Consider the following 72,089-nt stretch of genomic DNA (forward strand, 5'->3'; position numbering starts at 1 on the left):
AATTGACTATCCGGTATGAGTCATTCTCATTGTTGAAGGCCTTACGGGGACCTATTGTTGTAATCTGGTGGAGAGTTGTCTCATTGGCAACCATACCACATGTTCATATTTTATATCTTTATTTTCAAAGGGTATTAAAAATTCTTCTATGTGAACATACTTTGCGGAAACTAAGTATTGAATAACTTATTTTCCGTCTTGAAATTTTTGCCAACGGGTGATAACAACAATCAATATTCTCCGAACAAAACACTTATCGGTATTTATTTTATCAGTTGACCATTTAAATAAATACTTGTTTAGAATTAAGGTCGCCAAGTTTAATCACGTGATCGATTTATATATTTTGTTATCAGATCATGGTTACATGAGTTTGGTTGAAGTAGCTATAGATTCACACAAATAAGGAAGTATTTGAATTGCAATCGCTTATACTGATAAATGGATAACATGGGCATATTCATAGTGTTGTGTATTACATTTGTCTACCCATATAGAACTGTTCTTGCAAAATGCAATATCACATTAAATTTATTAGGCTACAAGGAGGCTATGTGCAAATACCAAGGATTTACATCGGTACCGATGAATTTACCACCTGATATAACGAAATTGGATTTAAGTTTCAATAGACTGACCAGACTGGATTCCAACGGATTTTATAGATATAAGTATCTAGAAGATCTAATAATTGATAATAATGCCATCAGAATGTTGCATGCTAAGGCTTTTTATGGCTTATCGTTTTTGAGACATTTGTCTTTGTCTAAAAATAATCTGGATGTATCTAATTCGTATCCTCATGAAGTGTTTGGGTCCCTACAGAATTTATCAGTTTTAGACATTAGTAAAAATATGAAACGATCAAATTACAGCCCGTATAAAGTTCCCGTCAGTGATCTCAGTACATTGCGTGAGCTGAGCATCGATCTTGTATTAAATGCAACGTTTGGACAGCAGTTCAAGAAATTGTACAATTTACAAAAATTGAGATTTGATTATTGCCACGTAAAGTATTTATACAATGAAACATTTTTAGGAATGCCGGTAAATATAAAGGAATTCCACATGACCACTTGTAAAAACTTTGTCGTCATTGAAGGTGGCGTTTTAGTTCCATTTCAACATCTAAAAGTCCTGAATCTTACTAGCAGCAATATTCACTTAACACAGGCTCTAAACATTTTACATCCATTTCAGAATAAATCAATGGATGCACTTCTCTTTCGTGGAATTACGTTTGCTGATTATAAACATGGCTTAGACGCAGTAATTCTTACACTAGAGATGATGAAATATGTAAAAAATATCTGTATAAAAACCATTGACCTTTCTGACAATGACATTATATTAGTTAAAAATAGGTCGTTAACTACGTTTCAACGTCCAGAGTGCTTTGAAAATGTTATGTTATCTGCGAATAGTTTTAGTTTGGATAACTGGGCAGTTGATTTCTTCATATTTTTATTCACGCTGACCAAAATTAAAATAATTGATTATTCATATTTTCCATTACGGTTCAAAAATCCAGTTTTCCTTGACGTAGTAACAAAAAATAATCATACAACAGTTGAACAGGTTCAGGGCAAATGGGGAAGAAAGGTCATTCCAGTAACAGTAATTGTTCCGAGTCAAATCCAGTTTGTGAGAATAACGCATGTTATGGCTATAAATGCCTTTAGGGAAATAAAAACAACAAACAGCTCACTTCGTCACCTCGAAATATCTTACTTTGAAACACAGATCTTTCCACATTTAACCGTTGATGGATTAAATTGTTTGGAGCATTTGGATTTGTCAGGAATCAGTTCAGTATTAACTATTGGAGAGAGAAAAATTCCAGTTTTAATACATCTTAAAACACTTATCTTGAAAGAAACACACTTGTTCAATATTTTACAAACTAGTACAACAATATTAATGTTTTGTCCAAATATAATGAATTTGGATATATCATATAATTATATCTGGATGATCAAAGCAAATTCACTTGGACAACTACTTAATTTAAAACAGCTCAATTTATCTCATAATTTGTTTGAGACTGTTCCAGATGAAGTTACAACGTTTTATAACATTGTCGAACTCGATTTGTCATACAATCAATTAACAACAATTGAAAAGAATATGCTAGAGTGGATTGATACCCAGCATAAAGAACATGGAACTTTTGAATTATACCTAAGTAATAACCCATTAATTTGTTCGTGTGACACCAGGAAATTTCTACGTTGGATGTTGACAACTAAAGTAAAGTTGGATAATAATGGTAATTACAGTTGTTTGGTTTCTTCAAGAAAAGGTATCAACAACTATACAAGAAATGTCGCTGAAGACTTTCATCATTATTTCGTTGACTGTGATACTACCATATGGATCAAATTAGGCGTGTCATTATTGGTTTCTGTTTTATCGAGTGTGCTTTGTATTGCTCTATTATACAATTTCAGATGGAGGATAATTTTCTTTTTCTTTCGAAATTTCCGGAGATTTGCTGAGAAAGGTCTCGAGCTAACTTTTTATTATGACGTTTACGTTTCGTATTCCGATGACTGTGAGTCGTTTGTAAAAGAATTACAAGAGAAAGTAGAAGAGGAATGGGGATTCAAAGTTTGCTTTGAAGATAGAGATTTCATTGTAGGCGAATCGATTGCTTATGAAAGAGCTACGTCCATTAACAGATGCAGACACATAATATTTTTAGTAACCCCGTCAATTGTTAAAAATGAATGGACTCGTTTTGAAATCGAGCGAGCAAAGTATGAAAAGTTTACCAAAAATCTTCAAAAGATTGTTGTTATTACAAAAGATATCCCTTTGGATACTATTCCTGTAGAATTTTCCACTATTTGGAAAGATGTACTTTTAATCCAATGGCCGATTGAGAAGGAAGATGTTCAAATGGCTTGGCAAAAGCTTAGACTTTGGTTCTTTTGATAGTGTATAAAGAAACAAGATTTAACAGAATGTTTAGTATACCACGCATAATACACTTATGTAAGTGGGTTTCCTTCGTAAATATTATTTATTTCAAAGTGTTCTTCCGTATGTTTTTTTCTATCTAGTCAAGATAAATAAGAATGCATATCGCTGAGTGTATTGTAGATTCTTACTCCAGCACTTGTTTTTGTACATACATGCTACTGATGAGATATATGTTCAATAATTGATAATTTATCATTGTAAATAAACTCATCATAGATACTAGGATTGAAATTTTGTATTTGCGCCAGACGCGCGTTTCGTCTACAAAAGACTTATCAGTGACGCTCAAATCAAAAAAAGGTTAAAAGGGCCAAATAAAGTACGAAGTTAAAGAGCATAGAGATGCTTTGTGTTTAATGTTTTGCAGTTAGTCAATAAAGTGAAAACTTTTATAAAATATTCCAGCTAGATTAAAAGTGACAATATAATAAAAAGAATCAGAAAACCATGAGTGGAAACACATAACACAATAACAAAAAAGACGTGGAGACAAACAACAGTCCACAAAAAAAACACAATAAATTATGTGCGAGTGGTCATAGCCCCATCAAAAACCAGAGTGACGTCAATGTCATCCGCGAAATGTACCTGAAACACTTAATAATAAATCAAATAACTCTTTATAGTTTGATACTGTTTTCAAATTTTAATAAAAACTGTCGATTGTGTTGCCGGTAATAACATTAACGGTACCAATTTCTCTTCACCAAATGCGCATTTCGACAATTAAAGTATCTCCAGTGATGCTCGATGCCAACATATTTGAAAATCCAAACCTTATAAGAAAATGAAGAGCTTATAAACCGAAAAGGACAAAACGTATAGACCAAGCCGGGAAATGAATCAGAGCTTTGTATGAAGGAGATATATTCCTTAATTAAAATTTCTAATATTTGTAACAGCAAATTTTAATAACACAATATCCGTATTTTCATGCCAGTACTAACGCACAGGCTACTGGGCTGGTGATACTCTCGAGGACTAACAGTCCACCAGCAGAGGCATCAACCCAGTGATAGTAATAACATTAACGGTACCAATTTTTCTGCACCAGATGCGCATTTCGACATTTAACGTCTCTTCAGTGATGCTCGAGGCCAAAATATTTGAAAATCCATAGCTTATAAAAAAAAAATGCAGAGCTTATAAACCGAAAAGGACAAAAAATATAGCCAAAGACGGGCAAGGAATCATAGCTTTGCATGAGGGAGATATATTTCTTAATTTAGTTCAAATAATTTGTAAAACTGTGTAACATGCGTTGGTTTTTCCGTTTGAATGGTTTTACACTAGTGATTTTTTGGGGCCCTTTATAGCTTGCTGTTCGGTGTGAGTCAATGCTCCGTGTTGAAGGCCATACCTTGACCTATAATGGTTTACTTTTATAAATTGTAACTTGGATGGAGAGTTGTCTCATTGGCACTCATACCACATCTTCCTATATCGAAGTACCGAAGTCTCATTCGGGTAGATCACATTTGGGAAAAAAAGGATTGTGGTTACGACAATTGGAACACACCCGTCGTCATCTGTGAAACAAATATTCTATAACGGTCAACCAACTTGTGATGGCATCCGTAAAATTTTCAAAGGGATGATTTAAACTTCAACTTCAATAAGATGCATATTCAGAATAAAAAAATAGTATTCGATTTCTTTGCGAACAAATGTTTCTGGAGTAACCTTCAAATACAAAGTAGGCTCAAAGATAAGGTAGATGTTAATGTGTCATGGATATTTCCTAAAGTATGTCCAATTATTCACATGTTCAAGGTAACAGTCGACAGGAAAACATGTAATCTAACCTTGACAATATCCAGACAATATCTTTGAGCTTTAAACAAGGGAAGAAATACTTGTTAAACCCTTTTCGCAAAACAAATATATAGAAAAAATGCTGTATTTTAAAATTGACTACATGTCTAATAAACAATAATTCCCTTGTGTAATACCTTAAGTAATGTACAGTCCAAAGTGGGTTTCTTTGTGCCTCACTTTATTCTTCAAAGTTACCTTCCATAGAGACCTTTATCTGTAGCTGTGCATTTAAGATATGAAATGATGAAGTGATTAATGTATTTTAGGAAGGAATCATTTGATTGTCAAGGAGTATTACACATATGAAATGTTCTTATTATTTGTATTAGTAAACGGATTAATATAAGTTAACAGCTTGTTTCCGGATCCTATTGATTATTATAGTGTTATTAAATGGGTTTTTTCATATCAAGCGTAGTCGATGGCCAATCCAGTTGATCCAGACCCAATACGACTATACAAGGACATAATACAGGATTAATATAACACCCATTTTATGACACCTTTATTAACCAATGACTTAAAATAACCACCAAAAGCTGACTGAGGATATACACGACTGTAGGAAGACTCATATGGGATCAATACCAATTATTTGGGTTAACTATCATTTTAATGCAAGGAATGTCGAATAACCATATAAATTGATAACGTGCAATGAATTACACTTTTACTACCGTCATTTACCATTTGAGCCTCTCGATTTTTACACGAGTTTTCTCCCATAAAAATGACGTAACTGACGTATGTAAACAAAATGGCAACGGCGTTGCATATCCAAGATTGTCAACCCAACAAATTTCTCTCACTTCGGACTGTGCCCTCAGAAAAATATTCTTTTACGGTTTACAATTCTTGATTTTCATCTATTCTACGGTCCATAATCGTATATACCCAAAGAAAATGAAGTATTACATATGAAAAATAACAACAACTCTTACATCAAACTTGTTGAAATCTAATATTTTGCGTAATACACACATCAATTTTTCTGACACCTTTTTGAACAAAACACCGGAAGCAAAAATCCTGTATTTAGACCAGAAAAATTTCTTTATCAGCCGGTTTTTCAGTATTAGACCTGCATTAACGACCAGTTCTCAGACACGTGGAATTGTATTTACTGGACAATTAAAAATATATCTTAAGTCATTGGTTAATAATCAGTTGTATTAATATGTTAATGCCAAATTGTGTATATTATATAACTTGAATTTAATTAATAAAGTATGATTACACTAAGGAAACGAGAACGATATTTTCCAGTAATTCAATTCGTTTACTTTTATTTCTGAAGATAATTATCTTCATACATAGCTTCTGTTTGATAGATAACAGAAAAGTCATAGCTAAATGTATCTACCAAATATCCTCAAACTATAACGTTTGTTAATATAAAACAAAGAGTTGTGGTTTGATTGCACATGATACAACTATCCACCAAAGTTTTAAGTAACTTTACACGACCGTACGATAATCTCCATTGGAAATTTTAAAACTTAACATTTGTTTACCGTTGTTGAATATCTAATTTTAATAACTTTATTTGTAAGCAATACAGCTCGTAGAGTGTATTCATTTTTCAACTATTTACAACAGAATATCGTTGTTCAGTGTCCAGATAATAGTTAATGAAGAAACAACATGAAATCAAAACGACAGAGAACATATGAAACAATCAACAGCTAGGGACTATTTCGGAAAGAAATAAATATTTTTCTAAGTATATTAGTATTCATTTCTTATAAATTATGTAGGCATTACAACTAAATAAAAAGTTCAAAGATTACAATAGGAATAGCAACATAATATTGATATATAGGATTCTGCATCAAATACACAATGACTATTTAGATTTAATCATTCTGCTCCTTTACACAGATATTGGAAGACCATAAAGGTATCAAATTTTATTGTGTTTCATTTTTTTCAACCATTGGGTACCTATAACAAAGAGAACAACAACCTTGTTAGAAAAACACGAATAGTTTTAAACAAAATAAATCCGAGTTATTCCACATTGTCCGACGAATGTCACTTTAAACAACTAAAATTGACGAATAATGGGAAATCACATAATTTGTTTTTAATTTTTCAATTTCGATGTCATGTGCTTTGTAGGCTCCCCAAACTTTATAGCAGTAGTTAAGGATACTAGATATATATGTGGTCAAATAATTAAAGCAAAGTTCCGTGATTCAAAACGATCATCATATGTTTTTCAAAATCAACTATAAACTGCCTTTTCTGCTCGATTCACTTACATTTTTTGAGTGAACATAGTTACCTTTATATAACCGAACAATACACCAAGATATACAAATTGTTCACATGATTCTATTGGTTCATCATTTACAAACCATCTCTCAATCGCCTTAATAGGCCTTTTTTCTAATTTTTATTTTCGAAACATTAACATGCATGACATATTCACTCATTGGGTCAGCGCTAACACCATCAGTTAATTATTCGTAAAACCGTATCATCAGCATACATAATCAAATAAAAATTAAGCATTTTTTACTTATAAGGTCAATTCCCATGGCATGGACGTAAGATCTATACAAAAAAAGACTGATAGGCATTAGACCAACATTACTTGAGAAAAAAGTTTTAAAAAATGCCATTAAACTGCTACTTTTTTAATACATTATCTTTATCAAACTTTATAATTTACCAGTAATAACATTTTTAACTAGTCTTAGCCATAACTTCAGGTGAGACTCACTACATGTATCCATAGCTTTTTCGGAATCTAGAAAACAACAGCATATTCTTTTACCAAAACATAGTGACTTTATAATCAACTAATGGAGGGCGAAAATGGCGTCGTTCATCCCGTATCCTTGTCAAAAACAACAACCGTGCCTCTGTTTGTATGCTAGTCTATTAGTATGCTGTGCTTGTCGCTCCACTCCGCGAGCCTTTCATGATCATAGACGAGAACAATTTACCATCATTTGAGACGAGCACAATACCACGATAGTCACCCGGTTCATTTTAATTGTCCCTTCTTAAAAATGTGTTAGGCTTTTGTTTATATTTTTTGGAAAATTACCGGAGTTAAGTTAACAGTTGAATAAATTACACAAAATTGGTTTTATAAAATTTCCACTGAATAAGATAAACTCATTCATTTTTTTATCAAATCATGCTGTTTTTCCCGGCCGTCAACATCGTGATAGAGGTGTATAGTTCGACTTCCGTAAATGTTGCATCAAGTTCATATCTGAAAAAAACGTTAATGAAAAATTATAAATCTGCATTAAAGAATATGTAGATGAAACTACTTTATATCTGTTAAAATCGAGGTGTGCTTATGAAGTTCCCTTTAGCCTTTTGTAGTAAACTCCTTAAGAGTAGCGGAAAATGAAGGAAACAAGAAAAGATTTATTTTTATACCTTAGTTTTGTAAACAAACATGTTAAAAATGAAAAAAATTAATTTGAAGACTGGAGATTAGCCTTACAGTTATTCAAACGGGATAATTTTCTATCTAAATTTAATTCAAAATCCGAGTATCCTCATTTTAATGTTTTCCGCGGCAGCAAACCTTATCATGGTTTTCATGGAAGAACAAGTATAACTGTTTTTTTTAATTTTTCCGTTCGGGATAGCCTCTTGTCCTTTCCTTTTTTTTAAATGCTTGAAAGAAAGAGTCAACTTTTGGAGAAAACATTATGTGAACATAGTTCTTTACCAAGACGATGGTTTTGGAATAGCAGAATCCTATTCTGAATGTGAACATAACTCAAAATGTGTAAAATATTCCTCAAATAGTGCTGGGCTTTTAGATAATAAAGAAAAACCAGTATTCACGCCTGTTAAAAACTTGAATACATGAGCTACTCAGGAAGAATTTAAAAAAGCTATCATTATCTGTTAACTGGTCCGAGTACACAGTTATCGTCCTTTGATTTTCGTTGTCCACGAATAAAGTCCCTAGTGTGGACAGTGTGTTGCTTGCCAATTTTTTTAGTACCCCTTCCAAATGTATTCCTTCATGTTTTATGCCTCAAATAGCAAGTAGGGGGATGAAATTACACTGTAAAAAAATTTGGGTCATGAATTGTAAAGTTAAGTAGTGATTTGGTCCAGCTGAAAAAGGTTAAAAATTAGCACTTCGGAAGCTGTCAAAAGATTTTAAGACCCCCTTAACATAGAATTGTCCATATTTTGAGTTAGAGCCGATGAAGTTTTCTATAATTTTGATATGATTTGTCCCAAAAGTAGTACAACACACTGTAAAAATATTATTGAGAAAGCGCAGGTGGGATTTTTTTTATTTTCATTTATTGTCTAAAAGAAATGCACTACGAAATAACTGTGTACTCGGACCTAAGAGGCGAAATCAGTAAATATAGAATCTGTACTTTGGCAACTTCCCTGAATGATTTAATGGTGTCAATTTGTCAGATAGCATGAAACTAAAGGATTTAAACATTTATTTGATAGAAATTCTGCCAAAATTATCCATTTTGGCATTATATGGTCAAAATAAGCATTTCAAAGCTTTTTCAATTTTGATGCATAAGTGGCATTCTGACTTTCTATGTGACAGGTTTTCCTGTGTCAATATTTGTGTTTCTATGCTTTAACCCAGTTGTATTACTCATTTGTGAACTCTGAATCTACAGAAAATAAGATTATCTCAGACAATATGTGCAAAATGTGTTGTATAAATGACCCTCGTGTAACGGCCTGTTTGGATCAAGTTAAATGTGAGGACCTAGGTACATAAAAGTTGAAGTCCATAATAAAGATTTCACTAAATTTGTATTAAAAGCACTTCACAATGTCTTTTGTACCTGTTTCATTTCACATAGTATCTTTCTTTTCTTATGTTAAATAGCAAGTGGTTCAAATATAAGCCTGCTGAGGCTAAAATTGCATGCAAGTTTTTCACTAAAAAGTGAAAAATCTTTGTATCAGACCATACTGTCTGCAAAAAAAGTTGAATGCAAAAGTCCTTTTATGCTCAGATTTATTGTATCATATAACCTGAGTATAGAAATTATAAAAAAGACACAAATTTTTATTTCCTATAGCTTCAGTATGCATTTTTAAATGTAAATATGTGCTACGGCCTAAATTGACCCTAAATTATTTTCAGTCTTACTTGGCTTAAGACCCTTTTATACTAATATGGTATGCTATTTGTAATTTTTCTTTCCATTTAAAGTACATTTAATACATATGTAAGGATTATTTATAACCAAAAAACTCCACAAATTTAAAATTGCTGGAAAATAATACATCTTCATGTAAGGCCCCCCTTCATTGGAAAACCTCCATTTTTTGGCACAGGCTCATATAAATTTGACTTTTAAATAATTGTGATAAGTCTGATAAATCAAATGAGTATTCTATTGCTTTAAATAGATAATATGTCATATATTAAGGCCTTTAAAATGTAATTTTTTGCAATTTTTTGATTTTTAAAGCCCCAAATGTTGATAGTTGAAATTTTTCAATTTAAACGTCAAAATTTAACACGCGAAGTTGAATATAGAATTTATCATATTGTCTATAATATATATCCTATTGCCATGAAACTTTGTCAGCAGTCTCATAATTTATTAAGCTTTAGTCATACCAAGTTTTATTAAGATTGGTCAAATTTTTCTATCCTATTAGGTCCGAGTACACAGTTATCGTCCTTTGATTTTCGTTGTCCACGAATAAAGTCCCTAGTGTGGACAGTGTGTTGCTTGCCAATTTTTTTAGTACCCCTTCCAAATGTATTCCTTCATGTTTTATGCCTCAAATAGCAAGTAGGGGGATGAAATTACACTGTAAAAAAATTTGGGTCATGAATTGTAAAGTTAAGTAGTGATTTGGTCCAGCTGAAAAAGGTTAAAAATTAGCACTTCGGAAGCTGTCAAAAGATTTTAAGACCCCCTTAACATAGAATTGTCCATATTTTGAGTTAGAGCCGATGAAGTTTTCTATAATTTTGATATGATTTGTCCCAAAAGTAGTACAACACACTGTAAAAATATTATTGAGAAAGCGCAGGTGGGATTTTTTTTATTTTCATTTATTGTCTAAAAGAAATGCACTACGAAATAACTGTGTACTCGGACCAACTTCACTTTTCGCTATATAGATGATGTCCTCTGACTAAATAATACAAAGTTTTGATGGCTATGTTGCACGCATCCATCTAATCGAACTTGAAATAAAAGATACAACATATACAGTTGTCTGAATTTAAAAAAGCTATCATTATCTGTTAACTTCACTTTTCGCTATAAAGATGATGTCCTCTGACTAAATAATTCAAAGTTTGGTGACTATGTTGCACGCATCCATCTAATCGAACTTGAAATAAAAGGTACAACATATACAGTTGTCTGCTTCAATACTTTACTTAGATCTAAAAAAGGGACAATGAGGGTCAGTTGAGAACAAAACTTTATGACATAAGAGATGATTTTAGGTTCTCAACTGTGAACTTTCCATTTCTGTGTAGCAACTTTCCAGCAGCACCTGCATATGGAGTATATATCTCCCAGTTGAAACGATATTCCAGAAATTGCATTTCCTATCATGATTTCCTTGATAGAGGGTTTCTGCTCACAATGAAGATGATAAACTTCGACAATTTTACAGACTCCATCACGAGTTGCTTGACCTTTATGGAATATCTACTCAACAGATAACGACGGGTATGTTCCAATTGTATCCACAATCCCGTCCTGTTTTGCTCGAATGTTACCTACCGAATTAGACTTATCACCGGTTTTTACTTACATTAGCAACACCACGGGTGCCACAAGTGGAGCAAGACCTGCTTTCCTTTCCGGAGAACCTAAGATCACCTTGTTTCTGGTGGGGTTCGTGTTGTCAGTACTTAGTTTTCAATGTTGTGTTTTGTATACTGTCATTTGTCTTTTGATCGTTTTCCATTTTTGCCATGGCGTTGTCAGTTTATTTTCGACTTGTGAGTTTGAATGTGTCTTTGGTATGTTTCGTCGAATTTTTTGTTTATACACAGGTATGATTTAGAAGAAAAACCGACATGGTTAGAAAATACAAATAATAACACCATAACAAACACAATTTCATTTTAATATTCTTGTCATGGTTAGAAAATAAATAAAATAACACCATTACAAGCTCAATCCCAATTGTATATTCTTGTACGTGTCTATATATAAAACAAATCTATTATATTTTTAGAAATTTACCTGTGATAATATAAACGTCGGAACAAATACGTCCCTTTTTGTGACGTTGGTCCATTCATGTGACGTGCAGTTTATATTTCTTTTGTGGTGTCCTGGTGTGCTGTCGTAAATTCATAGGAGGTGTCCGTTGTTATTCTGCGGTTTACATGTTGTAATGTACTATTATATTATTTATTTATGTATTTCTCTGTGTTGAGTGTTCTTGCATTTGTTTGTACTGTATTCCTGTCGCGTAGTGTTGTCATTTTAGCGGTATTTTTTAACATTGCCATATAATCGGGAGGTTTGGATAGACATAAAACCAGGTTCAACCCACCATATTTTCTTAAAATGTCCTGTACCAAGTCAGGAATATGGCAGTTGTTATCTACAGTCCGTTTCTATGTATGTTGGCGTTTGCTTTTGTTGTAGCTCAGTGTTTCTGTTGTTCCGCTGTTTTCCTCTTATAGTTGATGTGTTTCCCTCGGTTTTAGTTTGTTACCCGGATTTGTTTTTGCTTAATCGAATTATGACTATTGAACAGTGGTATACTACTGTTGCCTTTATTCGTCTCTTTTTTTAATAGTTGTATCTTATACGGAAGTCCTCCGAATTATCATTATAAATCCCTGATAGGAGAATATCTGATTTGTTGAATGGCATCGATACGATGTTTGAACTAATTCCTAATAGCTAGCACAAAAGAGGGACGAAAGATACCAGAGGGACAGTCAAACTCATAGATCGAAAACAAACTGACAACGCCATGGCCAAAAATAAAAGACAAACAGACAAATAATAGTACAGATGACACAACATAGAAAACTAAAGACCCCACCAAAAACTTGGGGTGATCTCAGGTGCTCCGGAAGGGTAAGCAGATCCTGCTCCACATTTGGCACCCGTCGTATTGCTTATGTTATTACAAATCCGGTAAATAGTCTAATTCGGTAAGTCACATTCGTGAAAAGGGAAGGGTATTGTAGTTCCGACATAAGGAACATATCCGATATCATCTGTGAAACGGTTATTCCATAACGGTCAACCAACTCGTGATGGCGTCCGTAAAATGTACGAAGGGATGATTTCAACTTCACCATTTGGAACTCTTGGTTTAATAGCTTCCTTGTGAGCAGCAATCCTCTATCAAGGAAATCATGATAGGAAACACAAGCCCGGGAATATCGTATCAATTGGGAGATATATACTCCGTATGCAGGCGCTGCTGGAATGTTGCTACATAGAAATGGAAAGTTCACAATTGGGAAGCTGAAATCATCTCTTTTGTCGTAAAGTTTTGTTTTCAACCGACCCTCATATTCAATTTCTAGGTGTAAGTCAAGATATGAGGCAGACTTAACTGTATCTGTAGTATCCTTTATCTCTAGTTCGATGGGATAGATTCGTTCAACATAGTCACCAAATTTTGTATTATTTAGTGAGAGAACATCATCTATATAGCGGAACGTAGAGTTAAAGGATATTGCTAACTTCTTATCTTTCTTCCTTAGAAGTTCCTGTATGAAGTCAGCCTCATAATAATAAAGAAACAAGTCGGCAAGAAGAGGGACAAGTTACGGAAGGATTTATATCATTGTAACCTGTTTTGAATATTCTAACAAGCATTATGACGCGGTGCTGTTACAGGATGATTGAATCCCGCACAGCAGGGGTTGAAATATCGTTAGAAAATTATCAGTCAGTTATTAAAGTAGTAGAATTCCAGAAACAAAATGTTGAGAAATTAGGATACCCCACTTAGCAGGGATTTTATTACCGGATTTGAAGAATTCCAGGTAAGACTATATATCAATGCCTCAGTCAACCCTTGGGGTCCATGGTAAAGAGAAAAAACAAAGAACTGTACAAATCGTATTTTCTTTCTTTACGGAGTTTGACATTAAGACATCCACTTTTTTGGTTAAGTTTTTTTTACTGGTTAGCTTGACACCAATAGTAGTAAAAACCTTCCTATGTAGGTTTTAAGTTATGTCGCTTTGTCCGACAAGCATTATATCTAGGCATACTTTAGCGCGGTAAAACTAAAACTGATAAAAAATTAAAAATGGTCGTAAATGTTTCCAAAACTTAAAACACTGTTAGTACATGACACATGATACAGCATAAATGCAATAAAAGAGTTATTTTTGCTTATCGTATATTCAAATGCGTGAAGTGATTTTCTGTAATGATTGAAAACACCATATTCTACCGCAAAATACAGAAATATTACAGAAACAATTAAATAACCACGAGGCGGTTTTAAATAAGATTTTTATTACTGAATTGGCGGGGGGGATACAAACAACAGTCATTTCACAGATTATTTACCAGATCGCGTGCATTTAATTTATGCATCCCGTACGTTTCAATTGGATACATATTACGAATAAAGTTATAAGATTGGCGGTTGTCCTTCAGTGCATTGCCCAAGACAGTGTATTCCTGTACTATCTATGAAGCTTATATATGGAATTTACACTCTGATATACAACCAACGATATTGTAGAGCAGAAGAACAATTCAAAAGAGAAAACCCACGTGTCCAAAATCCTTTATGTTACTTTTGCAAATAAGATATGTTGAAACTTAAATTATACTGAAACATTGAACGAAAAAACAACTAACAACAACCACTTCATTACAGGTTATGGTTTTAGACAGACACACGAAGAATATGGCAAGGATTAACCTGCTCGTGAGCACTCAACCTACCTGGGACAGTGGTGTAAATATATTACAAAAGAACAACATGTAAAAGTCAGTCGGAAAGGGTATGACCCGATTCATAACTTATCAGATCCTTACTAAGCACAAAAACAAATAACGAAAAGAAAAGACACAAAGGATCGATCTAAAAATACTATAGTACTTGCAATTACGAAAAGTTAGTTCAAACCCCATTTTAACTAATAGATAATTATCTTCTGGACTAAAATGTCAATAGGTACACCTTAAACGGAATTAGTGTAAAGACGTCACAAGCACTCTGATGTTAATGACTTTGCAATACTAAGAATGAGTTTATTCAAACGTACAATATGATTATATGGATCGTATCTTATTTAACGAGCTTTATAAACGACATCACTTTGAAATTTAGGATGTGATATCCCATATGTTATAAGATTTGAATAGGTACAGCTCAACTTCCAAAACCAAAATAGGTAACAAAAACCGTCACTAGTCGTACTTTTTAATGTAGTTTCCCGTGTGAAGCTGACTATCCAAATAAAGAAAAAGACAATAATTGCGTTTATGTTAGACTTAATAAAAGTAAGTTTCTTGGAGGAAGTATCCGCAGTAGAATAAGAACATTCTTGTTGAAATTTGTAAGTACCTTTTGCTATTCGAATAAAATTAAGGTTCAGTGTTAATATCTAAAATAAAAAACAGTGTGATACTACCACATGTCCCTGTGAATATCTTAATTCACGAACCTCGTCCGATGGTTTTCTTGTAATATATCTACATTGTTATATTTGTTTTTTATCATTTTTGTGAATGTAGTGTTGATTGCAGAATTTTTTCTGGCTCAGACGGTTGTCATTTTATAGACATAATTTATAGATGAAAATTATGTCAATCTCTCAATGTCTTTTAATTTTTTTTTGGTATTTGTATTGACGTATATCCCACAACCCTTTTATTTCGAATAAAGGTTGAAAATGTCAAATCCGTGTTAACGTTGAATCAAAATTATGTGTTTAAAATGAGAGCTTTATATGGTCTATATTTCTAATTTACCTTACAAAGTAATTCAACTCAACCCTTTACCTCAAATTGAAAAAGACCAAAAAACAATCCATGCCCATTGTAAGGTAAAATAAATATTCATCCCAAATCTTACTGAGAATCTAAAACCCTAAATTCATCTATGCAACTGGAATAAGTAAAATGTGTGAATGCGCCAATCGCAGATGCATAGTTAGTATTTATATGTGGAGATACCATTTTGTAAATCTAAAGGAATGAATTTCTGCTGGTTTATTCTTTGTTTGAACTAAAAAGAAATAAAAGTGTTTTTTTTTTCAAAATAAGACTCGAATAACATATTAGTATATAACTTATGATTTATGATGGTGATCTGTAGTAGTTCACATCATTAACAAATGAACTTTTGGTGAAAATTGTGTCAATGTTAATAATACCACATTTTTATGCCCCCGCAACTAAAATTTGGGGGGAATATTGTTTCACCCCTGTCCGTCTGACCGTCCGTCCGCCCTTCCGTCCGTCTTACCGTCCGTCCGTCCGTCCCATTACGGTATATAGCTATTCCACATAACTCCTCCTACAGTTTGAATGCTAGGAAGTTTTCACTTTGCTGGCTTTTTGTACATATATTGAAGGTGTGCATGTGGTCAGGGTTTTGATTATTATTAATATTTGCTCTTTTGGGAGATAGTTGAACTTTGTCATTTTTGGAGTATATATTTGCATAACAGGTGCATAGCGTTTCCGAATAACTCCTCCTACAGTGAACCATAGACCTATGTGCTCCCATGCTCAACTTTGTGTATTTTAAAATAGCACTATGCATCTGCGGGGGTATCATTTGTGTCTCCCAGACACAATAATATCTCAAAGAAAGTCCTACATTAACTTTGTTATAATACAGTTACTTCAGAGTGGAGTGCGGTGGCATCACTGTGTCTAGTCTTATTATTTGTCTCGCATGCGACAAAATCGCAAAAGCGAGATTTAGGCGTGATGTTCCCAGTATTGGAGATGTAAATTATTCTTATAGAGTGTGTGAATATGTTAATCAAAGGGAAACCACCAATGGTAGGTTAATGATATCCAGTATGCAGTTATATTAGCATCGGAATATCTCATTTTCATGGAGATTAATTGACACCAGCCTCTTCGTCAATGTCAGTTGAAACTTTTACATAGTTCTTATGTTATGTCAATTTAATGGGAACCACTTATGCAGTAATGGTTGGTATGTAGTTGTATTTGTCTAAGCACATCTCAATTCCATGGAGAATATTTGACCAGTGGTGTAGCTAGACAAATAAGGAAGTGGAAGCTAATAGACAGGGGGTCTGGAAGCTGTAGCCAAAATATCTTGCATTCTAATCATTCTAGACCACTTTTCAGAGTGTTCTCAAACACAACTTTTGCAAGGAAAACGATATAGAAAATTAATAATTTTGTGTCTTTTGTGTTTTTGTTAGGTTTTTTTTTGTGCTTTGAATCAATCTGATGAGTTAAACCTTTTTTTTCAACTGATTTTATAGTTTGTTTTGATTTGTACTGTTACACCACTGTTCAAGGTTAAGGGGTGTGGGTATGGCGCCAGAAAACATGTTTAAGCCCGCCACATTCTGTATGTGTTTGTACCAAGTTAGGAGCCTGCAAATCGTTGGTTGTTGTTTGTTGCTGTATATCATATTAGTTTTTCGTTTTTTTGTTTAGTACATAAATCAAGCCTAGTTTTCTCGTTCGAATGTTTTACATTTGTCATATTTCGATACTTTTTAAAGCTTTCTATGCAGTGTGGGATTAGGTCATTGTTGAAGGCTGTATAATTACCTATAGTTGTTTACTTCTATGTCATTTCCTATGTAGGTTTTAAGTTATGTCGCTTTGTCCGACAAGCATTATATCTAGGCATACTTTAGCGCGGTAAAACTAAAACTGATAAAAAATTAAAGATGGTCGTAAATGTTTCCAAAACTTAAAACACTGTTAGTACATGACACATGATACAGCATAAATGCAATAAAAGAGTTATTTTTGCTTATCGTATATTCAAATGCGTGAAGTGATTTTCTGTAATGATTGAAAACACCATATTCTACCGCAAATACAGAAATATTACAGAAACAATTAAATAACCACGAGGCGGTTTTAAATAAGATTTTTATTACTGAATTGGCGGGGGGGGGGGATACAAACAACAGTCATTTCACAGATTATTTACCAGATCGCGTGCATTTAATTTATGCATCCCGTACGTTTCAATTGGATACATATTACGAATAAAGTTATAAGATTGGCGGTTGTCCTTCAGTGCATTGCCCAAGACAGTGTATTCCTGTACTATCTATGAAGCTTATATATGGAATTTACACTCTGATATACAACCAACGATATTGTAGAGCAGAAGAACAATTCAAAAGAGAAAACCCACGTGTCCAAAATCCTTTATGTTACTTTTGCAAATAAGATATGTTGAAACTTAAATTATACTGAAACATTGAACGAAAAAACAACTAACAACAACCACTTCATTACAGGTTATGGTTTTAGACAGACACACGAAGAATATGGCAAGGATTAACCTGCTCGTGAGCACTCAACCTACCTGGGACAGTGGTGTAAATATATTACAAAAGAACAACATGTAAAAGTCAGTCGGAAAGGGTATGACCCGATTCATAACTTATCAGATCCTTACTAAGCACAAAAACAAATAACGAAAAGAAAAGACACAAAGGATCGATCTAAAAATACTATAGTACTTGCAATTACGAAAAGTTAGTTCAAACCCCATTTTAACTAATAGATAATTATCTTCTGGACTAAAATGTCAATAGGTACACCTTAAACGGAATTAGTGTAAAGACGTCACAAGCACTCTGATGTTAATGACTTTGCAATACTAAGAATGAGTTTATTCAAACGTACAATATGATTATATGGATCGTATCTTATTTAACGAGCTTTATAAACGACATCACTTTGAAATTTAGGATGTGATATCCCATATGTTATAAGATTTGAACAGGTACAGCTCAACTTCCAAAACCAAAATAGGTAACAAAAACCGTCACTAGTCGTACTTTTTAATGTAGTTTCCCGTGTGAAGCTGACTATCCAAATAAAGAAAAAGACAATAATTGCGTTTATGTTAGACTTAATAAAAGTAAGTTTCTTGGAGGAAGTATCCGCAGTAGAATAAGAACATTCTTGTTGAAATTTGTAAGTACCTTTTGCTATTCGAATAAAATTAAGGTTCAGTGTTAATATCTAAAATAAAAAACAGTGTGATACTACCACATGTCCCTGTGAATATCTTAATTCACGAACCTCGTCCGATGGTTTTCTTGTAATATATCTACATTGTTATATTTGTTTTTTATCATTTTTGTGAATGTAGTGTTGATTGCAGAATTTTTTCTGGCTCAGACGGTTGTCATTTTATAGACATAATTTATAGATGAAAATTATGTCAATCTCTCAATGTCTTTTAATTTTTTTTTGGTATTTGTATTGACGTATATCCCACAACCCTTTTATTTCGAATAAAGGTTGAAAATGTCAAATCCGTGTTAACGTTGAATCAAAATTATGTGTTTAAAATGAGAGCTTTGTATGGTCTATATTTCTAATTTACCTTACAAAGTAATTCAACTCAACCCTTTACCTCAAATTGAAAAAGACCAAAAAACAATACATGCCCATTGTAAGGTAAAATAAATATTCATCCCAAATCTTACTGAGAATCTAAAACCCTAAATTCATCTATGCAACTGGAATAAGTAAAATGTGTGAATGCGCCAATCGCAGATGCATAGTTAGTATTTATATGTGGAGATACCATTTTGTAAATCTAAAGGAATGAATTTCTGCTGGTTTATTCTTTGTTTGAACTAAAAAGAAATAAAAGTGTTTTTTTTTTTCAAAATAAGACTCGAATAACATATTAGTATATAACTTATGATTTATGATGGTGATCTGTAGTAGTTCACATCATTAACAAATGAACTTTTGGTGAAAATTGTGTCAATGTTAATAATACCACATTTTTATGCCCCCGCAACTAAAATTTGGGGGGAATATTGTTTCACCCCTGTCCGTCTGACCGTCCGTCCGCCCTTCCGTCCGTCTTACCGTCCGTCCGTCCGTCCCATTACGGTATATAGCTATTCCACATAACTCCTCCTACAGTTTGAATGCTAGGAAGTTTTCACTTTGCTGGCTTTTTGTACATATATTGAAGGTGTGCATGTGGTCAGGGTTTTGATTATTATTAATATTTGCTCTTTTGGGAGATAGTTGAACTTTGTCATTTTTGGAGTATATATTTGCATAACAGGTGCATAGCGTTTCCGAATAACTCCTCCTACAGTGAACCATAGACCTATGTGCTCCCATGCTCAACTTTGTGTATTTTAAAATAGCACTATGCATCTGCGGGGGTATCATTTGTGTCTCCCAGACACAATAATATCTCAAAGAAAGTCCTACATTAACTTTGTTATAATACAGTTACTTCAGAGTGGAGTGCGGTGGCATCACTTTGTCTAGTCTTATTATTTGTCTCGCATGCGACAAAATCGCAAAAGCGAGATTTAGGCGTGATGTTCCCAGTATTGGAGATGTAAATTATTCTTATAGAGTGTGTGAATAAGTTAATCAAAGGGAAACCACCAATGGTAGGTTAATGATATCCAGTATGCAGTTATATTAGCATCGGAATATCTCATTTTCATGGAGATTAATTGACACCAGCCTCTTCGTCAATGTCAGTTGAAACTTTTACATAGTTCTTATGTTATGTCAATTTAATGGGAACCACTTATGCAGTAATGGTTGGTATGTAGTTGTATTTGTCTAAGCACATCTCAATTCCATGGAGAATATTTGACCAGTGGTGTAGCTAGACAAATAAGGAAGTGGAAGCTAATAGACAGGGGGTCTGGAAGCTGTAGCCAAAATATCTTGCATTCTAATCATTCTAGACCACTTTTCAGAGTGTTCTCAAACACAACTTTTGCAAGGAAAACGATATAGAAAATTAATAATTTTGTGTCTTTTGTGTTTTTGTTAGGTTTTTTTTTGTGCTTTGAATCAATCTGATGAGTTAAACCTTTTTTTCAACTGATTTTATAGTTTGTTTTGATTTGTACTGTTACACCACTGTTCAAGGTTAAGGGGTGTGGGTATGGCGCCAGAAAACATGTTTAAGCCCGCCACATTCTGTATGTGTTTGTACCAAGTTAGGAGCCTGCAAATCGTTGGTTGTTGTTTGTTGCTGTATATCATATTAGTTTTTCGTTTTTTTGTTTAGTACATAAATCAAGCCTAGTTTTCTCGTTTGAATTTTTTACATTTGTCATATTTCGATACTTTTTAAAGCTTTCTATGCAGTGTGGGATTAGGTCATTGTTGAAGGCTGTATAATTACCTATAGTTGTTTACTTCTATGTCATTTTGTCTCTGGTAGAGAGCTGTCTCATTTGCAATCATACCACATCTTCTTATTTTTATATGAACCAGATATATACATGTATTTATAGCTTGCTGTTCGGTGTGAGCCAAGGCTTCGTGTTGAAGACCGTACTTTGACCTATAATGGTTTACTTTTACAAATTGTGACTTGGATGGAGAGTTGTCTCATTGGCACTTATACCACATCTTCTTATATCTATGTAAATAAAACAACGATCCACCAAATCATTAGATATTACACATTCTTACACAGAGGGGTTTATACATAAAACTGGCATTAAACATCGTCAATCAAACAAGCAACTCAGTTATGGGTGTTATATTTCTTGGAAACATAATTGATTCATGAGGGTGTACCCTCTTCCCCCTTGTTGTACTTCGGACTTGGGCCTTATTTAGGGAGAATGACCATGTCCTCTCAGTCAAGGTCCATTGACTGAACGTTTTGTGTATTTCTACATTTGCCTTACCAGTATACTATCGAAATAACATGCAGGAAAGACGTATCTCGATGTCAACTGTTAATCGTATTTGTAAGGAACCGGGGGTGAGTTTGTACTGTGATTTAGTAAGATAAGACGAATCGCTATTGTCATCCCCTCTACTATGTATATAGCAGGACAGTTCACTAAGCTCTAGATCACTAACCTGCTGTTAAGACATCTGCTGATATAGCACCATCAGCTGGCGATAAGACACCGTAGATAGTATACTTAATATAGCTCCCTTTGCACAGAAGCTTAAATTTTCAGAGAAATTTTAGATATGGGATTGCTAAAACATGGAAGTAATATTACTTCCATGCTAAAAATAAACATTCCCGTTTAATTATAGCATGGAAGTAATATATACTTCCATGATTTTAGACAAATTGTGCACTTCCACAAATAATGTAAAATTACACATACATCCACAAGTGTATGTTTCAAAATAAGATCTAAAATTCAATTTTGTTCTTCCCGTTTTAACCTTATTTAAATTGTTTTGACAGGAATATATTAATACAGCATAAGTTTTACGGTCACCATCACGAATTCATATATATTGTGTGTTTGTTCTTTGCTACATCTGATAATATTAGTAAGAATGTTAAGAAATGTTAATAAATATATAAAACCATATGTAATATACAAATATTCTATCTGTCTAAGAGCAATTACTCTAATAGAGTTTGTTTGTTTGTTTGTTCTTTGCTAAATCTGATAATATTAGTAAGAATGTTAAGAAATGTTAAGAAATATATATATATATATAGTAACGTATTAATTGACTGAGTGAAAGTCCTTATTCTATATATTACATAAATAAATAGGGTACTTAAGCTTGAAAATTATAATGACTCGATGTGACTATTTTAGAGGCATGGAGTCAATACCATTCTAAAAAATAGTAACGTCGAGTCAATATGTCAAAATAGTGAAAAAGTACAAAAGTATATATTGGGGAACACGTGACCAAATAAACCAATGAGAAACAAGAAAAATAAAACCATATGTAATATACAAATATTCTATCTGCCTAAGAGCAATAACTCTAATATTTTTTTTTGTTTGTTGTTCTTTGCTAAATCTGATAATATTAATAAGAATCTGGGAACAGTATATCGTAGTCAATATATATGTTCCTGTAAGAATATAAAGAAATGTTTGGGTGTTAAAAATTTATGCTGAACTGCATGGAGTGATAATGTTATGAATTCTGTAAAATTTCTCAATTATAGAATATACAAATCTGATTTTTGTTTTGAGTTTCATTACTTATTCAAATGAACCTTTTTCAACAATGCAAGAGCTAAATTGTTACCTTTAAATATATGTAATAACCCAAATATTTAAAATTTAAGAAACTGATGAATACATAAGATTTATTTACACTTAAAGGAAGAGCAAAATTTTGCAAAAGTGTTATTAAAACCTTTAAATACATGTGCTTAATCATGTTACTATAATCTGCACTTCCTGTATCAGTATTCATTATATATATACTATTATTGCACAGCTTTGTTTACCATGTTGTTCTCATGTAAATATGTTCACATTTTTATTGTTTGTTAAAATGTTGTACATTTTTTGTACTAACATACCTCATGTGGGGGATTTAGTGAAATTAAATGTCTAATGTCCTATTATGTCTTATTTTAAACTTTTTCATAAATATCCTACAAGTAATGTAGGCGTGATATATCTTACACTGCAATTTTCTATATCATAATTTCTATTTTCAGTGGCGTTACTCTCGCAAAAATTGTTGATCGGCACTGATTTTCGAACTCGCTCAAGAAATTGCTGATGCAAACCTTTAGTAGAGATTTCAAAATAAAAACAAGACAATAAAAGGGAGATTTGAGAACGCTTATAATGCAATTTCCAATAGAATTTACATTCCAAGGGACATTAACCTGTAAAAATAATTGATCAGAGCTTATTTTCGAACTTGTCCGAGACATTGCTGATATAGACCTTTGAATAAATTTCATAAAAATCAGACATGAAAAGGAGATTTGAGAACGCTTACATTGCAATTTTCAATATAATTAACATTCCCAATGGCACAACTCATTTAAAAGTAGATATGAAGTAATCGGCACTGAGATTCAAAATTGTTCGAAACATTGCTAATATACTCTTTTGGTATTGATTTCTTAAAAATCAGGCAAGATTGTACGCGTTAGAAGCAAGACCGGACGGACTGACGCACGCACGGACACCCGGAATTTCTATGTCCCTCGCACCTTGTTGCGGCCGGGGACAATTCACCTAATGAAAGCAGCCTAAAATCTATAAAAAAAAAGTAATAAATGTCTTATTCATTGCTTTGAACAGACAGGGGTAGACGTGTTTGCGGCTTCTGCCATTTTCTTTTATTTATGTAGCAATTTAGCTTAAGTTAAATCACTAACTCCCTTAGTTTATATTGAAATAATCAGTAATTAAATTCTTATAAAAAAAAGAAACTATGTGATTTTACACACTTAATGCTTCTCTGGTAACATTGAAACTATGTGATTTTACACACTTAATGCTTCTCTGGTAACAGTGAAATCTGGCATGTACAAGGAAACGTTAATTTGAATTTTTTTTTGACCAGTTCATACAAAAATGGTTTTCGTATATCGATAACTCATCAAGGGGGAAGTTCTATTCAAAATTTAAGACTGACTTCTGTATGGAACCCTATCTAATTAGACTTAGAAAATTTAGTAGACTTTATATTTGCAAACTTCGCACTTGCAATATCAAATTTCCTATCGAAACGGGGAGATGGAATAGAATTCCAGAAATTGAAAGAAAATGTAAGCTTTGTAAGACTGGTCTTGGAGATGAGTATCATTACATAGCGCTTTGTAACAATACTGATATTATTGAAGTAAGAAATGCATATATTCCTAACTACTACAGAATCAACCCAAATATCAACAAACTTTATGGAATGTTGAAATATTGCAACTTAAATGTATTAACTAACCTTTCTATTTTCATTCAAAAGGTTGAAAAACTACTGCTTTCTCTGTAAATCATCACATATGAATATTTATATAAGTTACACTTTTTGTTACTATCCAAATATCATTTTATTGTGTTCATGTGATAACGTGGTTATTTAAACTTTACAGATTGCACCGACTTTTTGCGATCTGATCAATAGATGTAGTATACTTTTAGTTTTGTAAAAAAAAATATTTATATTGTTTTATTTTATGTATTTTACTCATTTCGCTTCTATGTTATTTGTAAATTTATGTGTATTTGTCGCTCCTGTTACGCAGGAAATCTGCGTCTGAGTGTATTTTGAATAAACAGTGAAACTAAAGTGCTTATAATGTATGGCCAAGCCAGGTTATCTGTGCCATGCATGTGTTATGTGTGTTGTTTGTTTTTGTTTGAGCATTGGGGAGTCGGGTTTTGGTGTGATCTGTTTTACTGTCAAATATCTTTGGTGACTCCTGTTATCCGATGCGTTAATCAATTATATCTACAGAAAGTTGTTTTCTTCATTTAACGGCTCAAACTAAACGAAATGCATGAATGCATGTCGACAGATGTGCATTGTGGAATCAGATATCGATGATAGTGAAATAGTCTTGTCTTGTTTACACTCAATGAAGTGGAAGAATTTGTATAAATATAGTGGTAGTTAAATTATCTCTTAAATAGTTTAATTTGCACAAGGATGATACCGATTAAAAATCACAAAAACCTGATATTTTTATCTGGATAATTGGGCACAATTGAAGGAAAGTTGGCAGTTATGTGAAATTTACATAAAACCAAATTGTTAACATAGTTTTAACTTCAGAGTAATACCACTATATATATATCTATACATATTTTGAGTTTGGTCTTATTAAATATCGTTGATTAATTAGCGTTTCATGTTACACTATTTACATACTGTCCTTTATTTATCCTTCCAAGTTATTTTACAAGGACACTACCATATAAATAAATAGCACGCAATCATTACTGTGCATTTCTTATTGGGGGGGGGGGGGGGGGGGGGGGTGCGGCGTTGGGTAGCTGTCTCAATTATGTATAATAAACGTATATGAGACATATATAGTACTATAAATGTCTGTTCGTGTGTACAAAATTTGCAAATGTGTTTGTTGGGAATACAAGGTGTTTTATCAATTTAATTTTGTATTTACACATCACTAAAAATCAATTAATTAAAATTGGCTGAAATTGCAGACATCTGAGTAGTATATTTAATTGCTATAATCACAAGGTAATGAGTTAACACGTAGAACAAAGAGACAGTCTTATTATATTCAAAATAATTGTTCAAAAGTTGTTATCAAAATAAAAAAAAAAAAGAACTAAGACCAAACAGAAAAAGAATTATAGCAAATCACGATTAGAGATAAAAGAAATAAATAAACCCTATACATCATGTCTAGGTAAAGGGATACGGCATATGTGAACATTTAAGAAAGACATAATGACAAGTTTACGTTTCTTGAATGAGTTTTTTGTTTTGGTTTAACATTTCAATTTTTATATCCCGTCTTAAAAATTATCTTTAATATTTTGCTCAATCAGTTGATATGCTATAAAGTCGGAGAACTATGACTTTTGCTAAAAGTTATTTCTCGTTTCTTCCCATGATTTTGGTCTTTTAACTTTTGTACATATTTAAAACGTACTAAACAGAAACAAACTCAATAATTCATAAAAATGCATCCGTAATGTAATCCGATACAAAAGCTCAGCTGATTTATACTTAAAAGTTTCACTGAATTTTCTCAAAATTGTGAGGACATGAAATGTTTGTTATTTATCAGTTGTGGTTAATTGTCGAAATAAAGATAATTAACTTATCTGATACCACTAAACTACATGATTGGGTTTACAAATTACTAAGGGTACCGACGCTACAATCACTCATCAACCAGGTTGAAATAGTTTATCTTGTCAAAGCGTAATTACTTATCTTAGCGGGGTATAAAGGGTAGAAAATTTAAAATAAACATACACGACTCTAACGCCGAGTTTTAATCTTGTTAAATCAGATTGTCTTTTTAATACGGTTAAGGCTTTCGCTAGAGTGCGTTATCAGACTTTCCCTAATTCTAATAAAAACATTGGCGTTCCAGCTATTTCATTTGAAACGGACATGCGCCAGTCGTATGGCTTAAATATTACTTTAATTTTAGAGTAGTTTACTACTCACTCTTTGACAGCCAGTGAGTAATATATGTACTGGTAGTACCAATATCAATTAGTGATCCTTCAAAACTTCCGATAATTTAAACCTTTATTTAACATCAAAGTTAAAGTTTGTTATATCACAGGCGAAAGTTTTATGTACATTTTACACGTTGGATTTATGGGATTGTTATAACCAATCAAAAGTGTCCGTTTCAAGACGATCAAAGTGGATTAGTTAGAACCTTTGTCGTTGTTCAGCATTATTTGTCTTAAGGACTTGAATAACTGAAAAAATATAGTATTTGACTATTTATTCAAAGAAATATATAGATAGGACATTAGTGATATATACATAAGTAATATACTGCATAGACACATTTTTGAAATATACCGTTTTCCAAATTGAGGATTGCAGCCTATTAGTGAAAAGGATTTTTAGATTTTATTTAAATAAGCGTATGTGATATACTGGAAACATGTCTTGATTAAATGACTTAAAGAACAAAAATGTGAATATTTATGAAAACAATAACTTAATGTGCTCGTGTGAATGGAAAAATGAGGCCAAAACTACAAGACTTCCAGAGAATTCTTTTTTTCTTTATTTTTCTAATAAAAACAGTCCAACCGTCTTGGTGGTAAGTTGACTTTTTTGCATTACTATATATTTAAATGCTATATATGTATCAATCTATTTTTAATCACAAAAGACCGGTATGTATTTTAACAAAACGATCGTCTTCATAAAAAATATTAAAAAGTAAAGAATTTTCTCTCTTGAAAATATACTTCTGAACGCGTATCGAAGATTTTATTTGTTGGAGAGAATGTTTATCTTGTAGTACATTGAGAGAAACATTTTGAATTTTTATGCAGTTTGGATTATTGACGTTTTATCATGGATTTTGATACATTTCTAAACTACACGTAGACTATTTGTAGAAAATATAAAAAAAATCTTATACAGTGTCTCCTCTATTCTTTCACATAAATTTTTCCAAAAGGTTTTTTTTTTTGCTGCTATAACAAGATTTTTCGGTACAGACTTATGTCATCCAAAATTCTATTATACTTTTGTCCTTGTTTTTAATTATTTTTGTCATACCCAATAAATATTCTGTATGTTGAAGGCTTCTAATTTTTAATTTTAATTGAATCGGTGATATGGGTTCCTAATTGAGGTGCTATTGGTACTCTACACTGATATAAACCATCTTGAAATTTATAAAGCAATATTTCAAGTACCCCTTTTTCAAACTTCAATGTTAATGAAATACGTCTAAGTAAATTTTAATCATTGAAATTGTATTAAAAGAAAGGTGTGAATTCATTTTATTAAAATATTTTGAAACTTACATTATTAAGTTATTGAAAACATCAAGACCTAGGATAGTAAATATGATATGATAACTGTATTATCATAACGCCTAAACGAATTTTCAATTATCATGAATAAACTGGACTATGTAACATTCATAATAACGCCATTAGAGCAATTTAACAAACACAAAAAAGATAATTTTCGAATGTGAGAAAAATTTTATACTGAAATATTAAAGTTTTAAATGCAATTTTTATAGCATCAATCGAAAACACTTGCAAAATACAGGGGAAAATGAAATAAGTAACGACTCAAAATAAGATGAAACATTGTACGAGAATTGTGTTCCAAAATATAATCAGTTATTTACGAAATAAAGGGCACTTGTTGGTAAATGTCGAATTTTCGTCGTGACTTATTAATTTTGAAATTTTATCGTTATTTAATAAATGCTTGCGAACTCATTGGCTTTTTAGATTACATTTCTGGCAAATGCACTATAAATTCTGGCTGTCTGCACGTTATTTAAAATAAAGATTAACATTTGAAATCTTTGAACAGATGAAGAAACATGCATATTTTCTCTTTCATCTAGACGTTTCGCTTGTTTCTGCATGAAAACAACGAAACCAAATACGCTTTAATTACCAATTACCAAAATAATATTTTCATAATCTATTGAAAGATTCCAGATGCAAATAATATAATGTTTTATCAAATTATTACCAACGGAAAATAAAAAAAAAAAGCATGTAAAGTGATAAATGTATCGTATGATAACTATTCATAATTATTTAAGACTCCATAATTACAATGGTATGTCCTTCGTGTAATTCATAAACCTAAGTTTAACTCTTCCTTCACGGGTTTCATAATTCGTTAGCGTATTAAAAGCGACCAAAGATTTTTCAAAATATGAATTGGAAACTGTTCAATACAAAAGGTAAAACCTATTCCTTGTTCCTGGTCATTTATTTCTGGGTTCACTGGGGTATAGTAATAGTGACGTTCCTGGACTTTTGCATCGACAGTAAAACCCAAGCTGTGGTGAAGTCACGGCCAGGCGGAATTTGGACGTATTATGTAAAATATCAGAAAAGGTCTGAGAAATACAACATTGGATCATGCTATTGTCATTTCCGTATAAATTGTTTTAACGGTACATATACATTTGAGACCACATATACATTTGAGACCACACATTCCCCCCACGATAACAGTAGCTATCAACTTTAGGGGCCGTGTATCAAACGATAAAAGTATGAAATGAGACTTATTTAAAAATTAGAAGTAGTGGTATGATTGCCAATGAGACAACTCTCCACCAGTAACCTATTGACTATAAGTTGGCAACTATTTATTTAAAGGTCACCGTATGACCTCCAAGAATGAACAAAACCCATACAACTTAGCAAGCTATAAGACGCCCCGACATATGGTGTAAAGCAATTCAAACGATATGCCTGTTTTTAGGAACTGTTCAAATAATATTAAGAAAATGTCAGGAATATGACAATTGTTTTCCAAGCGTTTGATTTTGACTGGTTTTATGAGCTTCCCCCTTTTTTTTTAATTATTGGAATTCGGTTTTTTTGTTAATACTTTTTTTCTAGTTAATATGATTGTCCGAAGTTTTCAATTCAAAAATGACTGCATGTTATATACAATTAAGATATGTGAACAGGTGTGAATTTTTAATGATTAATTTGAAAATGACATTTCCTGGACACTTTATCGTAAACGGCGAGCGAAGTGCAATTTTGATTGAACAAGGTTCCCTACACATTACCCAACCATGAATAGAACGGACTTTGAATTGTCGCGTGCTTTGCAGGGAAGTTATAACCGATTTTAAGACTGCCTTCCACTTTTCAGCTTAAAAAAATGCTAACGAACGTGGTTAACGCTACAAATCTGCCTCAGGTTTCTGTCGACAAACACGTCAACTTTCCTGTGATAAATTTTAGAGTATACTGTTGATTTCCCTACATATATCACTAAAATATAGATAAATTGAACAAATAGATTTATCACACAGAAGCCGATATCATTTTACACCAAACCGGGTATATTACAATAGTTTATTTGGAATGTGCGATATAACAGAATTATTGGATTATGAGTTATGTAATATAAAAGGGATGATAAGTTCTTCAGGGTAGTTTGGCAGATGTATAGACCAAAGGCGACAGTTTTGTATAAATTTATTTGAATGAGTCGAGATATACCCGTTGTGAAATCAAATTAAAACGATGCTAGCGTTATTTCAGTGCTGTTTTTGCAAGACTGTTCTTGACTATGTGGTTATGTCAAGAGAACTTATCATATTTACAGTTTCATGATTACCATTAAATTCCAATTATGCTATCAGATAACATTATTTTTACAATATACTGTAAATGCCATCTTGTTCAATTTAAGACTATCGATAATATTTTCCCACGTTGTATAAATATCCATTAAAATGTCACCAACATGTTAAAATAGGATTAGGTAATCCTTTCCGTCTTGTAACATAATCCATTAAGTGATTAATTAAACTTTAATTCTTAACTGAAACTGACACTTTGTTGCTCATTTATAAAATTGATTTTGTAAAAAAGAAAAAAAAAGAAAAAAATACCAATCCCAATCCTCCCAAAATTAAAAAGAAAACAACGTATTCAAGCATTCTTCAGGAGTATTTCACAAAGGGGTTTCAAATGCATAATATATACACAAGACACACTTAATGACAGAAGACCTCCAAAATACATGAAACGAACATATAATCATTATTACAGCAAATTTCTCAAGTGGCAACAAGAAGATGGATGGACCATTCTTGTAATAATCAATCAATTCTTTAAAACAGTTGTACAGATTTTGATAACAAAGCCAGCTGCGTACAATCTGGTTGTTTGTAAATTATCAATCATCCTGAAATCAGACAATTACAGACATTTATATTTTGAACATCTTGATGAAAATAAACTAAACAATACCTGGAATATTGTTTTAATTTTCGGTCCTGTCTATCATTAGAAATAGGATCGTTAAAATATTATTTTTCATTTTCTGTTCATGCATTTAAAACACACGCGAAAATTTAAAACGTTAATTTCTGTCGGTGTTTTACGGTTCACTTTTAAGTTATTTTGCATAATGCAGATACATGCTGATTATTGTTGTGGTGGGAATATCGCCTACTTTTTTTTAACATAAAACATAAAGTGCATTTTGATGGCAAATGTATAAAAGCGCTATCGCAACACAAGGAACAATCGAAAAGACCAAAGCATTCAAAGTAATTATCTATATATCGTCAAATTGAAACAGATTTCAAATTCTTAATTGGGATCATATGATATAAAACTGAGAAGATGTGGTAGGATTGCCAATGAGACAACACTCAACCAGAGTTGAAGTGGGAGCCTATATATGACCGTTAAAGTTATGCTGCTTCATAGACCAACCTACCCCTCTTTATATCATTCTCAGCCTATGACACTCTATATAAATTGGTCGTCAAATTTTTATCCGTGCTTTATGTTCACCGGTGTTAATATGTCTTTTGATTGAGTTAAGCCATTGCAATTGATATTTTATAGTGTGTTTTTCTATGTTGTGATGTAACACTATTGTTTCAGATAAGGGTGAATGTTTGGTACCATTAAAACGTTTAAACCCGCTGCAATTGTTTGCACCTGTCCTAAGTCAGGAATCTGATGTTCAGTAGTTGTCGTTTGTTGATGTGGTTCATAAGTATTTCTCGTTTCTCGTTTTTTATATAGATTAGACCGTTGGTTTTCCCGTTTGAATGGTTATACACTAGTAATTTTGGGGCCCTTTATAGCTTGCTGTTCGGTATGAGCCAAGGCTCCGTGTTGAAGACCGTACTTTGACCTATAATGGTTCACTTTTATAAATTTTGACTTGGATGGATAGTTGTCTCATTGGCACTCATACCACATCTTCTTATATCTATTAAAAAGGGATTTCTTTTTGATAGTACTGACTGTGGCATACATACTACTAGTAAGTCTTAGAAACACTAAATAAGATACTGTACACATTTTCTCATGGGTACGAAGACTTTTCAAATTTTCTCGTTTAATTGTATATTTCCAACCGGGTCAAAATAAAGACTTGCGAATCGATTTTTGGTGCTTCCCCGCTTACTGAGAACACGGTATTTAAGAGTTAGAGTAAAGTCTGCGACTCGAAGTCAGAAGTCTGCGTAGACATGTCACTCTATCCGGACAAGGTTACCTAATGCGCATTATCATATATAAAATCCCGATCGGCTAGCCGTCTCGTACAAAGCAGGTTCATAATCATATCATATAAGCATTACCTCGTTCATATATGCATGTAATATTTGCCACTGGGTATTAAACACCAATCCATTTCCGGCTTATTTTCCTCAACATTCTTTTAATTAGAAAGGTACTTCAAAGACGAGGCGTTTAACATATGCATTTCCCTAATTTGATATGCATTTGCTCTAGTTTGATATGCACTCCCTACCCAACGAAATCTATCTAATTACATTACAGCACATAATTCTAACTCATGAAACAAATGGCATAACGTTACATTTAAATTATTTTCTTTTTGTACAGGGACGTTTTTATTCATGTGGGAGGTTGAAACGAAACCGACACACTTCAAAATTATATGATTTAATAAACCGGTACTGATACAGAAAAGCTATAAAGTAAAGTTTTCTAGTTAAAGTTGCCAGAAATTTCACATAAAGAACGTGTAAATTAACAGAAGATTACTGTCAAATTATCATTATACAAAGTACTATCTTTTTTCAAACAAAAATCTATGTGTTAAAGAAAATTAGATGTTTTACATTGTAAATTGATAAATTATCTTAAAGTTATGAAATTTGAAACGCCATGCGTTCATTTTAACTCCACGAAGATAATTACAGTATAGTATAATTAAATTTTATACGAATGTACCCTAAAGTTACAACAAAAACACGACCATTTGTCCAGGGGGTTAAAATGATACATATTAAAAGTGAACTAATTTTAAAGTTTTGCACCTGGCCATAAAGGTGAGAGATAGGAACTGAAAGGTAGATAGCACCTCTCGTGTTAAATTATTAAATAATTTCAAAGGTCATATCAAATTTCCCTTCATAAATCAAAACCATGACTGCAGGGTTTTAGTAACTCTGTTAAAGAAAATGATCAATTAGAAATATAGGAAATGAAATAAATTTAATAAAACTTCAAGGTAAAATTTAGTTGCCTCGTTTAATCTATAAAAGAACACCTCTGAAGAGACCGGAACTGCACCTTTTGACTCGATTAATGTTGAAATATAGTACAAATTTGCAAAAGTGCATTTCTTCCTGAAATACATTTTTTTATAGTAGATTGCTGTAATTGGATTTTGTATTTATCGAATTATATACATTGCACCGACTAGTCACCATCTTTGATTTATTTATTTTCTTTCTTTTTTTGAGGGGGGGGGGGGGGGGGGTGATGAAAATAATTTAGCAGAATGAAGAACATCGTTTAAAAAAAATTCTTGTTCTTGTATGCAATAGGATTGTTTTTATTGAATTTTAAAACACTGTTTGTCCCGAGAAAACTAATGAAATTTGAAAATTACAAAGCCGCACTCGCATTCGTAGTTATTTTGAAGGCTGAAGGTAAAATATGTAGAATATGGTAAGTTTGTCGGTGGGGAATGACACTAGGATCGCAAGCACAGTTGGCAAAAGATAGGCGGAAGATACCAAGGTGATGTTCAAACTAGTCGAAGACTAACTGGCAACGCCGCGACAAAACAAAACAACAGTATACAAAACAAAACATGGGACACTCTTCTAAAGACTTTCTTCGTTCATGCTCCATAACTGCATGGCGAAATCTCTGCGTGTGCAGACCGAACTGTTTTAAAATATAATCTGATAAAAAATATGACAAATCTCTCACAAGGCGTTAAAAGATATGATAAAAACTGATAAAGTTTAACTTTATTCAAAGTCAATGGAAATTATACGATAAAGATGGTATTCTTAGATTTTATTTATTATATTCTAATTCTATTGGCTCTTCTTAAACCTGAAACTGAATTTGTTACCAACAGGGTCAACTTTTAAGCTAGTTCAGATTTACAATTACCGTTTCAAAATCTAATTTGCATTCCGGGTAATATCTTTAAAAGCGTACACCATAACGTTATAATTGGCTAACAACAACCCCAACAAGGAAATTGAACAAATGACGTGGATTTATTTTCGTTTCGGATGAGAACAATCAAATAATCCCTATCCCTTTAGATTCTGAAAACGCTGATATTTCATGTACATCCTCATTTCTGCACTCAATTGTACGTACAACCTCATTGGTGCACTCGGTTGTGCGACCTCATTGGTGCACTCGGTTGTACATACGACCTCATTGGTGCACTCGATTGTACATACGACCTCATTGGTGCACTCGGTTGTACATACGACCTCATTGGTGCATATGAGTGTACTCATATTTGGATTAGTTTCTGAATTTAGTGTATATCTAAGTATCTGCTTAAATCATTTAGTAATGGAAACCTTTCATTGAATATGTTCTTTCTGACAAAACACATCGGCTTAAACAGCGGAAACATAAGCATCTAACCGGAAATGATGAGTTTTGACAGGCACTATGTTCCAGTACAATGCTTTTCATTCGGCAATTATACATTGAAATAAATGTCAAATATAATGGCATGATAATTTGAGGATATCCCATTTTTACTCTTTCTGCCATATAAACGTCATGTCAATTCAGAACTCAGAAACAGGAATAACAACATTAGCAACCAACATGAAATTGCCGAAATGGTCGTAAACGTAACTTCTGTCGAGGGCTGATATGATAAAACGATAGTTAATATTATTGTAAAATAAATTATATGAACACATGTTATGTGTTTCAGCAGCAAAATTGTTGCCAATATTTTTGACATTTGATTGTTGATGGTAATTTTCTGAATTAGTCGAAGCATATGTTGTTTAATATTTTCAATATCAGAAAAGTATGATAGAGAGAAATCCGTTTAACCGAGATTTTGAAACTGAAGCTTTCCTTTTATAACCTAGAAAATTGTAATAAGGTGTGTTGCACTTTAGACCCCACACCAAACACAGCTTAATTGATAAGACATTCATTTGATGATTGAGGTTGACTATTTTCTCATTCTGCAGGTAAAGTGCATGCTGGGTGCTTTTCCTTCCTAGTCCTAGCTCCTTCCAAGTCCCAATCACAACACAATCTATTTTTTCACATTAAAAATTTAATTATTTCTCCTCCACACTTTCTATGTGTAGATAAAACATGAACACAAAAATAGATTGGAAGGTGTACGAAAACAATAAGAATATATCCCTGTATACGCCGGTGATAAGGAAATCGCCTTTTTAATAGAACATAATAATTATATAAAAAAGAGAATCCGCATCGACCTCTCTATAAAAGTATGGAGAGTCTTTAGACTCCATATCTTCCATGATACTTGTCAGACAGCTAAGATCAATCTTACTTCTTTAATTACATGATCTTTTAGAAACTTTGTTATACGTTTTATTCGATTTTTTTATAGGTCAGAAACTGTAAATCTGTTAACAAGAAAAAAAAAATTTCTCTTGACACAGATTCCGTGCCAGAAAAAAAAACAAATTGCAGAATTAAAAAAATTGGCAAACCTAGCATAAGGGCGATCAAAGAAGACCTTCTTCACTTAACGGGTTCACTTTCTTAGCGAAAAGTGACCTTTAAATTGAGGAGCAGATGTTCAATAATTATTACAACTGCGTGTTTGATGATATATTTTCAAACGAATTTCGATGTAGTTTTTGATTCTTTTAAAATAATGAATGATTTTTTTTTCTTTAGAACAATCGTTTTACATAGAGATATAATTGATAACCGTCATGGTTTTTGTATGAATGGGTTATTGCTAATTGTTTTGAACTATCCAGTTCTGATACGAACCATCACTCAAAGTAAATACTATCTCGTCTGCGGATAACTCAGTGTTAATTTCAAACGGTTCAAATATCAATGAACAGTGTTCTTAGTTTCAAGTTTAAATGGAGATTAAATCGGAAGCAGTTGATTTTTAATGATACAATAAATGTGTGCACGTTAGGAAAATTATCCATTGAAATAAGAATGTTCCCTTTAATTCTTTCACTTTTTAAATTCTTATATTTGAAATTAAGTTTGTACTTTTTTAAATTTCAATAAACAAACTGAATATGGGTATCGAGCCAAACGGTATACAAAAAAAATGAATTTTTACTTACCACTCAGTTCTATACATAATGCAATTGCGTTACAACAGAGGAGCAAGTACACATGTTTTTTACGTGCTGCCAATCTGTAATTATTTTAATATGATAATAAAGCATCAGCATCTTCCGAGGTGTAGAAAGTTCAATGATATTTAAATAGTAAACAAATCAATCAAAAACAAATATAGCATATTTTGTTGTGTTTATATTAATCAAAATATAAAGAGTCTCTTAGCATAATCGTTTTCCATTGATTAGAAAATGGTTTATAACGATTGCTGCCGATGTAATATGTAGTTGAAAATAATGTACATGATTTTCATTTTACTGCTTATTATATGCTTAGCATTTAATTTAGCTTAATTAGTGAAACGTTTGATGTGCTATTAAGCTATCACCGTCACAATACAATCCACTTCAAGATGGCTGCCTAATTTCGTCTTTCTACTTGAAGATGTCTTGGGTCAGATAGTTTTAATGTAAGGTTGTTGTTTTACAAGATATTTTCTTGTTCTGAAGTGTGTAAAATGTTAAGTGTACATAAGTGTACAAAGTACCATCATATTAAAACGTGCTTGGCATAATTCGACTTTCCTCTTCAAGAGGTGGGTATTAACCGAATCACAAAAAGTCGGTATGCACTCGAGTTTTCCTACTTGGCAAAACAGTTGACAGATGCCATAGGATGACATAGTTGTCAGTAATACTCGATGGTGCTGCCAATATTGTTTACCTCATTTAGGGCTATGACTGAATAATAAGTTGTACTATCAAGCTTGCGTTTATTTCTACCTTTTTAATGTTAGTAGGATGGTTTAAACCTTGCTTAAACTTTCTGCCTATCTACAGGAATACATATAAACTCAAACAGATACCTCAATCAAGGATTTGGTAAATATATACAACAAAATTGGTAGATTCTGAAATTTATATATGCTGCTATTAAATAAAACATTATTATATGTCGATTTTGATAGAAAGATTCCCAAACCAGTACACCCTTACGCAATGTACCAGGATAGATCATTCTTGTATTCTTTTTTTTGAATTTTAAATTTCAAATTATACAGCGCCGTGAAAGTGTTTTCATTGATTGACAATGTTGTTATTCTTATTTTATATTCTCTTTTTCCCCCAAACTGTCTGGTTTTTGAGGTTATAGATTCATTAAATTAATTAATTGCATACAACGAATAATAGGAAAACTCATACAATAAAAACAAAAAAGCAAAGACACTTGTATATACTTAACTACAAATTCCTAAAATTAAAAAAACAAAGAAACGTATGCCGTACCTTGAAAGTGATATTTTATACACAAGTAACAAGATATATTATTAAAGACACCTTTACAATAAAAACAAAAACAAAGAAACGTATGATTTGACGAAAAATTCTTATAAGTAATAAACAAAGAAACTTATGCCGTACCTTGAAAGTGATATTTTTATACATAAGTAACAAGATATATAAGAGAAAGAAGAAAAGAAACATACTTTAGATTCCTTTCTTCTATGTTTTCAAAAACAGTTAAATAGTGTAAATGTAACTTAACCATCCGAAAGATAAACCCCAAAGTCTACAGATAAGCCCAGGTTTATTTTCTCAGCAGACCTTTCTACTATACATAGAATAAAGGTTGTCACAGAAAACCGCACGCTACTGATATAGGTCATTACCGTGTTAAACTTTCAAAAGCATGAAGTGTTTTTAGAAGATAACTAAATATTTTCTTTGGATACGGAATTGTTACAAAAAAAGTAGATATCTTAACATGTGTTTTATGTTCACAGTTCTATGTATTGATACAGCAAGAACCTGTGTTGAAAGGATAATCACAATTTATAAGAACTTTTACACCCTTCTGCACTTGACTTACTGCTCTGTTTCTATTCTTGTAAAATTCAGTTACAACATAAAAAGAAGAGTAATGACAATTATTATCAGTCGCGGATCCGGGATTTGATATTAGGGGGAGGAGTTGCGCTCCTGAAAATTAAAAAATATAAAAGGACCTTATTTTGACACATAGTTGGAATTTTACATATATTACATATTTTTCTGTTTTAGTGTATCGCGCATCGGGTGCTCCCCATCTGAATCCGCGCCTGAATATTGAAAACTTCAATTCATACGCGAACCTTGCAATCATACATACATTGTTTATTTGATTTTCTTTAAATATGAGATTTGGTGCAATAAACCCTCCTTTCATATTAAAAGTTCACTTTATTGTAAAATATTTATTCAATTAGTAGTAAAAACAGCAAATTTCTTTTTGTTGTTTGAATTTATACTATCAAAATTAAAACTTTGAATAAACCAGTAAAGTGACTTTAAATGTATCTTTACGTTATCAGACAAATGTTTGTATACTTTCACAATAAATATTAATGTGAGTATAGATACCTTTAAAATTTTGACATTATTTTCATAAGGTATGAAAAGGTCTTAAATAGGTTTACTATTGAATTGAGAACTGGATTAGTTGGGAATGACATTCGGAAAATATCTTAAGTGGGTTGAAAGCCTCATAAGTACTTCTAAGGTTGGTAGGTGGTCAGGCTCGAAAAACAACAATGATCGTAGCCAAAAGTCAATATTGATTTATTATTTGGTTTAACGTAAGTTCTTCTAGTGCGTGTTTTTATTTCGACTAAAAACATTTTCTGAATATTACTTATCTAAAATGTTATAAAAATAGTATGAAATAGTTATAGGAAGTGGGTTGTTTTCGTATTTTGAAATAAACTTTATTTTTTTACCTTTCCCTATTGAATTTAGATAAAGATAAAGCCTGACTAGACATAAATTATTAAAAAATCGATCTAAATACCGTCAGAAAATATTTTGTCTCCTGCATTATGTATTATTTACACCAGTAGCGGAGTACCATTGTCCAGCAACTACAAAATATATGCATTCTGCGTATCAGTGTTCTTGTGCATTCTGGCTGAACTAGTAAACATTATTGTTTAGGGGCCAGCTGAAGCCCGCCTCGGGGTACGGGATTTTCTCGCTGTGTTGAAGACCTTTGGTGGCCTTGGGCTGTTTTCTGCTCTTTGGTCGGGTTGTTGTCTCTTTGACGCATTCCCCGTTTCCATTCTCAATTTTATGTTTTATCCCCTGCTTAATGCATTCTGGTATTATTTTCTTATGCATTCAGATTATCCTCTACGTATATGCATTTAGATTATCCTCTATACGCATGCATTCAGATTATCCTCTACGTATGCATACAGATTAACCTCTACGTATGCATTCTTGGTATCATCGTATATCACTGAAAAGTTGTATCTTGTGATCCGTGAATGAAATAAGGCGATTGCGAAGATGAGATTTAAATGCTTTTTCTAAAGTATGAAAAAACATATTTAAAAACGCCGTGTTGTATAATGATTCTTTATTGTCATATACATAAAACATGATATTATTAATTTGTTCATTGTGTCGTTGGTGCTGTATCATTTCTACTCTACATCTCTTTTTATTCATATTACAAACCTTGTTTTTATTGCAGGTACCTAGGACTGATCAGCTCTTCGCAAACAGATTTACCGAGTGAACCACAGAATGCAGAAGATGTTGATTGTTCAAACTTTAAGTTCTTAGCACCCAGACAGAAAGAACTATGTAGTAAAGAAGCACAGTTACATAAAGTCATTGGTGAAGGCGCAAAAAGAGGCATTGCCGAATGTCAAAACCAGTTCTCAAATAGAAGATGGAACTGTTCCACGTTTAATACAACTGATGTTTTCGGGAAAGTTTTACAATTAAGTAAGTAAATGTTTGACATTCAAACTATGCATACTTAGTTATTGTTTGTCCGACTTCCTATATTTTTGATTGATTTCATTTTTTTTTTTAAACTTTGTGTATTAAGAGGAGGTTGTTCAGAAAATATATAATTCATAAAGGAATCATCAGGAAATTTTTCTTTTTTCATTTTGTAGCAGGTGGCCCGTTTTTCTTTTGATATTCTGAAAGCATAGCTTCTCATACTTTTATTTCAAAATTCTATCATATAGTTTATTTTCTATTCTCATTGGGATGATTTTTCTCTATATAATCAATACAAAATGTGTCATTGTTTCACAACCTGTAACATGAAAACAACTCGGTAACCTATCATTTTTATTATACTTTTGAACATATCACAATATACTAGTACACTACATTTTGGAAAAGTATGACAACATTCTATAACTTTTAGTTTATACTCCCAAACCACCTTAAAGGTAGAACATGACCACCTAAATTCATCTTCTTGTTCTCACATTAAGGCATTTAAGATAAGCATGGAAAATAACACAATTATTCTATAAAAGCATATCATGACATCAAAGCATAACTGCTGCATTGAGATAAATAAAAAGATATTATCAATAATTTCATTACGGCTCTACATATTTTAATCCTATTTCTGCAGAGACAAGAGAAACGGCATATATATATGCAATCCAGTCAGCTGGTATCATGTATGCTGTAACTAGGGCATGTGCAAGAGGAGATTTAGAAAGATGTGGATGTGATACAAAAGTGCGACAAAAAGACACAGATGGACAGTTTGAATGGGGAGGTTGTTCAGAAAACACAAGATATGGTGGTAAATTTTCTAAAGAATTTGTAGACACCAATGAACACAGAACATCAGAAGATGGACTAATGAATTTGTGGAACAATGAAGCTGGTCGAAAGGTAAAAATATGACAGATCACATGACGAAAATTGCCGACTAGTAAAAATGAAACAGACAACACATGCAAAATGTCGGAAATTATAAGTTTTGTTTTGTAGGAGCTTTCGGTAAAGGAAAAAAGCGAAATTCGTTGCAAGTACATATCAATTTTACACTTTCCGCCAATTTTATATCTTGCAAATATATAACATTGCCGTTTAAACGTTTATTTTTGAATTCCCAAGAGTTGGTGTTGTTTTTGTCTTGCAAATAAATTGGCATAACTACAAATGAACTGTTACGTAATCATTTTGTTTTTGATGTTTGTTCAGGACATAATACTATACAAATAAGGCAAAACGTTTTTTTTTTTTGTGCCTCTTATTGTCCCCTGAGCAACGCGTTGTGGGGGACATAGAAGTACCAGGCGTCCGTTCGTCCGTCCGGTCATGTTAGCGCTCTCACGTGTACAATTTTTGCCAATTTTTATAAAACTTATATCATAGGTTTATATCAGCAATGTCTTGGACAAATTCGAAAGTCAGCGCCGATCATTTATTTTTAAAAGAGTTCTGCCACTTGGAAACATTAATTATACGGAAAATTGCATCGTTAGCGCTCTCATTTGTACAATTCTTGCCAGATTTTTATGAAACTTATATCATAGGTTTATATTAGCAATGTCTTGGACGAGTTCGAAAATCAGTGCTGATCATTTATTTTTGAAAGAGTTATGGCCCTTGGAAACATTAATTATATGGAAAATTACATCATTAGCGGTCTCATGTGTTCAATTCTTGCCAGATTTTTATGAAACTTACATCATGAGTTTATATCAGCAATGTCTTTGACGAGTTCAAAAATCAGTGCCGATCAAAATTTTTTTAAGAGTTATGTCCCTTGGAAACATTAAATGTATGGAAAATTGCGTTGTTAGCGCTCTCATGTGTAAATTTCTTGCCAGAATTTTATGAAACTTAAATGATAGGTTTATATTAGCAATGTCTTTGACAAGTTCGAAAATCAGTGATGATCAATAATTTCTAAAAGAGTTATGCCCCTTGATTATATTAATTATATGGAAATGACATTGCACTTGCTCTGAAGCCTTCATTTCTCTAAGATATTAAAAAAAAAGATTCAAAGAACCAAAAAAAAAGTGCTTTTTTCAGTTATTGTCCTTTGTAACTTGGAAAGATAAAATATGTGCAACGCTGGGGACATTGGAACTCTCTTCTTTTATATCTATAGTAAAAGAGAGGCGAAAGATACCAAAGGAACATTCAAACTCGAAAGTCGAAAATAAACTGACAACGCCATGGCTAAAAAGAAAAAGACTAACAAACAAACAACAGTACACAAAAAACACAACATAGAAAACTGACTGAGCAACACGAACCCAATTTGCTGATTTCAGTACAAAAGTACTGTTACCAGTAATGGGCCTACTTCTGCTATTAACAAACAAGAGCGGAAAATTTATCCTAAAAAGGCAAAATTTCTTGGTGCTGCCAAAGGAAATGGAAAATATGACATATTCCTTTTGTTTCGGTGAAAACTTGCGGTTGAGCATGACTTCTCATATATTTAACGAATGAAACTTATTTGTTTTTTATTACGTTTTTTCTTCGTACGTTCTTAAAAAAATAATGTAACATGTATCTTTATTTTTACAGGCCACTAAATCACAGATGGATCTACTATGTAAATGCCATGGAGTGTCCGGATCATGTAGTGTAAAAATTTGTTGGAAAAAATTGAAAAACTTTCAAGCTATTGGAAAAGCACTGAAAGACAAATTTGACGGTGCAAGCTTAGTCCGTTTTATTAAAAATAAAAGAAAACTAAAACGAATTAATAGAGATATGAAAAAACCTACGAAAAAAGACTTAGTTTATCTTCACGAATCTCCAGACTTTTGTAACCAGAACCCTAATTATGGGTCATTAGGCACACAAGGACGAAAGTGTAATAAAACAAGTTTCGGACTTGATGGATGTACCCTAATGTGCTGTGGAAGAGGGTATTATACCATCATTAAAGAAATCAAAGAAGATTGTGACTGTAAATTCGTTTGGTGTTGTCGAGTTGACTGTAAACGATGCACGCAAGTTGTGGAAGAGAATTATTGCAATTAGATAAGATAAAATGTGTATAACGTCAGTAGAACTGCAGTCATAAATACACCAGCGAATTTATTTGTGCTATACATGTTTATGAAATTGCTGATATTTGTGAAAATGAAGCCATATATAAATATGTAAATACAGTCATATGAATTCAACATAATATATTAAAACGGGTACCGATTTTTTCTAAGCGCATTGATGTTTTTTTCATGATGAACGATTTGGTTATTATACTGGATATTCAGTGCACTGTTTATATACACTCTTTGTTACATATACAAATTCGTCATAATCTCTGTAATACAGAAGGAGGACGTCGTTTCGTCTACACTTTTTTTGTCCTATGTGTAAAATCAATTGCTGGTGTTTTTTCCTGCTAAGATGTATATAACGCTGCAAAATATATACTGTGTAAAGCTGCTGCCACCAGCAATGGCCAATTCTAAAACAATAGTTTAACTTTACACATAATTTTTACGTTAACACGTGTATGTAATTTTAATTTTAAGGTTTGTTTCACATCTTTATAATGAGAACAATATATTACATGTTTTTTTTTTATTCTTTATGCGGTCACTTCGTTATATTTTTCTTCAAGCCACATTGTTATTTGCGGTACAATATATATGCAAATGTCTGGTGTTATATTAAAAATGCAAAACACAATTGTATTATCAAATTTGTGATTTTTTGCATAAACTATAAAAGTAAAAAAAACTGCATAACATTATATTACACATATTTGCTCATTTTTTCTTTCATTGTTTTAATTTAATAAACTATATTAATGTTTATGTAACTTTCTTTGCATCCCTATACAATCTATATAATATATATATATATATACAAAAAATGCAAAACAATAAAAAAAGTTAGCGTTATTAATGATACGAGATTCGTTCAGTATGGTGCTATATAAATAGGTAGATATTTATTGGACACTGTACAATAGCCAATACCGCACAGTTTACGTTCAATGTTTGCAAAAAAGGTTAAATAACTCAAGACACGGACTGCTCTTTTGATGTAGATAAGAATACTTACAAGAAATAAAGATAAAATAAGGACGTCAAGATCAGATGGCTTAATCCCGGCCACACTAAAGTGGAAAGTCAGCATGTCGCGTATGTACAGACAATATTCTTATCAGAATAATACAGGTTATGTATAAAATAACAAAAGAAGAAAAGTATAATTTTATAATAGGAGACAATAATATCCCTTTATCTATTCCTTACAATCATAACCAAAAAAAGCTTCATCATTAACAAAACTTTCAAATTAAAAATGTAAATACAGATTAATTCTAAAATCTAATGAAAAAATAACAAAATAACTGAATGCGTTTCTTTTCAGGACAAGCATGTTGATTTTAGGAATAGGCACACACAGCCTATCATTTCAAAAATCAATTTTTGCGATGAAAAGGTATAGTATTCTTTTCTTTAAGGATCAAATATTCTATTAAGTTCACAGGTAGATGCGAATGTAGATAAGAGGAAAATTATATGTTATTTTGTTGTTTTAGTTATTTTAGCAAGTAAGTTCTAAGTTCAGTTTATTTAGGATTTTGTTCGGGCTTTGTTCCGAGTTGACGCGGCCTACGTTGATGGATTACCATATCAAATTGTTATTCAAATAGAAAGTGACAATATTGTATCTATACACGATAACAACACTGAAATATGATCTGCCTAGCTATTTGACGTTGTGAAATTTGAAAACATTTTTAAATGTATCAAGCCCTTTCATAAACTTGGTAAAGAAATCAAGCTACTTGGATTTCTCCCCGTTTATGTTAATTCACGAGCAGATTAGTTACTAGTAGAACCATTTCTTACTCAAATTCGAGTTTATGCAATTCCTACAGTTGTATTTTTTTACAAATCGATTAACGAGATTTTAACATCGGAAAATTACGTCTGCCTCTACCTTTCCATCGTTCTGAATATGCCTGAAGTACTTTCCACTGGACGTTATAGACCATACAAGAACCAATTAATCAATAAATATTACCTTCCTAATAGCATTCCTGTCCTGTAATGCCAGGTTCCCTTTTCTCATCTTGATAGACTAATAAGATTTTTTGGTACCGTAAGCAAGCTAATGACAACCATGCCAAGCCCTTAAAACTTCAAATAAAATCTAGATTCGTCCAAATACATCTTATAAAAATGAAAATATACAAATGTCTATACAATATGTCTAGCTCCAAATCGTCATTTGTGTAGAAAACTTTTCAATAATTTTAACAGTGAGATATTACACAAGATCTGCCCTCAACACCTAAGTTCCTACATGGATACAAAACCCTTTTAGATATACCAGCAGACAATATCTGAAGGGGTTATTGAATTGGGATAGGCATATCAACATTTCTATTTAAATCTCACCTCTATGAATCACTCTGAGGTCCGCATAAGAGCTCCTTGATTGGTGCAGTAACAATTGGGTATACATAAAAGAAGGCACAAAACGTATCATCAGCTCAGAAGTCAGCACTTCAGTGTTCACACGAATTATCATTGATGTGGTCATAATTTTAAATTAACTGTTTTGCAAAACTTTGATTTTATTCGAAATTCAAAGGATTTTCTACCCCAGGAATAGATTACCTTAGCTTTATTTGACAAAACCTTTCAGAATTTTGGGTCCTCAATGCTCTTCAACTTCATACTTTATTTGGCCTTTGAAACTTTTTTTTTCGAGCCTCACTGACGAGTCTTTTGTAGACGAAACGCGCGTCTGGCGTACAAAATTCCTGGTATCTATGATGATTTCTTGTTATATTGTTGATATCAACTATAAATACATGCACTGACTATTTTCTCAACACACAACTTTGCAAAAGTTTGTTAACTGAATGAATTTAATAATATCTTGATTATTTGTTAGTTACTTCTAAATACTGTTACTGAAAAAATAGAAAATGTCTAATGAGAATATTTTTATATAACTAAAAAATAATTAAAATTTTGGTTTGGAATGTTCATATGGTGTTAAGATATTACGATTAATAAAGCAATTTATTAAGGCGATCACTGTTAAATTTGAATAAATTGGTAACACCATGAACTTGTTTGTATTAAAAAAATAAGAAGCTAAATAAAAATCAGAAAATATTCTAATAATACTATTCCATTTACCCATGCCATGATTTAATAAGAAAACACCTGGACACATGCATCTGTAGCAAACATCAAACATCATTCAACGAGATTCTAATGAAACGAATTTAGTCGACGTTTATAGGACCTCCACAGTCGTGATCAGTGAAATTTTACCCACAGAAACAGTCGTATCAAACTCATCATCTCATCTAGATTGAGATAATAGGAAACTATTTTGTCTTTTATAAGTCTGCACTTGTGCCTTTAATAAACCATAACATTAACATCAAAAGTTCTTATTATCATAAACCACAAACTCAATTTGAAACTTATTTCCAAGTTTAACCACCCTTGGCGACCCTTTATAGTAATTTTGTAACTTTTTAGTTTTCATTTCGGTTAATTTGTGTTACTGGGTTCTTCTAAATTGATAAATTTGTTTCTGGTACAGTTTTCTTTGGCAATCTTTAGAAATTCGTAATAATATAACAATCCATTAAAGATGAATGATATAAATTGAGACATACCAGGTTCAGGTTTCTTCTTTATAATCAACAAAAAAGTGATAAAATATTCCCAAAAGTATTAGATTGATGGACATAATCTAATTGCTGACCAACACTAATTTGACCAACCGTTAACGATCAATTCCAATTTGTTTATTTTTCATTTCCACTTAATAGTGTCCCCTATCTACCATTTGACAGCTAATACTAAGAACGTAGGAGCATATTAAAATTATATGGAAGCTCAACGGAAGAAAGTTATTCCTCCATTGTGCTAGAAAATATGCTGCTATGAATTCTCTGTTTGCTTTACAGCTTGACATGGCTATCCTTATGTACCTTGTATGAGGATATAATTAAAAATACCCTGTCTCTGGTGCTTCACTCACTCTATAGCTATTGGATACGATATGTAGAATGTTATTGTAACAAGCTTATTCACAAGTTTGTGTATTATTTGAGGAAAGATATAGTAACCACTGTGCACAGGAGAAATATAAATTATGTTAATATATATGTATATACAATTATTTTTTTGACATGTCATATTTGTATTACAATAATATACATACGGTTAAGCACAGCATTGTGCTACATATACTAATACATCACCTGAAAGTTGTGTACAATAAATGGAGAATGTGTTCATGGGACACATATGATACCCCGCTTGCATATAACGTTATATAGGGGCATAACTCGAGAACGGTAAAAGTGACGCCACCAAATTCAAACTTTATCTGTGTTTTGTGACGGCGGGAGCATAAAAAGGGTTAAATTCATCCGTATGATTGTTTGTTTATTTGCTTAACGCCGTCCAGTTGGAAAATATATCAGGACGGGAACTAATAAACTAAAAATACAATAGGTGGTTGGTTTGGTGTATTGTACTGTCCAACAGATTTTTGAAATTTAAGTTTTCCTTTTATGTAATATTCTGAAATGTGGGTCGAAACATATTTACAAATATTTAGTGTCGCAAAGCTCATTTATCTTCTTAAGAATATCAATACAGATGAATACAATTATGATAAATAAAATTACATATATAACACCACATTATTATATATCCCGTACTGACGTTCATTCGGGGCAGACTATTTATTGTCGAGTACAGATATATTTATGAAATTTTTATTTGATATGTACAAAAACTATGTATGACCATTGATAAATAAAAGACAAATTATTAGAGTGAATAAAACCAATGAATTGTACAGGAAAAGGAGCAGATATACAATTCATTGATAAAACATAGGACAGATTGTCTTGACAAACAATTCTCCTTCCTTTATCTGAAATCTTGAAATCTTGACGTTCATTCACAAAGACCGCGTGTGGTTGCTGATAACATCTCTAGATACAGTAATTCCGAAATTAAAGAAAACATGCTCCAAAGTTACAGAAACGAAACATCCATATTTTATGCCAACCACTGAACTTATACGTGAACAAAATGTGAAAACAAAATATAAAATTTCATATTAGCTCTACCGATAGCTCTATCAAATGAAATTACTACTTGTTGCTGTAAGCCAAATGACATGAATTTTTAAAGGAATTTACAGGATGCCTGGAAAGTATCAAAACAAGTAAATTTAAAGCAACACAATTAATAAAGAGAACCCTTTGAAAAGCCAAGGATGAAAACTATTGCTAAAAAGTAGTTGATTTCTGCTCCTAATAGGACACATAATGAGTCATGACAAAAACAAAATATCCAGAGTAGTCTGTGAAACGTACATATCGTACGAAATAATCAGTTAAGAAATAGGACGTCTACCTACTGTCTGTTGGTTGTCGTTTTGAATAGCTTCTTCGTCGAGGTCAACCTTGCTGTATACATATTGAAATAAACTTTAGGAATCGATTAAGGATGCTTTTTTCACATTTTCCTTTTTATACTCAATCCTAAAAATATCTATCAAGCAAACCAGTATACAAGTCTAAATTCAAAACAACGTTCAAACCTATGATTGCGTTGGATAAAAACCGCAATTTTATACGTGTGCATGCAAAACAAATTTCTTGTTAGAGGGGTCTAAATACAGCACAAACAACATTTTCAAAAAGACAAAAAAAGTGAAAAAGTATATCATATTTCATTTATTTTCTTATATAAAATATATAAGAAAATAAATGAAATATATAATGACGGTTTCAATTCATATCGGAAATACACCTGACAAATGTTTTCGAGTTCTTGTTATTTGTTTTTTATTTTTCATAATTTGTTTATGTAATTTCTTTTCAACATTTGATTTGAATCTTCCGATATATCTATGTAAACTTTATTTGTTTTTGTTTGCTTCATGTCCAGAGGAAAATATATTTTATGCATATTGGACGAGAACAAAATGAACAATAAATCGATTTCATAGGTCTGGAAGATTGATCGCCGAGATGAAAGGCAGAAACAAATTAATTGCCAATGGAAAAGGAGAGTATATACAAATAAGAAAATACGGTATGATTGCCAATGAGACAATTACCCACTAGAGACTCATATAGATGTTAGACACCACTAGAGGTAATCGTACCGCCCTCAACAATGAGCAATACCCACACCCCATAGCAGAATATAAAAGGCCTGAGATGAAAAAATGTTGGCAATTGGTGACAATATGAACGCCTACAACCTGTCGATCAACTTTATCGCTGATGTTGAGTTTGGAATACTTGACAAAAGCTAGCCTTCAAATCCACCAAAGAGTTATTGCAATGGCAAGGTTTCTTTTGCATGCAGAAATTGTTACATTCGCACAATACGAAACACTGGATTTAAAGTCCAATTCTTACATGACAACAGTCTCTTTTTGTTGATCTTGTGTTGCAGATCATTTTTTCTGCTTACCGTTTCTCTCTATCTTCTTTCAGTTTTTGTCAAAGACACAAAAAGGGTAAAAAATTGCTAATTAATGACAATCACTCCTATAGAGAGTCAACTAATGATTTCGGAAAAAAATAAGTTATTTGTAGAGCTTGCCTTGTTGATATTTGTCTATTTATCTTTTAAAGTTTTCAAGATAATAGTCAAAAACGCCACAAAATGGAAAATTGTCATAAAAAGCAAGAACTCTAAAATGGAGTCGACTGACGTTTTCGACCATGTCAACTAAGTTGTAGATCTTACCTTGCTGATTATTTGTGCCATTTACTTCTTTTGCTGATCATTTTTGCTTATTCATTTTCTATCTATCTATTATAGTTCTTTTTAAAAGATATTATCCAATACGCCAAGAAAAAAAATTAAATTAAAATATGATAAAAATCGTAATTAAAGGACAATAACTCTAAGGAGTCGTCTGATTATTTCAACCATTTGACTTATTTGTAGATCTTATCTTGCTGATCGTTTTTGCTATTTCATTTTTTCTCTATCTATTTTAATATTTTAAGACAGTAGGAAAAAATGAACTTAATCGGTAAAATTTGTCATTTAGGGACAAAGGCTCCTATAAGAAGTCGTCTGACAGTTTTGATGTAAAAGACAATAGGTATATCTCGACATTCTGAACATTTCTGCCACTGTCATATTTTCTATTTATAAGGGTTTTATTTACCCCAATGTTCTATTTTAAGCCTTGTTGGCCATGTTGGTTGGTTGGCGGAGTCACTGGACACGTTTTGTTTTAACTAGTTAACCCCAATGATTATTGTGGACAACTTTGGTTAAATTTGACCCAGTAGTTTCAGAGGAGACGATTTTTGTAAAAGTTAACGGACGACGAAGCTGTGTTTGATATAAAAAGTCCCGAATCGCCCAGGATCTCAACAAATGTTGAACAGAAAAGGTCATCCAATCCATAAATGATGAAAACATTAAGATATGTTTAGAAATAAACATGTAAAACGTCGTCCTTTTATCCCAATGGGTACATTTGTTTTGTCCCTGTTTGGAACCATGTCAATGTATTGAAGATCTAAGACAAGCTTGGCTGGCATGTTTCATCGAGGTTTTCGTTTTCATATCTTTTCAAATCAATACTTTTATAAAATGAACATGCAATGAGGACATTGCACAATTTAATCTTTTATCATGCAAAGTTATTTATAAATATGTGTAATTAGCCACCTAACAAGACACCCAAATCTGTAAATACAACCATTCATAAAAGATACAGTCAGCATATTGTAGAACTATTTCATGATATTATTTTTCTAGCATTTCCCGTTTTACCAAACATCAAAGCATAATAATCTGTTGTAAATATTGCAGGTAACATTTTGATAAAAGGAAAATAAGTGTACACATATTTATCGTGTTTGATGCAATCGAACCACTTTTCTGGGTTTGGCTACATCAGGTGTTTGTGCATCATTTATAGTTTGTATTAGTTTCGTATTAGTCTTTGTCTTATGGCCATGGGTGTGGTGTCTGACTCGTTTGCTGTTTTATAGATTTTCTGAAATTCGCTTCGGTATGGTTTGTATATTATACATCTGGGATTTAAGAAGGGACCAAAATTAGATAGCCAAAACAACTCATGGTCAATTATCTAAGAAACAAGAACCTTTTTAAGTCTTAGTAAAAACACAATTTATCTACTGATAATTGGTCTTGTTTGAAAGGAAAATTTAATGTCTTTTCATTCAAATGATGGAAAATCTGTTATCTTTCATGTTTTGTTATTTTCTAGTCGTTCATATGTTGTTATTTTCGAGTCTTTCATATTTTGTAATTTATGGTGATAAAAAAATCCAGGATACAGGGCAGTTTCGATCAGCTTTAGTAAAGAAGACGGATGAGGATGCGATATAAAAAAACATATATCCAATTTTCTTTTAATATCGTGCGCTTCAAATAAGCCTATAGTTTTCTTTGACCATGGAAATCAATTGAGGTCCTCTCTATCTATGTATAATACAAGGGAGAAACGAAAGAGAACAGCCAAAACTCAATATAAGCAAAGTACTGTTAGACAAACATTCGATCGGTAAGGACACTCCAGTATTTTCTTCCGTTTATGCATATGTAAAAACAAGAGGATATTTTTCATGCGAATTGGAAAAGCAAAATAAGCAAACGGACATACTGTTCTTTGTTAGACGCTCATAATTTGTTTTAGTAATACCAGTTTTAAGCTTTTATAGATTTCGATGAAGATTTATGATTAAAGATTATTTTGTAATTAATAGAACATCCTTATCACGAGCACATAAAACAATCAGTTACATTTATTTCATTTTATGTTATCCAAAATATAAAAATAAGGAGATGAGGTATGATTGCCAATGACACAACTATACACCAAAATAAATAAAGTGGATGTAAGCAATTATAGGCAACCGTACGGCCTTCAACAATGAGAAAAACCCATACCATATAGTCGGCTATAAAAGGCCCCGACATGAAAAATATGAAACAATTCAATTGAGAAAACTAACGGCCTAATTCATAACAAAACAATTAACGAAAAACAAATATGACAGACATGAACCAACAACAACCACTGAACTACAGGCTCCTGACTTGGGACAGGCACATAAAGAATGTGGCGGGGTTAAAAATGTTTGTGAGCGCTCAACCCTCCCCTAACCTGGGACAGTGGTGATACAGCACAACATAAGAAAAAACTATGAAAATCAGTTGAAAAAGGCTTAACTCATCAGATCGATACAAAGCAGAAAAACATCAAACATAAACACAGTCCGGACGTGGCAGGGTATTTATAAAGAAAATCATGCATCTAAGACTAAAATATCAATCAGTACACATCCAACATCCAATGGATTTAGTGTAAAGACGTCATTAACAGTCAGAGAAAAACATAACCTTGTGCAATGCCAAAATGCCAAACGATCGACAGATTGTAGTACCGTTAAAGTGCAGATGGTGATAACAAAACTATTAATATGATTTTCATTTACTGATAACAAAATCAATATTTATACCAATAAAAACAATATTCAAAGATCTAATTACAGGGTTGAATTGGTAACCTTTTAGAATAAGTTTATTTAAAGGATTGATAAGTTTACCCCGATCGTATATAAACTGGGCTCGGTAAACAACATCACCGTAAAATTTAGGATGTGCTATTCCGTCTGAAATAAATATTTTACAGGTACAGCCAAACTTGCAAACCAAATCTTTGTATCTATGGAAGAATTTAGTAAAGGTTTTAAGTAATTTGTGGTAACGAAATCCCTGACTTAATAATTTACCAGTAATACATAGATTACGCTAATTTAAATCCAAAGCGTCACTACAGACACGGGAATAACGAACGAGTTGGGATATATAAACACCGTAAGATGGTGCCAGAGAAACATCACCGTCCAAAAAAGGAAAATTAACAATAGGGAAAGAAAAATCATCCCTTTTGTCGTAAATTTTTGTGTAGAGTTTCTGGAGTAAAATTAAAATATCTAAATCTAGGAAAGGACACTTATTGCTGTTAATATTTGATTTATTTAAAGTAGGTTTCTGTGGGTAAATTTCGGCAGAGTATAGAGAATTCTTATTTATTTGAAAGTCCGTTCCTATTAGTTAAAAATCATCTTCAAGCCCTTTGGAATATCTATAAATTTAGGATTTCTTTCAAAAATATATTTATCGAAACCCTGGTACTAATCTAAAACATACTTATACTTTGGAGTAACCTTTTTTTTTTGCGTCTTTAAATCTATAGTACATGCCCCAAATAAACATGGTTTAATCTTCGCTTTAAAGTATAAAAAGAAAGATCTAACAATATCAAAACTATCAAAGAAAGAAAAGAAAAACTTTACTCGACTTTATAATTGATAAAAATGAAAAAAAGAGACTTGGGTGATACGTTAACGAGACAACAACCCAAAGTCATAAAGAGGTAAGCAATCGATAAAAATAGTTACAGGAACCATTAAATGCATCTCAAATAAATAAAACATGACATCACCAATTGTCTCCCTTCTTTGCTATATGTTAATTGATCGACTTGTTTAATGTGAATATTGGTAATTATTGAAAATATTACAAAAACACAACAGAGAAAATTCGATCAGATAAAAAAAATAGCACATAACTTTGTCTGATAATGGAAGGTATGAATAGTTTAAATTATCGCAGGGTGTAATCACACAACGAAAGTCTAGACTGCCATTTTTTTCAAATACAAAATGTGAAAAATATTTACAAGGATACATGTATATGTGTAGTCACTAGAAGCCATATTTGGATTCCCATACTAATTCTGATTTATCCGTGTATTTGGTCTTCTGAAAATAGTACAATAGAGGCGAAAGATATCAAAGGGATATATAAACTCATAAGTCGATGATAAACTTACGACGCCATGGCAACAAATAAATACGACCAAAAGACAAACAACAACATACAAAACATAAAACTAGGCAACTCGAACACACCAATAACCGTGACGGGGGTATTGTGTTCTCCGGACGGGTATTCATATCCGACTCTACATGTTGCACATTAATGCATGTCGTTTTTTCCTCTTAGACTGCATAAATATTAAACCTCTTTTCGAAATGATCAATCGTTTAAAATATTATAATAGCATACAATCTGATATTTTGAATAAAACAAGACAATAAAAAAGGAAGAATCCAAACTTGTTTCCGTCAACATGAAACAACAACGTGTTACAAAATTAAATATTTTGATTAAAACGCATATACATGAATTAATACTGAAAATAACTTAAGAAGCAAACCCCTTTTTTTTTAAACCTACAAATTGGAGATTGTTTTAAGGATATTTGGTATGTTCTGTTTTGGAAATAGTACACACATTGCTTTCCTGTAGGATGTACAGTTGGCATCACTAAGCAATCAATTGTCATCAAAAGACAACAACAAAATGATTTACTTTCTTTTACCAACCTTTACACACTACCAGCTCTGATTTCAAGCAATGCTACGGGCGTCCCAACCGAATGATATACTGAATCTTCCAGATTATCTAATACAAGAAGAAACCTTTTTATTATTTCTTGCTTGTTAGTGCATCCATCTCTTTGATTTTTTTTTGTTTCGTTCAAGTACTGTCAAGTATATTTCAATATTGTATTCCTATTTTAACAAAATAGGTTTTGAATCCTCCTTGCCATATCTGGTTTCCTTAAGTTCTAAAAATAAGTGTTAAATACTTCATCCACTGTTAGGCAAACGGCTCACTAGAAACAGTCTTTCGTTTTAGGTCGAAAATTTTGATTTCAAACCTTTTTCTACCAAGCGTACCCGTTTAAGACAACTCCCCCCAAAAATGATAAAAGGTTTTAATCACATAAAAGGATTATAGTATAGTTTATGTTCCTAAATCAGTGACGAAGCTGCGCAAGAAAATTTGTTCGTCTTTACAAAAGCAAACACCTGCTCTACATCTGTGTGTATGTAAACAAATGTTCTTTTATGAAGATACATTACCTATAGGAATGTTCATATATACAAAATCTTTCAAACTGTAAAACAACAGTTTATAGTTTGTTGATGTAACAAGCAGTTAATAACTGTCTGATTTATCAACCCGAAACATTTCAAGACAGACATTAATTAATCATAAGATTCCACCCACGAAAATTTAACATGACAATGTTATATGATTGCACCGCGGTCTGTAGATGACACCATCTGTAGCATGACACTACAGTTCATGTCTTATGCCATTCTAAGAAACTATGTATGACACGTAGGAATGTTGTCCTCAATACTCTTCAATTTTGTACTTTTTTGGCTTCTTAACTATCTGATTCAAGCGTCAATGATAAGACGAAAGGCGCGTCTGGCGTACAAAATTATAATCATGGCATCTTCGATGAGCTTTTTTATACGCATTTTGACTTGATCTCTGTCGATATTTATTATGTGAAACAGGACGTTAGATAAATAACACATCAAAGGAATAGGGCCAAGTTCCTTTGTATTTGTTTCACTCGCAGGGTCCAAACCATAAAGATGTCAAATGTAAGTAGAAATTGAGAATTAGAGAGACTTTATCATTTACTTCAAATACTGTTTCACATTTTAACATATTTCTAAAGAATCAAAAAATTATTCATGTTGCTGTTGAAGGCATTTTGATAAAAAATGCAAGTTTGTCATGTTTTGTCAAATTTTGCATCGAATGGCATTACTAATCAACATTACTAAATGAGTTATAAATGAAAAGCAGTACATAGCTTTATTTCCAACATAGTTGTCCTTCTTGTATATTTTTGGGATAAATACTAAAAATTTGTCAAAATCTCTCAAAATTGCAGTTTTTTGCATTCTTCTGACGTTTATAATTAACGACCTATTTAGAATTAAGCCAAATTTGTATTAGAACCTTCGGGTACACATATTTTACTGTGATAGCATTATGCATTTACTGTATAGTTAAATATTGAAAGACTTTTTGAAATGTCCCTCGTGTAAAAAAAATCAAGTACTTACAGTCACAATCTCTTTAAATAAACAAATTTAAATCAAATTGAGAAGCCTAGGGCAAATTGTTACATTGACACGACTGGGCCCTAGAATTTTAAAGTTTACTAGAAACACCCATTCGCTTAACAATTGTCGATTTTTAGCCATCATCTTTCGTCTTGCAGCAGCAAACAAAATAGAACGGTTTACAAATCCACCAGCAAGAAGTAAGTTCCTAATATATTCTAAGGATTCAGCTTCGTTTTTTCCAAGAAGGATAGGTTGTCCTCATTTCCAACTTTAGGATGAGAGTAAGATAACTGAAACTTCAGGGGTTGCAAATATCCTTTTTTTGAATGATTTTACTTTCCAATCGTCAACTTCCCAATTCGCAGCAATAATGTACCGTCGCCCCAAACCTTAATTGATACGTTAGGCATGTTCACACTATAAGAACTTCATTAGCAAGGGTTTTCTCTTTGCACAATAACCGTTCCAACATATTTCTGGGGAAGGACGACTGAAATCCACACTACAAAAGTTATACGATCATCATCAATAATTCGTTGACCGATACAACATAAACGTGTCTTAACTTACTAACAACACGTTTTCTTATATCTTTAGATACCAGAACCATAGACTACTCTGTAATTTTACCTATTTTGTCTATTCCCGATTGCAACATTTTGACTAAGTGTGGATTCGCGCATGCCGGGTGCTGCATGCATAGCAGGTGACGGTTTCCCTGTCGACGTACCTGTCTTGCTCCTTTTTGAGTTCATGCGATTCCATCAATATTTGTTTGTTACCTTTATCTGTGTTTTTGGTAGATTTTTGAGATTTGATTATTGGTAAACTATTGTTGCTTTTATTGGGGAGGGATTCAATGATTTCTTTGTAAATAACTAAAATATTTAGCAGCTTTTGTTTCACCATTTCCACAAACGTAATTTGCCATCTTTAACTACTGTTCAGGAGCATACTGATTGCTTTTCGATCGTTTACGTTTTCGACTAGAAGAAGCAGTCATGTCTTTGTCAACACTTTCATTTGCTGCAACAATCATTTCCGCCTTTTTTCGTATAGCAGCATCCTAGTAAGTTTGATTGTACAGGAGGCTGATCCTTTGCTTGAGTTAACTAGGCGTTTTTAAAACATTTTACCTGTCAAATCGTAATTGAAATTCTTCCGAAAGTGTATACGTTTAATTGGAACTCGTATTCACCTCATACAACAAGTCCGTTATAAAAATACCGCGAAATTAAATACACACAAATTCATCGACAAAACCAAATTTGAGAAAGAAAGAGGTATCATTATCAGGACCTCATTATCAAATATTGTGACCAAACTTCTGTAAATCAATATTTATTAAACAAAAAAAATTCTTGAAAGTCTTACAACCAACGTACCTTTATCCAAATTTTCTGTTATTAATGCTCCTTAACTTAGTATTTGATTTGACTTTCCAACTGTTTTGATTCGAGCTTAACTCATGACTCGTATGTAGACGACACGCGCTTGTGACATACCAAATTAATAGCCTGGTACCATGATGAGTTTTTATGGTCTGTTTGTCTCCTTTTCCAGTCTTTATTCTTCCTAATTCATAAAATGGACTTTCGAGCAAAATCTTGGAGTAAGTATATATGTGGTAGTCGTTACGTAGGAATGTTGTCCTTAATGCTCTTCAACTTTGTACTTTTTAGGCTTCTTAACTATTTGATTCGAGCGTCAATGGTGAGACAAAAAGCGCGTCTGGCGTACAAAATTATAATCATGGTATCTTCGATGAGTTTTGTATAAGCATTTTAACTTGATTCTTTCTCTGTTGATACTGATTATATGGAACAGAAAGTTACATGACAATTATTAACACTTCAATGAGTAGGAGCCAATTTGCCTTGTATTTGATTCACTCACAGGGTCCAGAACTTAAAGATGTCAAATGTTAGTAGAAATTGAGTATTAGAGAGTCAATATCAGATACTTAAAATACTGTTTCACATTTTAACATATTTCCGAAGAATCAAAAAGTTATTTTGCATCGAATGACATCGCTAACCAACATTACTAAATAAATTAAAAATGAAAAGCAGTACATAGCTGTTCTTCCAACATAGTTTTGGTTTTGGTTAACGATGTCCTTCTTGTACAATTTTGGGATAAATACTAAAAATTTGCCAAATTATTTCAAAAATTGCAGATTTTTGCATTCTTCTGACGTTTACTTAGTATAATAAACGAACGACCTGTTTAGAAATAGTCCAAAATTGTTTTTAGAACCACAAAGTATACATATTTGGCTGTGATAGTATTATGCATTTACTGTAATTAAATATTGAAAGACTTTTTGAAATGTCCCTGGTGTGGATAAAAATCAAGTATTCAAAGTCACAATCTCTTTAAATAGACGAATTTAAATCAAATTGAGAAGCCTAGGGCAAAATGTTACATTAAAACAATTCACATAACGATAGAAATAGGGATAAAGAGTTACTAATTAAACTGAATAGTGTTCTGCACAAAATTTATCCTCAGTAGCTAGCATATCTAGAACAAAATGTTGCTGCTATTGAAAAAATGGCAAGAGACCTATTTATTGTTTAAGATTGCATATTGCCCTCTAGATGTATTTTGAATATTTTTTTCGTTGGGTTGCTGTCTCATTGCTGTTTACCTCACATTTTATTTTCTTTATAACAAGCCAAGTGCAAACGTTTGTGACTACTGGCCAACAGTATTTTCGTTGTTTGCTGTAGGTACTAAACTGAAATACCAAGAACTAGGATAATACATGAGAACGTTCATATCTACTATTTACACTGAAGAACTATCGTATAGATAAAAAAAAAAGAAGATTAAAATAAGAATTTACTGCGATTCCATCAATATTTGTTTGTTACCTTTATCTGTGTTTTTGGTAGATTTTTGAGATTTGATTATTGGTAAACTATTGTTGCTTTTATTGAGGGTGGATTCAATGATAGGATTTCTTTGTAGTTAACTAAGATATTTAGCAGCTTTTGTTTCACCATTTCCACAAACGTAATTTGCCATCTTTAACTTCTGTTCAGGAGCATGCTGATTGCATTCCGATCGTTTACGTTTTCGACTAGAAGAAGCAGTCATTTCTTTGTCAACACTTTCATTTGCTGAAACAATCATTTCCGCCTTTTTTCGTATACCAGCATCCTAGTAAGTATGATTGTACAGGAGGCTGATCCTTTGCTTGAGTTAACTAGGCGTTTTTAAAACATTTTACCTGTCAATGACATGAAATTCTTCCGAAAGTATATACGTTAAATTGGAACTCGTCTTCACCTCATACAACAAGTCCGTTATAGAAAAACCGCGAAATTAAATACACACAAATTCATTATCAATACCAAACTCGCGAAAGAAAGTCCACGCAAATAATTACACATACAGTATTTCTGCATCCAGTATATGTTCAAATACAAATATTTCGATTCTTCTGACTAGTTCTTTAACCAGCGTCTAGGACTTCATTATCAAATATTGTGACCAAACTTCTGTAAATCAATATTTATAAAAATAAACATTCTTGAAAGTCTTACAACCAACGTACCTTTATCAAAATTTTCGGTTATTAATGCTTCTCAACTTAATATTTGATTTGACTTTCCAACTGTTTTGATTCGAGCTTAACTCATGACTCGTATGTAGACGACACGCGCTTGTGACATTTATTAGCCTGGTCCCATGATGAGTTTTTATGGTCTGTTTGTCTCCTTTTCCCAGTCTTGATTCTTCCTATTTCATAATATGGACTTTCGTGCTAAACTTGGAGTAACTATATTTGTGGTAGTCGTTACTGTTAACTTTTTAATAATAAAAACACATACAAATAAAAAAATCATTGATTGGATATGCAAAGAAATAAAATAAACACTAGTTTATTTTATATGCACGTTTTGGAGAAAAGTATACCGACGAGTGATTGGTATTCCGTTCGGAGTAATCCCATTTTTGGAGATGTGTTTCTTTATTGTTATGTTAGGACCAAATGAAACACCTCTGACTGTCACACAATTTAGGAATAGATTACCTTAGCAAACTTTTAAGAATATTGGTTCCTCAATGCTCTTCAACTTCGTACTTTATTTGGCCTTTTAACTTTTTTGATTCGAGTGTCACTGATTAGTCTATTGTAGACGAAACGCGCGTCTGGCATAAGAAAATTTAAATCCTGATATAAATGAGTTTATTTACAACCACTGGGTGCCACTGCTGGTGTATTTTTTGTTCCCTAGGGTATCACAAGCCCAGTAGTCAGTAATTCTGTGCTGACATGAATTATCATTGATATGGCCATTATCATAAATTAACAAAATTTGAATTTTTCGAAACACTAAGGATTTATACCCCAGGAATAGATTACCTTAGCTGTATTTCGCAAAACGTTTAGGAATTTTGGATCCTGAATGCTCTTCAACTTCATGCTTTATTTGGCCTTTTTAATTTTTTTGATTCGAGCGTCACTGATTAATCTTTTGTAGACGAAACGCTAGTCTGGCGTACAAAATTTCAATCCTAGTACCTATGATGAGTTTATTTTCAGCAATACTCGCTTATATTTAGACGATATATTTTCTGTAAACATTCATTTTTTTATAATATGCAAATGCTATTTTTTCACAAATCGTCAGGAATCAGGGAAATTTAGGGATTAACATGTTGTATAGTTACTTTCACTTAGTTGAAGACAAAATGTTGACCACTAAAAAAGAGTCTAAAGATACATAGGGGACATTAAAAACTCATAAGTCAAGTGAATATGACAATGCCATGGCAAAAACAGAAAAAAGACGAAAAGAAAAACTTTTCCATTCCGAGATGGCTCCGTCTTATAGAGCGTGTAATACTCAATTGGTTTGATATGACCATGTTTGCACTGACGCCTTATCATAAGATTTCAATGCACGTTATATCCCCGAGGGTATCATCAGCTCAGTAGTCAGTACTTCGATACTGACATTATTTATGACAAACTTTTCTAAAATTATCCGTTTATAAATTTTGAAATTATAAAGAAACTAAGGTTTCAACTCCCTCAGGCAAAGTTGACCTTAGATGAATTTGGCTATTTGTTTTAGACATTTTTGTTATATAGCTCTTCAACTGTTTCGGTACTTATACATCCTTCTGATTTCAAATGTTTGGCATTGAGCGTTCCTGATGAAGGTACATCCAGAAAAGTGCTTCGGACGCATGAAATTATTAAACGTGTTGTTTTCAATTTTTTCATCACTGGGTCGATACCTCTGTTGGTGGACTATCAGTCCCCGAGGGTATCATCAGCTCAGTAGTCAGTACTTCGATACTGACATGATTTATAACAAACTTTTCTAAAATTGTCCGTTTATAAATTTTGAAATTATAAAGAAACTAAGGTTTCAACTCCCTCAGGCAAAGTTGACCTTAGATGAATTTGGCTATTTGTTTTAGGCATTTTTGTTATATAGCTCTTCAACTGTTTCGGTACTTATACATCCTTCGGATTTCAAATGTTTGGCATTGAGTGTTCCTGATGAAGGTAAATCTAGAAAAGCGCTTCGGACGCATGAAATTATTAAACGTGTTGTTTTCAATTATTTCATAACTAAAACTCATCAAATATACCAGGGTTGTCATTTGGTACGGCAGACGCGCTTTTCGTCTACATTCGACTCATCAGCGACGTTCGAATCAAAACAGTTGGAATGCCAAATCAAATACGAATTTGAAGAGCATTAAAAACGAAATTCCGAAAACGAAAACTACAACATTTTACAACAGGGAAGAAGATGTCGTATATTGGTCACAGATATAGAGATGAATAAATAAATAAAAAATGAATAAATAAATAAATAAATTTATAAAAAAAAAAAAATTTCGACTTATTCGTCAAGCTAAATGTTTATAAAAAACTTATGTACTGTGATCATCATTACTGAGATAACATATTTCTAATAATTTTAGCTTGCAACAGATTTAAGAAGTATCGATTCATATCCATTTTCCTGTTTACAGGCCCATAAAAAAATAGCAATATATGTAAGAATATATAGAAAAATATACTTTTTGTTGCAGCAGGTGTAAATATAAGTGTGAACAGTCAATGGCTATGATATGAATATGTTTAATTAAGTGATCGTTATTTTCTTAAAGGTAATTCTTCGAATAAATTATTTACTATTTAGTTTGCGTTTACAAATCTGATAATATATGTTATATGATTTCCTAAGAAAATCTTAGAAACAAAAATTAATTATTCGAGTATTATAATCTTTAGATAACAATTTCACGTGCGCAGAACATGTGTTTACATATCAGCTATCCACTACACCAATACTTCATAAACAAAAATAAATTCAATTATCGAACAACTAAAACATCTTAGTCAATTTGCAAGGAGTTCCAACTTTTATTTTAGTGCAACTAAATCATTCCAATTAAAATATCAACAGTAAAATATGTATCATTTAAGTCAAAGCAATACCGATGGGTGGGATCGAGGATGTAAAAAAGGGGAAAGGGGCCTGACAAGCCAACGTTTGGAGTGATTCTTGTAATAAGTCCAGGGATTTATCGTATATGTAGCTCAATAAGGAGGCTCAAGCACCTTGCCTCTCTAAATCAGCCTTTGGCAGAAACATTGGTTGTTGTGGTCTGATGTGCGTTTGATTTGTTCCCATAAGTAATAGATATTTTTTGAGAATATAAAAGATACGTTGTCTGATTTTATACATTGCTAAGAGTCTTTTCCATACCCTGTATATCAGACATTGATATAATTAACAATTGTAAACGTTTATTCCAGATTTTTGTCCAAAGTCAGAAAAAATCATACTGTTTGCATGAACGAATATTTTGAAGTAGAACTGATCGTGCTGTCTTTTTATTTTAATCAACAAAATACCTGGTCATAGATGGTCAATTTACCATAACCCATAAAGGTCACATATCCCGGAACTGGTAAGTAGCAACGATATAAGAGACAGTACTGACTGTCGTTTTTGTCGGTCTTTTTTTACTGCGATTGTAATTCACTTAGTACGTGTTGTACTTGTGTCAAAAGATATAATGTGAATTCTTACTGATATGGGCTTGATACTGACAAAATATTCATGTAATTAACCAGATATATTCTCTCTAATTAAGTCGGGAAAACTGTTCTGTTCTTATTGTATGAGAACAAAAATGTAAGAAAAAAAAAAGAAAAATTGAAAAGCGCTTTGGACGCAGCAAATTCATACAATATTATTTTCATTATAAAAATCATGCATTCATTACTAAAGGAAATATACATTTGTACTAGAAGATAGCTAAGTAGAATATAAAATTATGTTATCATCATGCATTTTCGTAGATGATTTTGTCTATGTTTTATTTGTAGTTTTGTCTCCTCTAATACATACATGTTTCACATTGTCATTGTTCTAAGGTAGACCATTTTTGCAATTTCAAATACATCAAATGATATAGATTTTAAATACACATTGATTAGCCATTTCTAATTGTACGACTTTATCAACCATTATTTGTGAAAATCGTAGATACTGCAACTTTAACACTGAAGGAGATAATATATATGTTTCGACAGATTCTAAGACAGAAATAATGAATTTGGTGAAACATTGAATTTGTGAATATTGCTACCATTTTTGTTCAGATGCATGTCAGCGTTTCTAACCCTTTTCAAAATTTGCTGTTCTGTTATCATTATGATACCACGATTGATGGATTAATTGCCAAATTGTCGGAATTTATGAAAAGTACATTTCAGGTGTGTTTTTCTATAAGTGATCGTGTTTCCCGTTGTGCAAAAAAGTTCACAAAACCTTAAAATACTTACGGTGCCGATTTTTTTTAATGAATATTTTAATACTTCTATCCTAAAACAGGAATGTTTTTGTTTTTTAATTAAGAGATGTATGTGTGACTTTGACAATATATCTAAAATAAAATGTGCAAAATATGTGTAATTTTTGGAAAATACAGAATTTTGGAAATTGCGGGATTTTGAAGAAAAAAAAACGGTGTTCACAAATTATATGGAGATATAATATTTTGAAAAAGTATCTTTAACAAATTCTGCAGAAGTTTTAATATGTTGGTAAGACTTTGACAATTATTAAAAGTAAATCCATTGAAATTGTAAAAAAAAAGATAAGTCAGTTAGAAAAGAGGGACGAAAGATACCAGAGGGACAGTCAAACTCATAGATCAAAAAACAAACTGACAACGCCATGGCCAAAAATAAAAAGACAAACAGACAAATAATAGTACAGATGACACAACATAGAAAACTAAAGACTAAGCAACACGAACCCCACCAAAAACTGGGGGTGATCTCAGGTGCTCCGGAAGGGACTTTACTTTAAACTCAATGTATTGTTTACTTGCGTAATTATATCTCTTTTTCAATTTAAAACATAATGTAATAGAATAATAGAATGCAACATACGGTTATCTAGTTAAGTTCGACCCAACACAAACCCATTCAGCAAAAAAACCTACGACGGGGTTGTTCACAATTATGCAGACAATGAAATGACGAGACAGAGATCATTCCAATAGAAACCAGAGGAAGAACTCGCCAAGCTCCGCATTCCAGAATTGAACGAAGACGCCGGGAATGTTGCTGAGCAACCACGTTTATAATACCCTTGCAAGACACAATCTGAAAACCAAAGATCACTCAAAATACTAGACCTACACAAGACAGCTAAACTCACAAGATAAATGGTGCCTTACTTAATATATTTTTCGGTTCTTACACATCCTTTGCTTTCAAATATTCAGCTTTGAGCGTTCCTAATGAAAGTTAATCCATAAAAGCGTTTTGGACGCATGGAATTTATAAAATGTTGTTTTCATGTTTTACTTCTGCTATAAACAAGTCCATGCTTTGTAGACGATTCTATGTTCATTGCAACCACTAGTGAATGCTTTACTGCAAGAAAAAAGACAAAGTCATCTACACACTCTTCTTCAGACAGACCCTGTACATCTCTAAAAAAACCAGTTTCATTTCCAACTAGACAGTATTCATCGTATTCGAGACAGCAACGAAAAACACAAAACACATTATCATTTCTGTGGTAACCGTTAAAGGCTGATTCTTCCACGTTACATAGTGAATTTTGTGAGAGTCACAGAAATGTGGACTACACGCATGAAAACTCTGGAAAAGCAGACGTTTCCGACATGCACTATAACATTTATCGACTATGTGACCGAGAATGTAACATCACCCAGTACGCAACAAGAGGAGATCGCCTATTAAAAATGGAGATACTTTATAGCTTGCTGTTCGGTGTGAGCCAAGGCTCCGTGTTGAAGACCGTACTTTGACTTATAATGGTTTACTTTTATAAATTTTGACTTGGATGGAGAGTTGTCTCATTGGCACTTATACCACATCTTCTTATATCTATATACAGAGTGATAGATACACAACTTCAACTACTGAACAGTTACCATCAAGGACTCATATAGCTGGCATAAAATATCATTTATATGGTAATTTTGTGTAAATTTACTGTTCATAAAATCATGGTTAAAATCACTCGAAGCACTTAGGTTTTTCTACCCCCTATAAAGATGGCCTTAACCAGATTTGGCACACATTTCTGGGATTTTCGGTATTTAGTTCTCTAAACTTCGATATTGATTTTTCCTTTCAACTGTTTTACTAAACTGGTCTGCCATTCCATGTAAAGCCCGCTCTTCTCCGTTAGTGTAGCGATAAGTGAACACAGGAGGTGTCCAGTTAACTGTTTTACCTCAGCGCCACCGTTAAGTCTAATGTAGACTAAACTCGCATCTGGCGTACTTAATTATATGTTGAATGTCTATTGAATAAATTGATCTGGTATAAATTACCTTTTACACCACGATACATATATATTCTTGGAACATATAATGCAATAAAGGCAATATAGTATACCGCTGTTCAATTGTCATAAATCGATTTAACTGAAACAAATCCGGGTCACAAACCAAAACTGAGGGAAACACATCAACTATAAGAGGAAACAAAACGGAACAACATTTATTTTCAGTAACTGAACCGAACAATGAAGAAATATTTTGCTAGATGTGGGGTTGGAATAATGCCAGTTTTGGTCTTAGTTTTACTATTATACAGGCATCAAAATAGATATGGTATGTTTTATTTCATTTAAAAACTATATTTGAACGTTTAACTTTTCAAGACCTAACGCTGATATGATTTTTCCTTCTTATCAGTTTTTATGTCATGTGGTTAGATAAAAGATGTCGATCATATGTTGTTTATGATGGATTGGTGTTTAACTTCAAGTGGCAATTCTACCATGCATAACGGGGCGAGAACTTGTTAAAGAGATAAGAATATGAACCCTGCTTGTACTAGACCGACACGCTGAGCCAGATCTTAAACGTGCTAGTTCACAAGGTAACAAGTATCATGTTCACAGAAGAAAGACAGGTCATCCTACATGTCCCTTTTGGTCATATAGGACATGTAGCTGCTTACGTTTCTACGTATATTTACATTCCTGGCTTTCAGATATGTTCGGTTAAGCGTTCCTGTTGAGGAACAAATACTGATGAAACTGACCTGTTATCAAATTATGGCAATTATAATATATATTCCAATATACTTCTTTAAAAACAAATAAGGAAGTTTAATAGCGTTTCAAAAGAACAAGATTTCAAAGTAGTTGTGTGAAATTGCTAAAAAAAAACAATATTAAAAAAATGTATATTAGTATATATTTAAACAAGTCTAAATTGAAAACAACGTTCAAACCTATGATTGCGTTGGATAAAAACCGCAATTTTTAAACGTGTGCATGCAAAACAAATTACTTTGTATATATATATATATATTAAAAAAGCATTCATGTATTTAAAATTAGAAGCGAAACAGGTGTAAAAACAAGGATTCAACCACATTTGAAGGAATGTAGATTTATTTAATAATTTTATAGAAATAAAAGTAGGGATTGGATGGCAAAATTGTGTTAATGTTTTTACATTTAAAAATTAAAAACAAATAATAAAAAGAGGAGCTTAAAATGATTTTTGTGATTATTGTACCGTTTTTATCAACTAACCAGTAAACATATACTTTAAAAAGCAATTTATTGTAACTTCCGACAAGGAATAAGGTCAGACTTGTCACTGTTTTTTTCTCTGCTAGAATTTATTCACATGATGACCCTGTGACTTATCTAAAACTTTGATCTTTTACATACTTTTAATTCTTCCGATTGGCTGACGTTGTTTTGTTTATCAGCTCATAGACATAATTTTGTCATGTGATCTTGACGTCATCAACGTTTTTTCATGATTTACACTGGTTTAAAATTAAATTATAAGAAATGACTGTAATATTTTTTCTGTCTATTCGAAATAACATAAAAAAATGTGGTGCACACTTTAAAATAACCCGCTACGCGGGTTATTCAGTGTGCACCACATTTTTGATGTTATTTCTTCATAGACAGAGAAAATATTACAGTCATTCCTTAATTAAAATAATAATGACAATATAAAAAAAATTGAGATTAGAATATTCGAGTATGGCTTGTGAAAGTAATATGTATTTAAATTTGTTCCTACTCTTTCAAATACTGCTATATAATTTTTGTGGAACTTTATTTTCAGGAAAGAAAAAAAACTTAATACTTTTTTATGTTTTGTAGTAAAGGATTTGTACCGCACTACTGAAAAACAACTCATAGATACGAGAATCATGGTCAAACAGAAGAATATTACAAGTGACAGTACAGATATTTTATTATTTGGTTATATGAAAGGAGAAACCACATTTGTTGGGCATATTGTTGGTTGTAGGACGAACGTATTTTATTTTTATGAGCCGCTCTGGTTACTTTCTATAGGAGGCTATTTTACAAAAGATAAGGAATGTCGAATCCATGAGAAGAACTGCAAGTAATGTATACATACATTGTAACTTAAATTTCATTTCGGTATAGGATGAAAATTGTAGTGATCGGATTGGCATTTTCGCGTTTTCGTCTCTCTTTCTCGTCGCTCTCTCTGATATATCAAGGTCAAAAACGCGAAATGGCCGCATCCGACCACCAAAGAAAACATTGTTTCACAGCCAATTCTTTATTTTAGTTTGATAATATATAGTGTTTTTTTCTCAATATTTTTCGTTTTTTCTAGGAATAATCATTAAATTATTAATTTCAGTTGATTAGATGCGATAGCTGATTAATCCGTTTTACCGTTTTCTATTGTGGCAAAACATTCCAATTCAAATCAAACGCAATTTAAGGAATGTAGATTCATGAGAATAACTGCAAGTTATGTATATATATACTAGTCAACAAAAGTAACGATACACAAGTTTGAACTCCAATTTATCATAAAATATAATAAATAGGAAAAACTGTTAAATTATTAAATGATAAACATTCATTTGCAAAACAAATGCATATGATTAAAAGAATCTGACCAAATTGGAGAATTAGAAAATACTTTGTTATTGAACACAGGGGTCAAATTTATTTTGCAGAAAATGATGACAAAAGTCGGCACTTAATTTCGAAGATGAGAATTAAGTATTCAAATATCTGCAAAGGCATTCAAATATTTTAAGCAGACCATGTTTAAGTTTCAAGATTTAAGTTCTTATATCGATTTTTGAATTTTTGGGTAAAAATACGATTTTTTCGCGTATTTGATTTAAATCAATGGTTTTGATAAGAAAAAAAACACTTTGTAAATATAAGACCAATTGGGCAATTATTTACCTTGGTACAGTGTATCCAATTTCATTATATATAGAAAATACATTGGCTTGTATCGTTTCTTTCGTTGACTAGTATACATTGTAACTTTCATTTCGGTATAGGATGAAAATTGTAGTGATCGGATTGGCATTTTCGCGTTTTCGTCTCTCTTTCTCGTCGTTCTCTCTGATATACATGTATCAAGGTCAAAAACGCGAAATGGCTGCATCCGACCACCAAAGAGAAATTTTTTAACATTTTTTAATGATGTCATATGCAACTACTAAATAAATCTTAAATAAAACCAGCAAGATGTAAGAAATTCCTTAAGTCTTTTATACAGATATATATATATTATATATATATAGCTTTTGATATTGAGATTAGCCTTAAACATTACCACTAAAGAAAACTCACGTCATGATTTCGTTGGCATTTTCTAAACTTCTCTCTCCCAAAATATTCTAGCAAATTATTTTAAAGATGCCAACGATGTCTTTGAAACACTTTGAAGAATTTGAAGCGTATAAACAAGCTCCCCGGTGGTTTTGTGTTTGTATTGTAACATCAATGCTATGACTGTCAGATTCCAAATAAGTAATACGTAATAAAAAATACAATGTTAAACAGTATCACATGCACCGGGAGTTTAAAATAATCGTTGCACATATGTCTATGTTTGTATCGTATTCCCAGTTCTAATAAAAATGTGATTGTCTTACATATTTCAGGAGTTACAACAGTATTTCACTGAACATTCCAAAACTTCTGAGTTCTTTATATGATTGTAATACTGAAACGATTGAAAAGTTAATAACAGAGGTGCAAACTAAAATTACATGTTCCAGTAACAGCACAGCTTTTCAAGAAAAGAACATTTCAAAACTAAAAACCATATGTACCTCGGCGAAATCACGAGTGACAAAGGTACTTCGAATAGGAGCTGACTTGGTAGAAGATCTGCTTCACATAAGGCCTAATTTGAAAATAATATATTTATATCGAGATCCCAGAGCAATTATTTGTTCAAGAACGAAACATAACAGAGGGTCAATAACGGCAATGACTAAAGCAGTTTGTGGTAAAATGGACACAGACAGTAGAATCATGTTGGAATTAGCAAATAGATACCCAGAAAATATAATTTTTGTTTCTGCTGAACGTATAGCAAAAGATCCTATTGGTGTTTCACAAAGACTATTTGACTTTTTAGGACTTAATTTTTCCAGAACACTTGAAAATAAAATTATTAATTTATCATACAGGGGCAGCCGGTATAACAGTCAGAAGAAAACACGTGTTTTATCAGAAAATAAGGGCTTTGTGGAGTCGATGAAATGGCGGACACTTTTGTCAATGAAAGATAAGAAAATAATAGACAACTTATGTCAATCTGTATATGGTCGTCTTGGATATTATGAAATGTCGCCAGAAGAATCATTCAGAAATATATATAGCTCAAACATATTGCCGGCTGATGAACATAAACTGACATGGCTATAAGCCTCGTTCTAAATCAGCAAGACATAGAAGGGTCTCTTTGACTTTGACTTGTCGAGGTTCAACTGTATCTAATAAAAAAAAATACATCTCAACACTTATTGTCAAGAAGACCCTCGGTCGCATAGTATTCATTGGAAAATTTTGAAGTGATTTCTGTATATAAGCTACTTGTTACTTTACTTAGATAAGTACGAGATTAAATGACCATAATGAACTCGGAAAAAAAACAAATTTAAAAACAAGGCAAGAAATGAAAAAATAAAAATAACGGTCCCGGAGAATATTTTAAAGCTCATTTTGTATTGATCCCCCTAATTTCCTGTCTTAACTTAACTATGACCAATATTAATGACAGTTAAAGCACAAATGAGCATCGGACCCAACTTAGATTTTAAAGTTATTGGAAAAGGGACCAAGTTAAACATACTATCTTTGCCTAAATGGCACTCACACCACAGAATACATAATGGTTCCGTTTAATCTGGCTGGACTAAATTGTATGTTCGCAAGACCAAAATTCACCGTCGTAATAAAGAAAACAAATTGAAAAAATTGTTACTCAGAATGACCCAAATATTTGCTGAAAAAGATTTGACCATCCATGAGAACCGTGCTATACAATGGTATATGCGCAATACACAACATTCCAGGGTCAGTCTAATATTAAAAAAAAAGACCAAAGTGAACCATATGGTCCTAATAGCATTGTACAATACAGCAATACAGAAAAACTGTTTTGGTGACACCCACGTTGGTCAAATTCAACAAAATGATGTTGATCAGTGTGTATAACTATTAAAAAAAAGCAGTGTAGTAGGTAAGTATTTGATTTATGACAATATTTCTCGGAGATATAGTCGTAATTAAAGGTACTCAAGGATGAAATATATTTTAGAGGAATAATAACGTTGTTGAACAACATTAAGGACAAGAAAACAATGGGCACCAAAAACCAAACGTATAAGAGAGACAAACAGCATCAAGACACAAAAGATACAAAAGAAAAGGAATAGTCTGCAAAATAGTACACAGAAACCGAAAGATTTCAACAACCGCAACGAAAGGTTTTAAACTCTGGTCCTCCGTACGGATAAGCAGTTCCTGTTATACTGGTAGCAACCGCCGTGTTGCCTATGGCAAAAGACAGGCGAAAGAAAATATAAGGGACATTCAAACTTACAAGTCGAAAACAAACTGACAACGCCAAGGCAAAAAACGAAAAATGACAAAAAGACAAACATCAGTATACAAAACACAACATAGAAAATTAAAGACCGAGCAACACGAACCCCACCAAAACTTAGGGGAAGATCAGGTGCTCCGGAAGGCAAGTGTGGTTTAAAATGAGAAAAGAAAGACGGGATTTGAGCTACGAGAATTAAAACACATCCTTTGGTAACCAGTGACATAATTAATAACGGTCAACCAAATTCAAGGATGTAATGTCCTTGAATTGGTGAATTGACACTTCCAAATTTAAACTATATTTATCACTGTCCAAAATGTTCTGTTCCATATCTCCGACGTCTGTTTCATCTAAAATCTGTGTGTCCTATGTTTGAAGTAAACACCTCTTCTTCATCAGTGTTATTATGGCTGCTTAAAGTTCTTGATTTCCGATATTG

The 72,089-nt window shown here is 32.3% G+C and overlaps 2 protein-coding genes across 2 annotated transcripts; both read left to right on the forward strand.

Moving 5' to 3' along the window:
* Window positions 1–2,024: 2,024 nt before the first annotated feature.
* Window positions 2,025–3,135, forward strand: LOC127735248 (toll-like receptor 4). Its single transcript, XM_052245365.1, has one exon. The coding sequence runs from the start codon at window positions 2,128–2,130 to the stop codon at window positions 2,935–2,937; it is 810 nt and encodes a 269-aa protein (XP_052101325.1). The 5' UTR covers window positions 2,025–2,127; the 3' UTR covers window positions 2,938–3,135.
* A 23,682-nt stretch (window positions 3,136–26,817) lies between these two features.
* On the forward strand, window positions 26,818–44,019 carry LOC127735244 (protein Wnt-4-like). The gene is made up of 4 exons (XM_052245361.1): window positions 26,818–27,450; window positions 39,941–40,197; window positions 40,850–41,118; window positions 42,775–44,019. The coding sequence occupies exons 1-4, from the start codon at window positions 27,371–27,373 to the stop codon at window positions 43,234–43,236; spliced, it is 1,068 nt and encodes a 355-aa protein (XP_052101321.1). The 5' UTR covers window positions 26,818–27,370; the 3' UTR covers window positions 43,237–44,019.
* The last annotated feature ends 28,070 nt before the right edge of the window (window positions 44,020–72,089 follow it).

This window comes from Mytilus californianus, unplaced genomic scaffold (genome assembly GCF_021869535.1).
Source record: "Mytilus californianus isolate M0D057914Y unplaced genomic scaffold, xbMytCali1.0.p SCAF_3, whole genome shotgun sequence".
NCBI lineage: Eukaryota > Metazoa > Mollusca > Bivalvia > Mytilida > Mytilidae > Mytilus > Mytilus californianus.

What these genes read in the sequence shown, in the direction of transcription:
- LOC127735248 (XM_052245365.1), top strand. Translation starts at nt 2,128, where the DNA reads ATGCTAGAGTGGATTGATACCCAGCATAAAGAACATGGAACTTTTGAA.
- LOC127735244 (XM_052245361.1), top strand. Translation starts at nt 27,371, where the DNA reads ATGAGGCCAAAACTACAAGACTTCCAGAGAATTCTTTTTTTCTTTATT. An exon ending in ACAGTCCAACCGTCTTGGTG is followed by an intron (nt 27,451 to 39,940) that starts GTAAGTTGACTT and finishes TTTTTATTGCAG; the next exon opens with GTACCTAGGACTGATCAGCT. An exon ending in ACAATGAAGCTGGTCGAAAG is followed by an intron (nt 41,119 to 42,774) that starts GTAAAAATATGA and finishes TTATTTTTACAG; the next exon opens with GCCACTAAATCACAGATGGA.